The following is a 71,908-nucleotide window of genomic DNA, read 5'->3' on the forward strand; positions in this document are numbered from 1 at the left end:
CTGACTATCTACAAGATCCTGCCGAGGGCACAAGATCGTAGCTGAGGTATCAAGCTAAACGTCGAGGTCCATGTTGAACTACTAGTGAGACTGACACCTCTCTACAAAACATAAATTAAGAAAACGTGAGTACAAATGTACCCAGCAAGACTTACATCAGAACTAACTACATATGCATCAGTTTCAATAAGGGGTGGTGGAGTTTGACTGCAGCAAGCCAGCTTTGACTCAGTGGCTAACCTGAACTATGACTGCAAGTAACGCTTTTGAGGTGGTGTAACACCCTCGATGCGACTATATCTTCCACGTGTCGAGGCACGACTTAGAGGCATAATCGCATTGAAGGGATATGTCGCAAGTCAGGCAATCTTCACAACATCCCATGTAATATAGATAATAAAAGGGGAGAGATAACATAGTTGGCTTACACTCGCCACATCAATCAAGTACATAAATAACATTGCATCAATCAAACACTCATGGCCCGACTATGGCGCCAAAATAAAAGATAACCCAACATGCGTCACGGTCCCGATCACCCCCCAACTGGGCACCACTACTGATCATCAGGAAAGGAAACATAGTATCATTGAGAGTCCTCGTCGAACTCCCACTTGAGCTCAAGCGCGTCACCTGGAGCGGAATCATCAGGCCCTGCATCTGGTGTAATAGTAATCTGTGAGCCACAGGGACTCAGCAATCTCGCACCCTTGCGATCATGACTATTTAAGCTTAATAGGTATGGCAAGGTAAATATATGTGGAGCTGCAGCAAGCGAGTAGCATATATGGTGGCTATCCTGTTCGCAAAAGAGAGCGAGAAGAGGAGGCAAAGCGCGAGCGAGAAACTAGAGGGCAACCTGTGCAAACATTCCTCCAACACCGTGTCCACTTCCCGGACTCCGCCGAGAAGAGGCCATCACGGTAGCTCACACGGTTGATTCATTTTAATTAAGTTAAGGTTCAAGTTATCTACAACTGGACATTAACAAATTCCCATCTGCCCATAACCGCCGGCACGGCTTTCGAAAGTTCAAATCCCTGCAGGGGCGTCCCAACTTAGCCCATGACAAGCTCTCACGGTCAACGTAGGAATAGACCTCCTCCCGAGACGTTCCGATCAGACTCGGTATCTCGGTTCTTCAAGACACTTCGACAGGTTAAAATAAGACCAGCAACACCGCCCGAATGTGCCGACAAATCCCGATAGGAGCTGCACATATCTCGTTCTCATGGCACAATCGGATAAGCAATCCGTACAACTAAAACCAGCCCTCGAGTTTCCCCGAGGTGGCGCTGCAAGGGGCTCTAGGTTGGACCAACACTCAGAGGAGCACTGGCCCGGGGGGGTTTAAATAAGATGACCCTCGGGCTCCGGAAACCCAAGGGAAAAAGAGGCTAGGTGGCAAATGGTAAAACCAAGGTTGGGCATTGCTGGAAAAGCTTTAATCAAGGCGAACTATCAAGGGGTTCCCATTATAACCCAACCGCGTAAGGAACGCAAAATCCGGGAACATAACACCGATATGACGGAAACTAGGGCGGCAAGAGTGGAACAAAACACTAGGAGAGAGGCCGAGCCTTCCACCCTTTACCAAGTATATAGATGCATTAAGATAACAAGATAATATAATGATACCCAACAAGTAAATAAATGTTCCAACAAGGAACGGTCTCCAATCTTCACCTGCAACTAGCAACACTATAAGAGGGGATGAGCAAAGCGGTAACATAGCCAATCAACGGTTTGCTAGGACATGGTGGGTTAGAGGTTTGACATGGAAATTTGGGAGGCTTGAAAGCAAGTGGTAGGCATCGTAGCATTGGCATAGCAAAAGAGCAAGCATCTAGCAAAGCAAAGATAGTAGTGATTTCGAGGGTATGATCATCTTGCCTGCAAAGTTGTCAGAGTTGACTGGATCCTCAAAAGCAAACTCAACGGGATCCTTGTTAGCGAACTCATCTCCCGGCTCTACCCAAACAAGACAAACAAGCAGACGGAACACAATCAACCACGTGCAAAGCTCAAACACTAAGATGCAATGATGATATGCTATGCGGGATGCGATGCGGGATGCATATGCAAGATTTGACAAGGGATGCATGAACCTGGCCTCAACTTTGGAATCCAAGTGTGCCACTGGAAAGATGAGATGAAATCTCTTGAAAACGATATAAAGATCACCGGAATCGGAGTTACGGTTTGGAAATGGCAAGCAATTCAAATATGGCCACGTTCTGCGATTTACAGCAAGTAGCCATGTAAATGCAATGAGATGAACATGCTACAACACTCAAACATGACAACAAAATACATGGCAGGGATGCATTCAAGATGCTTAACAAAAGTCTAGCACTAAGCTATGGCCAATTTATCCATTAACAGGTTCAAACAAGCATGGCAATAATGCATATGACAAACATATTTCAGACTTAGTGAAATTAACAATTGTCTGGAATTTCAGATCAGATAGCACTCTTCGGAGAATAAAAACTATATGCTACAGGACCTGAACATGGCAAAGTAAAACATGACATGGAGCTACTCAAAGAGCTTAACAAAAGTCCCTTAGTGACCTTTAGCCAAAAGGGATCAGAAAATATAATTGCAAGCATGTGAACATGGCTAAAACATAATCAGTTCTCAGACTTAGTGAAAACTGGAGCATGCTGAAACAGATATCAAGTAGGCATGTTTACGAGCTCGATGCACTCACTACAAAGCAAGTAATGACAAGATAAGCATACACCCATCAATAATACACAAAATGCAAGCTAGACATGGCAAGAACAATAGCATAGCATGCACGGATCAACTACAACATCATCGGCAAAATCGCTAACGAGTAGACAATCTGCCCAGATTCACGAAGTAGCAAAAGTAGAGCTCGATTGACTCAAGCTAGGGTGCTCCATAATTTCAAACAAAGACATGGATGGATAGAGCACTACAATATTAACAAAACATCCTTACTGATCATCCTCAAAAGAGGCACGGATCACTAGGAAACAACATGAACATATGGCAATATGAGAGAAACAGGTCAAGGACTTAGTGGAAATGCTAGGTCCCTGAAATCAGCATTACCAAGTGCCTCACTTTGCAAGTTTGTGCTAGTCACCACACACATGACAAAAATACATGGGTTGCACCTATGGAAAGATGGCAAAACCCTTAACAAAACATATGTAGAACTCATGGGCATATCATGCACACAATAATCATGGCAAAAATGACAAATATCTAAATGGAGTAGCAGATCTGACAATTATCTCAAGTAGCACTCTTCTAACAGCATTTCGGGCATCAAGATGAACTCAAATGAAAATGATGCAATGGAATGAAATGATGTGCTCTCTGAGACTAACAACTTGATATGATATATGCCCAAAACGGAGCTATTGATGCAAAGTTATAGCACGATGAACAGAGCAATATGAACTAGGGTTTCGGGAGAAAGTCAACCGAAACAGATCTAGATCTGAGATCCGGCGGCACGCTTCCCGAGGTTCGCCGGAGATGCACTGTAGCTGGCCGGAGCTTGTCGAGGACGCCGGAGGGAGGAGAGGAGAAGGAGCCGAATCCGGGGCGCGAGGGCGGCGGAGGAGCTCCGGGCGGCGAGGTACGGCGGCGAGGCGCGCGGGCGGGCGGCGCGCCGGAGTTGTGGTAGCGGAGGCCGACGGCGTTGAAGTCGGCCGCAGCGGTGCGGCGGCGCCGGAGCGAGGCGGCGGCGTCGGGCTCCAGGCGCGGGGACTCGGGCGGCCGCGCGGGCCGGCTGCGGGCTTGCTGCGTGGCGCACCCCGGTTGGCCGGAGGTGGCGGCGGACGCTGTCCGGCCGGGCCGGACGTGTCCGGTGCGGCGAGGAGCAGTGGATCTAGGGTTAGGGGTGGCTTGAACCGGAATATGAGGAGGGGGGTTCTATATATAGGCATAGAGGGAGCTAGGAGAGTCCAAATGAGGTGCGGTTTTTGGCCACGCGATCGTGATCGAACGCTCTAGATGATGGAGAGGGTTTAGGTGGGTTTTGGGCCAAATTGGAGGGGTGTTGGGCTGCAACACACACGAGGCCTTTTCGGTCCCTCGGTTAACCGTTTGGGTATCAAACGAAGTCCAAATGATACAAAACTTGACAGGCAGTCTACCGGTAGTAAACCAAGGTCGCTTGGCAAGTCTCGGTCCAATCCGGAAATGTTTAATCCCCACACATGAAAGAAAAGTAGAAATGACCATCGGAGGAGAACGAAGCGCCGGAATGCAAAACGGACAACGGGGAAAAAGCTCGAATGCATGAGATGAACACGTATGCAAATGCAATGCACATGATGACATGATACGAGATGCATGACAACGATAACAACACACGGAGACAAAGACCCGAACCCGAGAAAATAAAATAACTTAACGCTGGAAACGGCAAGAGTTGGAATACATATTGGGTAAGTTACATCCGGGGTGTTACAGGTGGCGCACACGAGTCCACAAATTCACCATACCAATACACCACTATGGATCCGCTCCCGTCTCCCTGCGAGAACGCCATCCATAGCACTCACACTTATCTTGCGCATTTTAGAGTATCCACTTTCACTTGTCTATGAACTATGCAAGGGGTCCAAGTTTCCATATCCGAGGAATCCGGCTATTCGAATAGATAATGATAACCCTGCAGGGGTGTACTTCTTCACACACGCTCTCGCCACTTATCGCCCTGTACACGTCATGTACCTCGGCAACCTTCAAGCGGAAGCCGAGCGAGGGAGTCGGCCACGACCTGACTAACCACACAAGTCTCTCGTCCAGGTTTATCGCCTATTTAGGTTCCATCCGCAAGGAGATCCGGTCGGGGTGTCGCTCACGGCCCCAAACGATTTGTGCAGGGTTCCCAAGCCCACCATCTGGGTGCCACTTGGTACACCGTGCCATTGTGCCTAGTCTGTCCCAAGCCCACCTGTACCGGGTGCCACTTGGTAGACTACTAACACTACCTACAAACACCAGAAACTAGTTGCAACTCCTAGACAGAGATCTTGTTGATTAATAAGCCGAGAGGGGCCGAGTTACCGGAACTCAATGTGTGGTAGTAACTGTTCATGGATCACAAACATAGGACTCGGTTCCTGAGGACGGCTGCAATGAGACAACCCACCATGTACTCCCACATGGCCTCTCACTGCTACCTTTACCAAATCGTGTTCACACACTTAGCTCTCAACGGTAGGACATGTTCACCACGTTCCAATTCATTCCCGATGAATCAGACCGAACTCAACTCTAAGCAGTAGCAGGCATGACAAACAAACATGAATGAGTAGGCACATCAGGGCTCAAACAACTCCTACTCTTGCTAGTGGGTTTCATCTATTTTCTGTGGCAATGACAGGTCATGCAGAGGAAAGGGGTTCAACTACCGCAACATGTAACAATTGAAATGTTGTTGTCCAAATGCAGTAAAAGAGAGCAGGAGCGAGAGAGTGGGATTGTATCGGAATGAACAAGGGGATTTTGCTTGCCTGGCACTTCTGAAGATAGTATAGTTCTTCATCGGTGTCATCGAACTCATCGTCGGATCATACGTCTACTGAGGGGGTACAACCACCAGCAATCAAGAGGGAACACAATCAATGCAATGCCACATTATGATGCATGATCATGACATGGCAATATGCTGTGATTTGAGCTAATGCATCTAGCTATGATTTAAATGAAGTTGGTTTGAATACATGATTCAAATTCCAACTCCATTTATGATTATTTAAATGCCCTTTATTTGTTTTGTCCAAAACAGAGGACAAACATTGTTCAAACATGCATGAAAATGGTATAGATGGATTCCTTGAATTGTTCTGATAATTTTTCATATATAATTTGTTTGATTTGGAGTTATGGTTGAATTACTATGAATTTTTGAAGTTTGGGGTATTTTCTAAAATTTATAAATCATTTCTGATTTATTTTAATTCCAGAAAAAGATTTATGACGTCAGAGTGACATCAGCACCACGTCAGCAAGTCAACTGGTCGGTCCAGGTCAAACCTGACCAGCGGGGCCCGCTGGTCAGTGACCCGGTGCCAGTTTGTCTCACAAACGGGTGGGGCCAGGTCAACGGTGACGTCAGCCGGTCAACTGATGTGTGGGGTCCACTATGTTTAGGTTAGAACTAATCAGAAACTAAACTATTGTTAATTAAGGGCGTGGGGCCCATATGTAAGTGGCACTGGGCGTCATTAGCACTAGCATAATCGGGGTTAGGCTGGCGCTTAGCCGCCGGTGACCTCTGGCCATAGCGGAGGCACGCCGGAATCGCTGCTCCGACGACGGCTGGGCCTGCAGCTTGGTTCTACAGCAAGCTGGATGTCTGTCGCGTCCAATGGTGCAGGTGGTTGGGCACGGGGAGGCCGGGAATGACAGCGACAACGACAACCGCGGCGGCCGAAGTACGGGTTCGTGGGGACAGCAGCTAGCGGACGGGAACGGAGGGGGCGAGCATATAGGGAGGAGCTGGAGCTCACAGCGCTTCGGACGGAGCCAGCGGCAAGGGCGGGGACGCACTGGAGCCCGCGAATCCATGATGGCGAGCAGCGGGCAGAGGCAATGAAGGCAAGCCCGATGGCGTCGCTTGAGCGCGTCCGAGGTCTTGATCTTTGACCTGGTAAGTAGTGCTCATTGACGGAGCTTTGGAACACGCTGGGGCGGTGGTATATTGACGGTGGCTACGCGTACAGCTGCGGCGTGCTCTCGGTGGTGCTCGGGCTGCGCATGGAGCAGGGCTAGAGAGGGAGAGAGGCACCAGAGAGATGGGGGAGTGAGGGAGTGAGCCAGGGTGCTGTGTGGCGTCTCTGAGGCGCCGGGGAGGCCAGCAGGGAGGCAGGAGGTGGCCATGGGTGGCTGTGCGCGCCGCACGCAGCTGCTTCTCCTCCTGGCAGGAGGAAGAAGACATCGCTACCCTTGGTGGGCTGGGCCTCCAGGTGGAGTGCTGCTACAGGTAGGTGCCAGGTAGTCCTTCTCTCTCTCTCTCTCTCTCTCTCTCTTTTATTTATGTTTTCTATTTATTTTGATTTGTTTTGAGTTAGTAAAAATACTAACTCATTTTGTAAAATCCTGACAAAAATTGTGGGTACTATTTTAATTATTTCCAACAGCCCCCAATTGTTTTCAAAAGTATTGAAGCATTTAAAATATTTATAGGCATTAAATGCTCCAATTCAAATACAATATGATTTAACTCAAAAATCCATAAATGTCCAAGAAATATGCTCATCATTTTTGGTAGAGGTTTTCACCTTTATCATAAATCATGAACATTTTCGAAGGGCATTTTGGCTTTATTGAAAATGATTTTATGTTGAACATATTTGATTTGATCTGGTGCTAGGGTTTGATCAATCCCTATTTCAATTTCAAAAGAATTTAAACATGATGCAACACGTGACTAGCTAGCTCAGAGCATACCAGAACTAGGGATGTGACACAAGATCCCAATCTTCAGAGTTGTGTTTAATTCTTTCCAATAAATCCCATTTGAATTCAATAGTATTCATCATAAAAGATCTGGTACAAGAAGTATCGAGCATGGAGCGATTATCAAGAGAAAGCCGAGCATAAAAATTTTGAATAATAATTTCTCTTGAGAGCTCATGATTGGGGCATGAATATAACATTGACTTAAGCCTCCCCCAAGCTTGAGCGATGCTTTCTCCTTCGCAAGGCCGAAAATTATATATGTAATTACGATCACGATGAACAAGATGCATAGGATAAAACTTCTGATGAAATTCCAATTTCAATCGGTTGTAGTTCCATGATCCCATATCATCACATAGCCTAAACCATGTCAATGCCTTTCCCTTCAAAGATAAAGGGAAGACCTTCTTCTTGATAACATCCTCGGGCATACCTGCAAGCTTAAATAATCCACAAACTTCATCCACATAGATTAGGTGTACATCAGGATGTAAAGTTCCATCACCTGTAAAAGGATTAGGTAGAAGTTTCTCTATCATACCCGAAGGAATTTCAAAGTAAACATTTTCAGTAGATTCAGTAGGTTGAGGACCAACTCTTTGCCCTACTGGTCGGGGTGAAGATACCCCGAACAAGCCCCTCAAAGGATTATGTTCCATAGTAAGAAGTGACAGCAAATTTTAGCACACTATATAAATTTTTCCTTACCAAATTCCACCTACCAAAGGCTCTTCACTCCCCGGCAACGGCACCAGAAGAGAGTCTTGATGACCCACAAGTATAGGGGATCTATCGTAGTCCTTTCGATAAGTAGGAGTGTCAAACCCAATGATAACTCACAAGTGTAGGGGATCGCAACAGTTTTGATAAGTAAGAGTGTCGAACCCAACGAGGAGCTAAAGGTAGAACAAATATTCCCTCAAGTTCTATCGACCACCGATACAACTCTACGCATGCTTGACGTTTGCTTTACCTAGAACAAGTATGAAACTAGAAGTACTTTGTAGGTATTTTTGGATAGGTTTGCAAGATAATAAAGAGCGCGTAAATAAAAGCTAGGGGCTTTTTAGATAAAGAAACAATAATGTAAATATAGTGAGTGTGGAAAAGTGGTGGTAGGAGCTGCAAAATTTTCCCTAAGCAATTGACTACTTTACTAGACCGATAGGACAACGAAAATCTACTCAGACATCATAGGATGTCAACACATCGTTGGATAACAATATGAAGCATAAAGCACCATGTTCAAGTAGAGGGTACAGCGGGTTGCAGGAGAGTGGACCTCTGTAGATAGAGGGGGGAAGGTGATGGAGATGTCGGTGAAGATGGCGGAGGTGTTCGTGAAGATCGCGGTGATGATGATGGTGGCCACGGCAGCGTTCCGGCGGCACCGGAAGAGAAGGGGAGAGGGGCCCCCTTCTTCTTCTTCTTCTTCCTTGACCTCCTCCCTAGATGGGAGAAGGGTTTCTCCTCTAGTCCTTGGCCTCCATGGCATGGGAGGGGTGAGAGCCCCTCCGAGATTGGATATGTCTCTTTGTTTCTCTCTGTTTCGGCATTCCCCGATTCTGCCCTTTCACTATTTCTTTTATATCCGGAGATCCGTAACTCCGATTGGGCTGAAATTTTAACATGATCTCTATCCGGAAATTAGCTTTGTTGCAGCGAAAGAAGGGCAGCAACCGCCTTAAGAGGGGCACACGAGGGTCAGAGGCACGCCCAGGGGGTGGGGCGCGCCCCCCTGCCACGTGCCCCCCTTGGGCACCGTCTCGCATGGATTCTTCTTCCCATATTTTCCAAATATCCAAAAATATTCTCCGTCCGTTTTTATCCCGTTTGGATTCCATTTGATATGGGGTTTCTGCGAAACATAAAACATGCAACAAACAGGAACTGGCACTGGGCACTGGATCAATATGTTAGTCTCAAAAAATAGTATAAAAAGCTGCCAAAAGTATATGAAAGTTGTATAATATTGGCATGGACAATCAAAAATTATAGATATGACAGAGACGTATCACCCAACGAGGAGCAGAAGGAAATGATAAGCGGTTTTCACTAAGGTATTCTCTGCAAGCACTGAAATTATCGGTAACAAATAGTTTTGTGATAAGGTAATTTGTAATGGGTAACAAGTAATAAAAGTAAATAAGGTGCAGCAAGATGGCCCAATCCTTTTTGTTGCAAAGGACAAGCCTGGACAAACTCTTATATAAAGGAAAATGCTCCCGAGGACACATGGGAATTATCATCAAGCTAGTTTTCATCATGTTCATATGATTCGCATTTGGTACTTTGATAATCTGATATGTGGGTGGACCGGTGCTTGGGTACTACCCTTCCTTGGACAAGCATCCCACTTATGATTAACCCCTATTGCAAGCATCCGCAACTACAAAAGGAGTATTAGGATAAACCTAACCATAGCATGAAACATATGGATCCAAATCAGCCCCTTACGAAGCAACTCATAAACTAGGGTTTAAGCTTCTGTCACTCTAGCAACCCATCATCTACTTATTACTTTGCAATGCCTTCCCCTAGGCCCAAACAATGGTGAAGTGTCATGTAGTCGACGTTCACATGACACCACTAGAGGAGAGACAACATACATCTCATCAAAATATCGAACGAATACCAAATTCAAATGACTACTTATAGCAAGACTTCTCCCATGTCCTCAGGAACAAACGTAACTACTCACAACTCATATTCATGTTCATAATCCGAGGGGCATTAATATGCATAAAGGATCTAAACATATGATCTTCCACCAAATAAACCAACTAGCATCAACTACAGAGAGTAATCAACACTACTAGCAACCCACAGGTACCAATCTGAGGTTTTGGGACAAAGATTGGATACAAGAGATGAACTAGGGTTTGAGAGGAGATGGTGCCGGTGAAGATGTTGATGTTGGGGAACGTAGTAATTTCAAAAAATTCCTATGCACACGCAAGATCATGGTGATGCATAGCAATGAGAGGGGAGAGTGTTGTCCATGTACCCTCGTAGACCAAAAGCGGAAGCGTTAGCACAACGCGGTTGATGTAGTCGTACGTCTTCACGATCTGACCGATCAAGTACCGAACGTACAACACCTCCGAGTTCAGCACACGTTCAGCCCGATGACGTCCCTCGAACTCCGATCCAGCCGAGTGTTGAGGGAGAGTTTCATCAGCACGACGGTGTGGTGACGATGTTGATGTTCTACCGACGCAGGGCTTCGCCTAAGCACCACTACAATATTATCAAGGTGGACTATGGTGGAAGGGGGCACCACACACGGCTAAGAGATCATTGATCAATTGTTGTGTCTCTAGGGTACCCCCTGCCCCCATATATAAAGGAGCAAGGGGGTGTGGCCGGCCAAGGGAGGGGGCGCGGCAGGAGGAGTCCTACTCCCACTGGGAGTAGGACTCCCCCCCCCCTTTCCTAGTTGGATTAGGACTTGAGGGGGAAGGATTGGAGGAGAAGGAAGGAAGGGGGCGCCACCCCCCTCTCTTTGTCCTATTCGTACTAGGGGGGGCGCGGCCAGCCCTTGCCTCATCTCCTCTCTTCCACCTAGGGCCACTAAGGCCATTTCATTCCCGGGGGGTTCCGGTAACCTCCCGGTGCTCCGGTAAAATCCCGAATTTACCCAGAACACTTCCGATATCCAAACATAAGATTCCAATATATCAATCTTCATGTCTCGACCATTTCGAGACTCCTCGTCATGTTCGTGATCACATCCGGGACTCCGAACAACCTTCGGTACATCAAAACATATAAACTCATAATATAACTGTCATCGAAACGTTAAGCATGCGGACCATACGGGTTCGAGAACTATGTAGACATGACCGAGACACGTCTCCGGTCAACAACCAATAGCGGAACATGGATCGATTGTATGCCTTTGTTTGATTGAATGGAGTGAATTGTTTGTTTTTGCCTCATGTGCATATGGGTAGTGTTTTCTCTTTAGACCCCCTCTATTCTTATATCTCATCTTTTCTAAACCCTCAGATGCCTCCGAGACGTGATCCCAGATTTGCCTTCCCACCGGAGCTCACCCAGTTGATCCAGCAGCAGAGCACATTGATGCAGTTGTTAGTCCAGAATCAGAATCAGGGGAACAACAACAACAACCCACCACCACCTCCACCACCTGTTGACCACTTAGCCCGTTTTCTTAGGATGAATCTGCCAATGTTTTCCAATAGCACTGAGCCGATAGTAGTAGATGATTGGCTCCGCAAGACAGCTAGGGAGTTGACCACAGCAGGATGCACAGATGCGGAGAAGGTGAAGTTTGCCGCACATCAGCTAGAAGGACCCGCAGCATCATGGTGGGAGAATTTCACAGCCAATTTCCCAGTCGACACTGTCACATGGGACCAGTTTCAGCAGGCTTTTCATACTGCACACGTTTCAGCAGGAGCTATGGCCATGAAGAAGCGTGAGTTTCGCAACTTGCGCCAAGGAGGAAGGACAGTTGGCCAGTATGTGGCTAGTCTATGGTGTGATCGGTTACCATTAAGGATTGGTCACTATGTTTTTCCCTCAGACCTAATAGTATTGGAATCTCAAGGATTGGATGTGATATTAGGCATGGATTGGTTATCAAAGTATGAAGGGAATATTGAATGTGCTAGTAAGTCAATTTTGCTTACCACCCCAGAAGGGAGAAGGATCAAGTATGTATCCCGGCATGTGCCAAAGAGGACTCAAGTAAATTGCCTAACAGGAGTTGTGCAGGAGGAAGTACCAGTGGTAAGGGATTTCCCTGATGTATTTCCAGAAGAGTTGCTAGGCATGCCACCGGATAGAGATATTGAGTTTTTGATTGAGCTATTGCCAGGCACAGGTCCAATATAAAAGAGACCATATAGGATGCCAGCAAAGGATTTGGTGGAAATTAAGAAGCAGATTAAGGAGTTACTGGATAAAGGATATATTTGCCCAAGTTCTTCGCCTTGGGGATCGCCAGTACTTCTAGTGGAGAAGAAGGATGGATCGTTAAGGATGGTTGTTGGTTATCGAGGATTGAATGAAGTAACGATCAAGAACAAGTACCCCACTACCAATGATCAATGATCTATTTGATCGATTGCAAGGAGCTAAGGTATTTTCCAAGATCGATCTGCGATCAGGATACCACCAGTTGAAGATTCGAGAACAAGATATTCCAAAGACAGCTTTTACCACCAGGTATGGGCTGTACGAGTATACCGTTATGTCATTTGGTCTGACTAACGCACCTGCCTATTTTATTAACATGATGAACAAAGTGTTTATGGAGTTTTTGGATAAGTTCGTCGTAGTGTTCATTGATGATATCCTGGTTTATTCGAAGAATGAAGAGGAACATAAGGAGCATTTGCGTTTGGTACTTGGAAAGCTCAGAGAACATCAATTATATGCCAAGTTCAGCAAATGTGAGTTTTGGTTGAAGGAAGTAGGATTCCTCGGACATGTTATATCTAGAGAAGGTATAGCAGTAGATCCCGCTAAAGTTGAAACTGTGACCAAGTGGGAAGCCCCAACAACAGTTGGAGAAATCCGGAGTTTTCTTGGACTCGCAGGATACTACCGGAGATTTATTGAGAATTTCTCAAAGATTGCGAAGCCTATGACTGAGTTGTTGAAAAAGGATACCAAGTTCATATGGACATAGGAGTGTGAGGCTAGTTTCCAGGAGTTGAAGAAACGTTTGGTTACCTCACCAGTGTTGATTTTGCCAGACCAGACCAAGGATTATGAGGTGTATTGTGACGCTTCACGTCGAGGACTTGGAGTAGTGCTTATGCAGGAAGGGAGAGTTGTTTCATATGCCTCAAGACAACTGAAGCCTCATGAGTTGAATTATGCCACGCATGATTTGGAGTTAACAGCCGTAGTGCATGCATTGAAGACATGGAGACATTTTCTCATTGGAAACCATTGTGAGGTGTACACGGATCATAAGAGTTTGAAATACATCTTCACACAGAAGGAGTTGAATCTCAGACAAAGGAGATGGTTGGAGCTTATCAAGGATTATGATATGAAATTGCATTATCACCCCGGAAAGGCTAATGTAGTAGCTGACGCATTAAGCCGTAAGAGCCATGTCAATACGTTAATGATGGGAGGAATACCAAGGGAGTTAGCCGAAAATCTTCGTGAACTATGTTTGGAAATAGTTCCGAGAGGCTATGTAGCAGCATTGGAGATTCAGTCAACTTTGATGGATAGAATCAGAGAAGCTCAGAAAGCTAACAAAGAAATTGCCGCTATAAAGGAGAAACTGAGCAAAGGAAAAGCTAAAGGATTTTGTGAGGATGAGCACGACACCCTATGGTTTGAAGACCGTGTTTACGTGCCCAATGACCCTGAGATCGGGAAGTTGATACTGCAAGAGGCACACGACTCACCATATTCGATTCACCCAGGAAACACCAAGATGTATTTGGATTTGAAGGATATTTTCTGGTGGACCGGAATGAAGAAGGATATTGCAGAGTATGTAGCAGTTTGTGATGTATGTCAAAGAGTAAAGGCAGAGCATCAGAAGCCAGCAGGATTGTTACAACCATTGCCGATACCCGAATGGAAGTGGGATAAGCTAGGCATGGATTTTATCACGGGATTGCCCAGGACTCGTTCAGGCTATGACTCGATTTGGGTTGTAGTTGATCGATTAACGAAAGTAGCTCATTTCATCCCAGTAAAGACCACTTACACCAGTGCTAAGTTAGCAAAGATATACATGACCAGGATCGTATGTCTGCATGGAGTTCCAAGGAGTATCATATTAGATAGAGGAACCCAGTTTACCTCAAAGTTCTGGAAGCAGTTGCACGAAACTTTGGGAACCAGGCTAGAATTCAGTACAGCTTTTCATCCACAGACAGATGGACAGACCGAGAGAGTCAATCAGATTTTGGAGGATATGCTGAGAGCTTGTGTGCTAGATTACGGATCTAGTTGGGACGATAATTTGCCATATGCAGAGTTCTCTTACAACAATAGTTACCAAACCAGTTTGAAGATGGCCCCTTTCGAAGCCTTGTACGGAAGGAGGTGCAGGACACCATTGTCATGGGATGAAGTTGGAGACCGCCAGTTTTTTGGTCCTGACTTGATTAAAGAGTCTGAACAGAAGGTGAAATTGATTCGTGATAGGCTCAAGGTAGCCCAGTCCAGACAGAAAAGTTCTGCAGATTCTAAACGCAAGGAGACAGTTTATGAAGTTGGAGATAGAGCTTATCTTCGAGTATCTCCACTTCGGGGAACAAAGCGTTTTGGAGTTAAAGGGAAGTTAGCACCACGATTTGTAGGACCATATCGAGTTTTTGGAGCGTATGGGAGAAGTGGCCTACAAGTTGGAATTGCCCGAAGGATTGTCAGGAGTACATGATGTGTTCCATGTTTCTCGGTTAAAAAAATGTCACCCAGAGATGGCTGGCATACCGTTGAGAGACACAGTGCCATTGGAAACTATTCAGTTGGATAATGATTTGACCTACGAGGAGAAACCAGTTAAGATTCTCGAGTTTGCCAGCCGAGTTACTCGCAGCAAGGTTATCAAGTTTTGCAAGGTTCAGTGGAGCCACCACACGGAGGATGAAGCCACCTGGGAACGAGAGGAAGATTTGCTCAAAGACCACCCTCACCTATTTTCTAGCCAACCCGAATCTCGAGGGCGAGATTCATCTTAAGGGGGGTAGGTTTGTAACATCCCAAATTTTCAATTTAGAATGTTATAAATTAGAGCATCATGCATATCATATTTTATTTTGCATATGATCCTAGAAATTCTACGCAACTCAATGACCCACGGAGAGAGTTGGGGATTTCGTTATTTTCATATTTGAGTTTTCTCAAATTTTGAGAATAGGATCATTTGATTTTATTTATTTTACATCAATTATTTCCTTTACAAAAATATGAGAGAGGGAATAAAATGACTTTCCCAAAATAAATAAATATTGAGGATTTAATAATAAAATCGAATAAGATTTTATTTCGGAGTTTTTCGGTGTTTTATTTGAATTTAGGAAAAAAGTGTGTTTTTCAAAATTGCATTTAGGGCCCAAATAAATGTTCACCTTGTGCAGCTTGATTTTAGAAGCCCGCGAAAATTTATTTCGGAATTTTTGGAGTCAGTTTAGTATTTCTTTTTATTTTTCTTCCGAGCGGAATAATTAAAAAAACGAACCGACTTCGGGCCGTACCCGAGCGGGACACCGCCCGGGGGCAGCCTTTAACCGCCCCGAGCCGCCCCAGCCCATCAGCCCCGCCTCGATCCGTGCGCGCCGCCAGAGCCGCCGCCGGAGCCGCCGATGATCCCACCGCCCGAGGTTCGTCGCGCCTCGTTTTCCGTGCCGAAAAAAAATTCGGCGTTCGTCGTTTTTCTTTTTCTCGGATTAAATCCGCGATTTTTCTGATCGCGATTCCTGATCCGATTTTTTGTTTTAGTTTAATTTTTCGCTCGTTTATCGGAATCAGGCGATTCAAGCGCCTAGGGATTCGTCTTGAAACCCTCTATCCATTTAATCAACTTAAACAAGGTTTTTGTTATTGTAAAATTTGCCCTAGATCCAGATTACTAGAACGAAGTTGTTTTCTTTCGCCGTTTGACTTTCGTTGCTTCGTTCGATTTGATTCTTTTTGCCAACCGGAGTTCTTAAGTTGAACCTTCTGGTTAGATCTCTTATTTGAGTTTTACCTGTGCATTAGATGAGTACTTATTGTATGCTTGTTTGTTTGTCTGTGATAGAATACCCGAAGTGCGCCGCCTGTTACTTCGAATCGTTAGGTTTCGCAGATCATCAGCAAGGCAAGTAACACTTTGATCATACCTTTTCTACTACCCAATTTTATTGCATTAGATCAATCCTCACATGTTGCATGATTAGGATCTAATTAAATTGTGGGATGGGAAGTAGATGAGGTAGTACCTATTACCTGTTTATTATCAAACCTTTGGGAGTTACTTCTACGTTTGCTTATTATGCCATGCTATGCTAGAAGATGTGGATTGGGTGAGTGATATCCATGACAGATGTGAGATTGTTAATTAATGGTTTATCTAAGGTGGCAACTTAAACACACATCTGGGTGGATTGAGGCACCTGGGTATTCCAGGACTTGGCTGTTTTCTTTTGGACTGCTACCCAGGCTCAAAGGGATCATGTGACTATTCATACTAGAAACTTCCGTGTGCAGCCACAAGCTATTATGGGCTCTAGAATAGTTGACTAAGTTGTGCGAACTCTTATAGTGGTAGACTAGCATATGTAGGGGATGTAGGTGGTACGGTCTACCCGAACGTAAGGTGCTAGCGCTTCTGAAAGACTATGTCTCGATCATCCGTCTTCTCAAACACCATGTAGTGCGAGAAACCAAACGGAGGTGATCGAGTCTTGTGGGGAAAAGTGTGCGAACCTCTGCAGAGTGTAATAAACTAATCATGGTTAGCCGTGTCCCCGGTTATGGACATCTTGAGTATCTAGTACTTGGATTATCATGTGAATCTCAACATGTTACCCTAAATTAATTTTGTTGGGTTTTGTTTAATGATGATGCTTAATTGGGATTGAGAATGTTGTCAACCATTCTCAATGTTTAACAACCACCATGATAGTAATTAAATTTTATTCCTTTGAAGTAGGGGAAAATTGGCTTTACGCCAAACTGTAGCCATAGAGCTTTCCACCAGCCAAATATGCATATAGTATAGTTGTTTCATTCCATTACTCTCTATGTGTTACCTTGCCAGCATATTCCATATGCTGACCCGTTTCGGGCTGCAATGTTAATGTTGCAGACTTTTCAAACGACGATTAAGGAGTTTTAGGTCGTGGTCCTATACTCAGTGATGCCGTTGGAGTTGATGTACTCACTTATCTTCCAACCCTTCCGCTATTATCGTTATTAGATGGCCTTAAGCCATATTTATTGTAATAAGTTCTCTTTTGAGACACTCGATGTAATAAGTGTGTGATTGCTACTCTGCTATAAATCCTCCGAGTACTGTGTGGTGTCAGCATTACTGATCCAGGGATGACACCGGAGCACAGAGATCAGACTGTTTGAGGTCTGGTCGCTACACAGAATTTCCTGGTTGACTCTCCGGGCTGTTGGACTATGTGACTGAGGTCATCGGCATCCAGAGGCTGGACATAAGTGCCTTGGAAGTTGTCTCTAAAGGCATCTTCCATGTCTTCCCAGCTTCCAATAGAGTTTTCTGGGAGGCTGTTTAACCAGTGCCTAGATGGCCCCTTAAGTTTTAGGGGAAGATATTTGATGGCGTGTAGATCATCACCGCGGGCCATGTGAATGTGGAGAAGAAAATCTTCGTATGTTTCGATGTTCATGGGTTTAAACCCTTCAGGGAACTCATGCTCCATTACCTCATCGGTGAAGCATAGGGGGTGTGCGGCGCCTCTATATTGGACCATGTCACGACGCAGTTCGGATGGAGTCCGTATGCGGTTTTCAGCACGGGGTTGGTTGTGTTTATCGCACCAGGCTTGATAGCCCGCCTCTCGCGCTGGAGCACGCCCCCCGCGATCCGTAGATTGACCTGGTCTGACCTGTTCTATTTTTCACGTCCTGTCGTAGGTCGTATGTGTATCCCTGAGTTGTTGTTTCTCTGCTTTTACGACGAGGTGGTGCGGGCTGGTGTTCGGCTTGAGTTGTCGCTTTGTCCCGGCCACGTGGTGGTCTATCGGGTCCGTCAGCCACATTGCGCATGGGTGGTATGGGCTCCAACGCCTCATCGTCGAATTGGGGTAGCAGCCTATGCTTTAGGTAACTCTTTGCTGGGCGTTCAAGGTCGTATTCTTCGGCTGCCAGGACGTTAGTCCATCTGTCGTTGAGCAGATCTTGGTCGGCTTGAAGCTTCTGTTGTTTCCTTTTTAGGCTTCTAGCCGTGGCAATTAGCTGGTGCTTGAAGTGATCTTGTTCGAGGGGTTCCTCTGGCACGCTAAAATCTTCATCGCTGAGGCTTACATCGTCCTCGGAGAGAGGCAGATAGTTGCTGTCCTCCGAGTCGTTGTTCCCTGTTTGTTCGCCAGGGTCAACTTGCCTGTCCTCCCGATCATCCTGTTCGATGGGGTTTTCTTGGTCTTCGGCGTTCTCCGGAGTATTATTGTCTTTGGTGCCGGTATTGCTATTCTTACCGCGACACGCTTTAGGGTGGCGCCGCTGACGTCGACGTTTCGGCGGTATCTTAGGAGGTTCGTCCTCGATTGGGTTTTCTCATCATCGACGTCGCTGTTTTTATGTGTATCCACCATATATACGTCATATGAGAAGGTGGCCGTCCAACGTCCGGTGACCGGCGGGTTTTGAGCTTGCTCCTCTCCGGCATCGTCGTCCATATCGTCGATGTCTTTGGAGGCGTAATCAAGCATGTCGGTTAGGTCCTCGACAGTGGCTATGAAGTGGGTGGTGGGTGGGAAGTAAAATTCCCTATTTCCAGCCCCTAGTCCGGGATGGGCGTGATTCAGAAGCGGTTCCTCTATGATGACAAGGGATCGCATTAGGTCCAAAGCCTCGTTTAAGAGCAGGGTATGGACATGGTCGGAAGTTTCTAGGCCGAGCTCGCATGACGTGGGCCTCCAGGGTTCGGAAGTAGTATCCGGAGAAGAGTCCGGCCTTGCAATGATTGTTGGGGTCGCTATTCTCTCGGTGTTGAGCTCTAAGGCTGCAGAAAGTCCGGCGGGCTCTAGACTCCCGTCTTCGGACCTGATGACATGCTCTGGATCTAAGGCCGGAGCGGTGGCTGAGGTCGCGAACCCTTGGAAGATCAAGTCTCCTGGGATATCAGCGAGACAGTTCAGATTTCCAAAACGGATTTGGTGACCAGGGGCCTAGCTGTCGATCTGCTCCAGGTGGCCAACTAAGTTGGCACGCAGTGCGAAGCCGCCGAATACAAAGATCTGGCCGGGGAGAAAAATCTCCCTTGCGGCAGCATTGTTGTAGATGATTGATGGAGCCATCGAGCCTTTCGATGACGGCACAGTAGAACTCTCAATGAAAGCACCAATGTCGGTGTCAAAACCGGCAGATCTCGGGTAGGGGGTCCCGACCTATGCATCTAAGGATCGATGGTAACAGGAGACAAGGGACACAATGTTTTACCCAGGTTCGGGCCCTCTTGATGGAGGTAATACCCTATGTCCTGCTTGATTGATTTTGATGAGTATAGGGGTTACAAGAGTTGATCTACCACGAGATCGTAATGGCTAAACCCTAATTGTCTAGCCTGTATGATTATGATTGTGTGTCTATGGACTAAACCCTCTAGTTTATATAGACACTGGAGGGGGCTAGGGTTGTACAGAGTCGGTTTACAGAGAGAGGAATATTCATATCCGCATGCTAAGCTTGCCTTCCACGCCAAGGAGAGTCCCATCCGGACACGAGGGAAGGCCTTCTATCTTGTATCTTCACGGTCCATCTATCCGGCCCACATCACGTAGCCCGGACACCCGAGGACCCCATAATCCAGGACTCCCTCAATAGCAATGGTAGGTATTTCCCTTAGTGATGAGACAAAGTTTATCGAACCAGTAGGAGAACAACGCAACACTACCTGAACAGCACCTGCACACAAATAACAAATACTCGCAACCCGACGTATTAAAGGGGTTGTCAATCCCTTTTGGGTAACGGCGCCAGAAATTGGCAAACAAACGTGATAAAAATATGATAGATGGAATAAATAGATCTCGAATAAAATAAAGTGCAGCAAGATATTTTTTGATTTAATAGATCTGAAAATAAAAGCAAATAAAAATATATTGCAAAGGCAAATATGATAAAGAAGAGACCCGGGGGCCATAGGTTTCACTAGTGGCCTCTCTCGAGGAAAATAGCAAATGGTGGGTAAAGGAATTACTGTTGGGCAATTGATAGAACTTCAAATAATAATGACGATATCCAGGCAATGATCATTTTATAGGCATCACGTCCAAGATTAGTAGACCGACTCCTGCCTGTATTACTCCACACATCGGCCGCTATCCAGCATGCATCTAGTGTATTAAGTTCATGGAGAAACGGAGTAATGCAATAAGAACGATGACATGATGTAGACAAGATCTATTTATGTAGAAATAGACCCCATCTTGTTATCCTTAATGCCAACGATACATACGTGTCGATTCCCCTTCTGTCACTGGGATCTAGCACCGTAAGATCGAACCCATCACAAAGCACATCTTCCCATTGCAAGATAAATAGATCAAGTTGGCCAAACAAAACCCAAATATCGGAGAAGAAATATGAGGCTATAAGCAATCATGCATAAAAGAGATCAAAGAAGACTCAAATAACTTTCATGGATAAAAAGATAGATCTGATCATAAACTCAAAGTTCATCGGACCCCAACAAACACACCACAAAAAAGAATTACATCATATGCATCTCCAACAGACCATTGTATTGAGAATCAAAAGAGAGAGAGGAAGCCATCTAGCTACTAACTACGGACATGTAGGTCTACAAAGAACTACTCACGCATCATCGGAGAGGCACAATGGACATGATGAACCCCTTCGTGATGGAGTCTAGATTGGATCTGGTGGTTCTGGAACTTGCGGGGGCTGGAATTGATTTTTGTCGACTCCCCTAGAGTTTCTAGAATATTGGGGTATTTATAGAGGAAAGAGGCGGTTTGGGAGGCCACCGAGGTGGGCACAACCCACCAGGGCGCGCCTGGGCCTCCAGGCGTGCCCTGGTGTCTTGTGCTCACCTTGGGCTCCCTCTTCGGTACTTCTTTGGCCCACTGGATGTCTTCTGGTCCAAAAAAATCCACGAAAAGGTTCGCTGCGTTTGGACTATGTTTGATATTGATTTCTTGTGATGTAAAAAACATGCAGAAAACAGCAACTGGCACTTGGCACTATGTGAATAGGTTAGTACCAAAAAATGATATAAAATGACTATAAAACATCCAAGAATGATAATATAACAGCATGGAACAATCAAAAATTATAGATATGTTGGAGACATATCATTAATGCTAGTTGGTTTATCCGGTGGAAGATTATATTTTCAGATCCTTAATGATAATTAATAATCCTTTGATCTTGATCATGAATATGCTTTGTGAGTAGTTACGTTTGTTCCTGAGGTCATGGGAGAAGTCTTGTTATAAGTAATCATGTGAATTTGGTATTCGTTCGATATTTTGATGAGATGTATGTTATCTCTCTTCTAGTGGTGTTATGTGAATGTTGACTACATGACACTTCACCATTATTTGGGCCTAGGGGGCATTGAGAAGTAATAAGTAGATGATGGGTTGCTAGAGTGACAGAAGCATAAACCCTAGTTTATGCGTTGCTTCGTAAGGGGCTGATTTGGATCAATATGTTTCATGCTATGGTTAGGTGTACCTTAATTCTTCTTTTGTAATTGCGGATGCTTGCGAGAGGGGTTAATCATCAGTGGGAGGCTTGTCCAAGGAAGGGCAGCACCCAAGCACTGGTCCACCCACATATCAAATTATCAAAGTAACGAACGTGGATCATATGAGCATCATGAAAACTAACTTAACAACAATTCCCATGTGTCCTCGGGAGCACTTTGCTTTATATAAGAGTTTGTCCAGGCTTTTCCTTTGCTACAAAAAGGATTGGGCCACCTTGATGCACCTTGTTTACTTTTGTTACTTGTTACCCGTTACGAATTATCTTATCACGCGAGTATCTGTTACCCGATAATTTCAGTGCTTGCAGAGAATACCTTACTGAAAACCGCTTGTCATTTCCTTCTGCTCCTCGTTTGGTTCGACACTCTTAGTTATCGAAAGGACTACGATAGATCCCCTATACTTGTGGGTCATCAAGACTCTTTTCTAGCGTCGTTGCCGGGGAGTGAAGCACCTTTGGTAAGGAAACATATATATAGTGTGCTAAAATTTACTGTCACTTGTTACTATCGAAAACAATCCTTTGAGGGGCTTGTTCGGGGTACCTTCACCTCGACCGGAAGAGCAAAGAGTTGCTCCTCAACCTACTGCACCTACTAATAATACTTATTATGAAATTCCTTCGGGTATGATAGAGAAACTGCTAGCTAATCCTTATGCAGGAGATGGAACATTACATCCCCATATGCACCTAATCTATGTGGATGAAGTTTGTGGATTATTTAAGCTTGCAGGTGTGCCCGAGGATGTTGTCAAGAAGAAGGTCTTCCCTTTATCTTTGAAGGGAAAGGTATTGACATGGTATAGACTATGTGATGATATTGGATCATGGAACTACAACCGGTTGAAATTGGAATTTCATCAGAAGTTTTATCCTATGCATCTGGTTCATCGTGATCGGAATTATATATATAATTTTTGGCCTCGTGAAGGTGAAAGTATCTCTCAAGCTTGGGGGAGGCTTAAGTCAATGTTATATTCATGCCCCAATCATTAGCTCTCAAGAGAAATTATTATTCAGAACTTTTATGCTCGGCTTTCTCATAATGATCGATCCATGCTCGATACTTCTTGTACTGGTTCTTTTATGAAGAAGGATATTCAATTCAAATGGGATTTATTGGAAAGAATTAAATGCAACCTTGAAGATTGGGAATTCGATGAAGGTAGGAGTCATGTATAAATCTTAAGTTTGATTGTGTTAAATCTTTTATGGATATTGCTACTTCTTGAGCTTGCATTGGTTTTTCTCTTGAAGAGGAAAGGGTGATGCAGCAAAGTAGAGTAAGTATTTCCCTCAGTTTTGAGAACCAAGGTATCAATCCAGTAGGAGACAACGAACAAAGTCACCGAATAACTGCACAAACAAACACCAGCTTGCACCCAACGCGATAAAGGGGTTGACAATCTCTTCACGGTTATTTGCAAAGTGAGATCTGATAGACATGGATAAACGGTATAGTAATATTTTTGGTTTATAGACCAGGAAGTAAAAAATTGCAAAAGAAATAGGAAACTAAAATTGTAGATTGAAAACTTATATGATGGAAAATAGACCCGGGGGCCATAGGTTTCACTAGAGGCTTCTCTCAAGATAGAAAATATTATGGTGGGTGAACAAATTACTGCTGAGCAATTGATAGAAAAGTGCAAAGTTATGACGATATCTAAGGCAATGATCATGAATATAGGCATCACGTCCATGTCAAGTAGACCGACTCCTGCCTGCATCTACTACTATTACTCCACACATCGACCGACTCCTACTTGCATCTAGAGTATGAAGTTCATAAGAACAGAGTAACGCTTTAAGTAAGATGACATGATGTAGCGGGATAAACTCAAGCAATATGATGAAAACCCCATCTTGTTATCTTCGATGGCAACAATACAATACGTGTCGGTTCCCCTTCTATCACTAGGATCGAGCATCGCAAGATTGAACCCAAAGCTAAGCACTTCTCCCATTGCAAGAAAAACCAATCTAGTTGGCCAAACCAAATCGATAGTTCGAAGAGACTTGCAAAGATATCAAATCATGCATATAAGAATTCAAAGGAGAATCAAATAATATTCATATATAAGCTGGTCATAAATCCACAATTCTATCGGATCTTGGCAAACACACCGCAAAAACGTATTACATCGAATAGATCTCCAAGAACATCGAGAAGAACATGGTATTGAGAATCAAAGAGAGAGAAGAAGCCATCTAGCTACTAGCTATGGACCCGTAGGTCTGAGGTAAACTACTCACGCTTCATCGGAGAGGCAATGGTGTTGATGTAGAAGCCCTCCGTGACCGAATCCCCCTCCGGTAGGACGCTGGAAAAGGCCCTAGATGGGATCTCACTGTTACAGAAGGTTGCGTCGGTGGAAAAGTGTTTTCGTGGCTCTCCTGGTAGGTTTTGAAACATTTGAGAATATATATGTGGAAGAAATAGGTCGGTGGAGTCATGAGGGTCCCACAAGGGTGGGGGCGCGTCCTCCGTCCTTGTGGGTGCCTCGTGGCTTCCCTGACGTGTACTCCAAGTCCTCTGGATGTCTTCTGTTCCAAGAAAAATTATCGCGAAAGTTCTTATTCTGTTTGGACTCCGATCGGTATTCCTTTTCTGCGAAACTCTAAAACAAGGAAAAAACAGGAACTGGCACTGGGCTCTAGCTAGGTTAATAGGTTAGTCCCAAAAAATCATACAAAATTGCATAATATGCATATAAAACATCCAAAACAGATAATATAATAGCATGGAACAATTAAAAATTATAAATACGTTGGAGACGTATGAGATACCGATGTTTTTCGTGAATTTAGTACTAAATATGGACTTGACTCTGAGATAGTAGCTTCTTTCTGTGAATCATTTGCTACTCGTGTTGATCTCTCTAAGGAGAAGTGGTTTAAATACCATCCTCCCATTGAAGTTAAAGTAGTAGAACATATTAAAGTTGAAGAAGAAACTATTACTTGTAATATTGATCGTATTGTTCCTATTGCTTATATTGAGAACCCACCTTTTCCTATTAGAATAAAGGATCATGCTAAAGTTTTAACTGTGGTTCGTAAGAGTTATACTAGAACACCTACACCCCCTGAACAAATTAAAGTTGAATCTAGTATTGCTATGGTTAAAGATCTTTTGGTCGATCATATTGAAGGGCATGTTATTTATTTCTGTGATGAAGCTGCTAGGATTGCTAAACCTGATACTAAAGATAAACATAGAGTTGTGGTTGGCATGCCTATTGTTTCTGTTAAAATTGGAGATCATTGTTATCATGGCTTATGTGATGTGGGTGCTAGTGTGAGTGCAATTCCTTATTCCTTATATAAAGAAATTATGAACGATATTACACCTCCACCAAGAGGGTCTGAACCTGGGTAAACATCGTCTCCCTTGTTCCTGCTACCTCCTACCCCGAGGTCTGACGATTTTGACACCGACACATGGATGGATCTCAGCCTTGCCTGCGGAGCTCATGCTTAGTTTTTAGGTATTTTTAGTCTGTTTAGGGTTTGTGTCCTGTTTAGGAAGGTGAGGCGGCGGCGACTCCCTGAAAATGAAATAAGGTTCTCCCTGTCTAGCCCCCGTCTTGTAGGCGTGTCTCGCGTAGTCGGAGGCATGTGTGGCGGTGTATCTCACACAGAACTCATGAAATTCGATCGGTGTTTGTCTTCAGTGGATCTGGCCTTTGTTCGTGTGCGTTCGCTTGTCTACAATTTAGATCATTTCTATCTATGCTTCTCTTCATCAGCGGCGGCTGTTGTTTTGGTGCGCTAGTCGTTTGGGGTCTTAGCACAAGGACTTCCCAACTGTCTACTACAACATTATTTTTCCTACACCGGTGAGGGAGTGTGATGACGACGATGCGCCTTCGGCTCGCTGCAATGCTTTTAGTCGTTGCTAGGTGACGGTGTACTATGATGGATGTAATTTTCGTTACTCCTTGATGAATATTACTAGATCAGAACTTTTAGCAAATTAAATAGAGGCATAGAGTTTTCTCGTATGAAATAAATTGACATTTTTTAGTCCTTTTGGGCACAATATCCTTAGGCGTAAAGCACACTCATGGTAACCGCTACTTAGGCGTAAAACGGACGTTTTCTTTCCATTTTCGTCGTCATCAGAAAAAAAAAGGAAAAAAAACGAGCCGCCCACACCCGACCCGGTCGTCGCGTCCGTTCCCGGCGACTTGGAGGCCGCCGGCGCCGGCCCCCCTCCTACCTACCCGGACGAGGTACTCTCCCCGCCGAGCTCCCTCCGCCCCTCCCCGTCTCCCACTCTCTCCGCCCCAGCCGCCGCGCTCCGTCCTTGTAACACGCTCGATTTGAGCCGGCTCCCGTCCGGCGACGCGCTGCCGGCCCCAGCGAGCAGTCCGGCCTGAATGCGTGACTTGTTCAGCCGAGGATCCGTCGCCCGGACGTGTGACCTAGGTTGCCTAGATTTATAAATCTGATCCGGTGGTCTGGTTATCTTTCTGTTAGCTGTTGACTGTTTGGCAATCTAACTGAAAATCGTTGGGTTAGTTTGTCAGCCATTGTATTCCTTTGGTAGTAGTACGTACAACTTTAGGTCTATTTCTGTGTTGAGCAAGGGGGCTGTCTACACTCTGACAGCATGAATCCCAGAGAGTAGAGTGCTGGTTGGTACTGTCTGGAATTTGCTGTCTTTTGGATTATCAAATCAGAGAAATATGGTCCTTGAGCTTATTTTTACTTCTGATGATGGAGGATCCCAGACTGCACGAATCCCATTTTACTTCTGATGCCGCCTTAATGGAAAAAGAGACTTCTCTGCCAATGCAGTATGATAGCAAACATGAAACCGATTAATCCATGTATCATGTCTGTTTGTTTATTTTTCAGATGGAGGACGGTGTGTCAACTTATACTGTCGATGAGGCGCTGGTGTCCATGGGGTTCGGAAAGTTCCAAGTGTTCGTGCTTGCCTATTCCGGGATGGCCAAGATCTCAGAGGCGATGGAAATGATGCTTCTGTCGTTTGTTGGGCAGTCGGTTCACGCTGAATGGGGCCTTTCTGCACAGGAAGAGAGTTTCATCACAAGTGTTGTATTTTTAGGGATGCTCGTAGGAGCATACTGTTGGGGCTTAGTTTCGGACAACTACGGGAGAAGGTAGGTCCTTTCCTGCTTTTCCATTGTTTATTTATTGGAAATTTGTCTTTCAAATACATCTACCCTAACAGCGGAATTTATGCTGTGGAATTTAGCTAGGCATACACAATTGAGCCAAGTAATGTTTTGGAATGATTCTTAATTAATACTATGGGCATAAAAATATATTCTTTCACTTGATAACTTTAGTCTAGTTTAGTTGAGTTTGACTAATTAAGATGTCTTCCAGGAAAGGCAGGCTGATATAATCCCTGTCTATGGTAGAGCTTGCCGGCACGATAGGATAACTCTCAAGTTGAGAGCCAAGAGGTTGCTATATATGGGATGTAGGTTGGGAATCTCCATACCAGACTAGTTACGTTGAATCTGCATACCAGACTAGCTAAGTGTAACTAATTAGGATGTCTTCCAGGAGAGGCAGGCTAATTAGGATGTCTTCCAGGAGAGGCAGGCTAATATAATCCCTGTCTATGGTAGAGCTTGCCGGCACGATAGGATAACTCTCAAGTTGAGAGCCAAGAGGTTGCTACATATGGGATGTAGGTTGGGAATCTTCATACCAGACTGGTTACGTTGAATCTGCATACCAGACTAGCTAAGTTTAACTAATTAGGATGTCTTCTGGGAGAGGCAAATAAATACATTTTTAGGATATCTATTTTTGTCTGTAGTTCATATTTTGCATGCTGTAAGTATATTCTTCCTCATTGTTGCTACTTCGTACTTCTCCAGGGTTGGGTTCAACTTCACAGCCCTTGTAACCGGTGGGGCAGGTCTTCTCAGTGCCTTCGCGCCAAACTATTCATCTTTGATTGTACTAAGATTTTTTGTTGGTGTTGGACTGGGTGGTGGACCAGTTCTATCTTCTTGGTTTCTAGAGTTTGTCCCTGCTCCTAACCGAGGAACTTGGATGGTCATCTTCTCAGCATTTTGGACCATTGGCACAATACTGGAAGCTTCGCTTGCTTGGGTAAGTTCCTGCATTTTTGCAAAAGTAATACCATTGTCTGAGTGATCTGGTGAATTCTTGTTGGCACAATAGATCAAACCACACGAACATTCACTCTAATTTGTAACTGTACTATTTAAAAAACAGACACGGCAATTTGCAGGCACTAATCCACTTAATTTGCAGGCTGTGATGCCAGCTTTTGGCTGGAGGTGGCTGCTAGCGCTCTCGTCATTGCCATCATTTGCCCTACTACTCTTCTACCCATTGACACTCGAGTCACCAAGATACCTATGCATGAAGGGCAGAATAGCTGATGCAGTGCATGTTATGGAAACAATGGCACGAGTAAACCGTGTAGCTCTCCCTTCTGGACGGCTTAGTGCTGGCAATCGAGTGGAGCTCCACGAGATGGCAGATTCTGCAGAATCTGCACAGTTGGTTTCAGCTAGGAAAACCAACTCTGTCGATCACGCCAGCAAACCTGGGATTGGGGGCCTGAATGCCATCTTAAGGCTTTTGTCCCCAAATCTAATTAGATCGACTCTTCTTCTTTGGACTGTATTTCTCGGTCTCGCCTTCTTGTACTACGGTCTTGTTCTGCTAACCTCAGAGCTGAGTCATGGAAATATGATCTGTGGCTCAGAAGGAGCAGTAACAGTTGAAACAACCCACTCAACTGATGTTAATCTCTACAGGAATGTATTCATCACTAGCTTTGGAGGTATATATGCTTTCTCCTATGGCCAATCATTTTTCCTTTGACCTATCCTTCCTAGAGTATACTTCTCATTCACGGCATGTTGATCGACGCAGAGGTTCCTGGCCTTATTCTGTCAGCCGCCATCGTGGACAAGTTCGGACGCAAGCTCTCGATGTCCTCGATGCTTTACGTCAGTTGCCTGTGCATAGCTCCTCTCATGTTTGCTCAGACGGAATCCCTGACAACCGTCTTCCTGTTCGGAGCGCGCATCTGCATCTCCGCCAGCTTCACCGTCCTGCACATCTACGCCCCTGAGGTTTGTCCATGCCATAGCAGCACCCTGTATTCTGCTAAATCTCTTTTGTGAAACGTCTCACACCGTCGCCTCTTGCAGATATACCCAACTGCCGTGAGGGCGACAGGTGTGGGGTTCGCGAGCTCCATCGCCCGCTTCGGCGGGATCCTGTGCCCGCTTGTGGCCGTCGGCCTGGTGCACGCATGCCACCAGACCGCGGCCATCGCGGTGTTCATCACGGTGATGCTCGTGTCGGCCGTGGCCGTGTCCTACTTCCCCCTGGAGACGAGCGGGCGGAAGCTGAGCGACCACATCGCGGCATAGGGCGGGATACCTGACAATGACATTGCTGCTGCTGCAGCAGGTGCTGCTGTGAGCATTTGACTCTCCAGATACACAGGGTACTACAGAGCTGGCGCCAGGGACGGAAGCCGTTCAGTTTCTTTCCTTTTTTTAGGCCATTGTTTCCCTCTGCAAGAGCATATACATATATAGAGAACAGAAAGGGAAGGAGTAAAGGTGATTTCGGGTTTCTGGATGTTATTGTTGAATTACCCTGGTTTTCAGTAGATGATAACTATGTACAATGATATTATGACTTCTTCGAGGGGGAGATACAATGCTGATGATATGTAATTTCCGTTTTGCCTGCGCCTGCATTTGATTTTATCCAAACCCACCTGCTTCATCTAGCAGAGAAATTAGTTTCTGCATTTTGGTCCATCAATCATTGTATTCCTCCATTATAATTTTTTTCCTTAGTTTAATTTGTGCACACAATATGCTCTCTGACTCCTACCATTTGACGTATCTCCCTGCTTTGCAAAAAAAAAAAAAAAAAAAAAACTTGTTAGCATGATTAAAAATGTAGGAAAAAAAGATTACTAACATGGCTAAAAATGTTGCATTTCTACAGTAGCTAAAATGAGAAGGAAAAAATATTAAAAATTCCGTCGCCGGGACTTGAACCCGGGTCTCTCGGGTGAGAGCCGAGTATCCTAACCACCTAGACTACGACGGAGCTTGTTGACACTGATCTGGGTTACCTTTTGTATCAATTGGACCATACAGGTCAGGTGAGACGCCCCATGGGAGAGAGATGGGACCTTCAAAACGAGGGGCTTCCCGCCATTCTCGCCGCCCGGCCGGCGCCATCTTCCCCACCCTCCTCCCGCCTCCCTCCCAATTTTAGAAACCCACATCCACATGCCCATGAGCGAGAGGAGGAGAGGTGACCTCCTCCTGCATGCTCCCCCCTGACAGGCCCGGTCCTCCGCCCACCCGCCATGGCCCGTCCACGGCGGCCGTTCGCCGCCCTCCTCCTCCTCCTCCTCCTCCTCTCCGCGGTGGTCGCCGTCGCGGTGGCCAAGACCGACCGGGCCGACGGTGAGCGAGAGAGACCGGGAATTTCTCTCCCGTTTCCTGCCTTCTGAACATTACAATGCTGAAGAACATTTTGTGCGTTTTACCGCCATGTTTCACCAGTGGAGGCGCTGAACGTGCTCTTCACCAGCATGCACAAGCCGTCCAAGCTGGACAACTGGAAGGCCGACGGCGGCGACCCCTGCGACGACGACGACGGCTGGAGAGGGGTCGACTGCAGCGACAATTCCGTCACCAAAATGTAATAACCGCCAAACAAAGGGGATCAGGAAATTTCCTGCTCAAGACCATCGTGAAATCTCAAGCTTCCTTTGTCATCCATCCCCTTCTTCCTCACACAGAATGTTTAACAGCTTTGTTTTGTGGCTTGATCGCTCTGCATGGAGCAGTGACCTGTCGGGGCTCGACCTCACCGGCAACCTCGGCTTCCAGCTGTCCAGCCTCAAATCAGTAACCAAATTGTGAGTCATGCCCAACTGTGAACCCAAATCTTCTCTCCGGTTCATCGACCGCCGCCGCCGTTGGTTGCGCAACTTAGTTCAGCTTTCCCTTCTTTTGCGTAGCACAGCGATGTGAGCGACAACAAGCTCAGCGGCGAGATCCCCTACTCGCTCCCACCCAACCTGGTTCAGCTGTAAGTTCATTTTCCTGGGCTTTTTTCCTTCCATAGTTGCTGTTGGCACGGGTAATCCCATTAGTTAAACCAGTGTGTTTTATGATATGTTGTGATACAGAAACCTGCAAGGGAATGCGTTTACCGGCGGGATTCCCTATTCGGTATCTCAGATGTCTGATCTAGAGACACTGTAAGAACCTATTTCATGCTGCCGTCTTTTTTTCCGATGATGATTGTTTTTCCTGAATGGATCGGTCACCAAACTGCCTTTTCAATGGACCGCAGAAACGTCGGAAGCAATCACTTAAGCGGGCAGTTGACGGACATGTTCACGCAACTTCCAAAGCTCTCGACAATGTAAGTTATGCATACCAAATTCAGTGTTCATTGTAGTATTAACCCCTTGATAAATTTACCACAACTCTACTAGTTTGTTGGTAATGTCGCGGTAACAGAGATTTAGCCTGTGATGCTTGATTTGACCAGAGCTCATTAATTTTCTTCTTACAGTAAGCAATTCTATTTGTGTCATCAGGGATCTCTCTGACAACCGCCTCTCCGGTAACCTGCCCCAGAGTTTCCAGCACCTCACAGGCCTCAAGACACTGTAAGGCAACTGGATTTTTAGGAACTTCATTGGCTATTTCTCCTTTGGATCAACAAATGACTGTCAATCTTTTCAAAATATATATCCAGGAACTTGGAGAGCAACCAGTTCACTGGCCATGTCGACGTTCTGGCCAAACTTTCTTCTCTGGAGGATCTGTAAGTATACCCCGAGTAAATACTGCCACCTCAAACCAATTTTATCGCCATGGTTAAAAGTGTATGCTTCTGGTTAATTACTTCAACATGGAAATGCAAAAGAAGCAGTGTTGTTAATATAAATGCATGTAAAAATAATTCTTAATTTTGCTTACTTTACTTGAAAAGGTACTGATTCAAATCCATATATTTGCATGAGTGTGATGATTCAGAACTAAGCTAGAACGGTTTTCCTCCCTTTGTGCTCAAGGAATCTGCAGAACAACAAGTTCACCGGGTGGATTCCAAGTAAACTGAAAAAAATCGACAGCCTCAAGTAAGTGGTACCTGCACCCAACATTGCTCCTTTTGCACTACAATTTCATCAGTTCTGACAGTGCTAACTACATTCTCAAGGACTGGTGGGAACCAGTGGTCATCCGGGTCGGCTCCTCCTGGGATGGAGAAGGGGTCTTCGGCGGGAGCCTCATCGAGCGAAGAGAGTGACGTCGGGATCAACGGTTTCTTTATCGGAGCAATGATCATAGCTGTGCTCCTTGCAGCTGTTATTCTCTTGTCAGTGTTGCAGATGAAGCGATCCTCTCCCATCTCGTCTCATTACTACATGGACGAGTCAGGTCAGAACCGACAATTTACGTTCCTTTCGACAAGAGCACGTTTACTGATGCAAACACTAGTGTTTGCAGGTACTTCTACATTTTGGCTTGGGATAATAAGGGTTCTTGTCTTCCCTTTTGCAGGCCATTCTTCAATAGTCAGCATGAAGCCGCTGGAAAAATCGACGTCGATTGACAGTGTAACACTGCCTTCTGTGCCTTACAAGACGATGAACGACAATAAGTTTCAGATCATGCTAAACAATTCTAGGCGGATCTTGGAACCGATCAGCCTGCTGACCTACTCATCGTCAGAGCTACAAGCGGCCACTGGCAACTGGCACAGTAGCAGGATAATAGGCCAGGGAACGGTCGGCCGGGTTTACAAGGCAAAATATGCCAACGGACAGGTAGGTCCTCATGATTTCCCTCCAAATTCAGAGAAAAATAAACTATCCCACAATATCATCTCGAGAAGTCAACGTTGCCTAGAACTTATAGTTTCATCTACAAAATGGTGTCAGATATGCATATAAAACATGTTGCAGCAAAATGCTGTTGAACTGAATGTTTTTGGCAGTTTATTTCTGTCAAGTGGCCTGAAGAAAAATGCTTGGAGAGTCAAGAGGCCTGAACATGATGACCATGTCCCGTAATCGAAGCTTATTGTTTACCGTGATGATTTTTCAGGTGCTGGCTATCAAGAAGTTTGATCCGCTGAGCTTCTCAGAGAGAAGCGACTTTGTGGAGCTTGTCACCTGCATTTCCAGGCTGCGCCAACCGAGCATCTGTGAGATTGTGGGCTACTGCGCGGAGCCCGGGCACTACATCATGGTGTATGAGCACCATATGAACGGGTCCCTCCATGAGTTCCTGCATTTGTCAGACGATTACAGCAAGCCTCTCACCTGGGATACCCGCGTTCGGATCGCTCTCGGTACAGCTCAGGCTCTGGAGTAAGTTGACAAGCAACACTGAAGCATAGTGAGTTCATAAGATAATTAGGATGCTAAAGGTTTTGTTTCTGTTTAGGTACCTGCATGAGATCTGCTCGCCTCCGATCATCCACAAGAACATAAAGTCATCCAATGTCTTGCTCGACGCCGACCTCAACCCTCACCTCTCCGACTGCGGCCTCGCATTCTTCTACGAGGTTTGCTTGTTTGCGCCATGAGATAACGATTTTCACTTGCTCGTAGAATGAGGGCAATCTTCTGACATGGAAATTCTCTGCAGGATCCAAACGAGAGCTTGGGGCCAGGGTACAGTCCCCCGGAGTGCACAAGGCCATCGGCTTACACGATGAAGAGCGACGTGTACAGTTTTGGTGTGGTCATGCTCGAGCTATTAACCGGCCGGAAGTCCTACGATAGGTAAAGCAAGCAGTTGTTTCCTGCAAAATTCCTGTGAACTGAAATGGTAATATGTGAGCTGTTGTCTGATCCCCAGCTCAAAGCCGATAAATGAGCAGTCCTTGGTCAAGTTTGTGACGCCGCAGCTCCACGACAGCGATGCCCTGGGATCGGTGGCAGACCCGGCCCTGCGCGGCCTGTACCCGCCCAAGGCGCTGTCCCGCTTCGCCGACGTGATCACCCGCTGCGTCCAGGTTCAGCGCTCTCACTGAAATCCTCAGAAAAACTGATCAATTCTCGCATGTAAAATTAAATCTGAAAACTGCTCTTTGTTGGTGGCTGCAAAATGCCTGCAGTCTGACCCACGGTTGCGGCCGCCCATGTCAGAGGTGTCACAGGAGCTCACCGGCTGCGTCCAGCGCAGCGCCAGCAGCAGGAGGGGCGGCGGCCTCTACAGCGCGTCAATGCGCAGCGACATCTCGGATTGGTGATGCCCGTCCATCTGAATATACTTACTAGAACAGCATATGAGGGTAAGCAACACTGGTTAAGCTAGACAATGTAAAAAGTGAGTGTATGTGAGTGTGGGTGCTACATTTTTCTACTGTAGTGAAATGTGTCATGTTTGAAAATGTAGTGAACATGTAACTGCACTGAGTTCTTCTTTCCCCGTGTGTTTACCCATGTAAAGAGAGCACATGTAAGCAAGTCTGATACTTCACTGAAAAGAAAGCTTTTGGGCAAGCATAAGTAGGTAGTAACATCAAAGATCATCAGCACTGACATTTTGATCACAACATAAACTCACAAGCTCGTTGATCACCTCTCGCAAGAGAGCAAACACCACACAAGGCTAACACAGCAAGCGCCATCTCGGCATTCTTCTTCTAATACACAATGACACGCACTACGACGAGTGTTCGAGAAAAGAAAACGAAAAAGGCTACAACAACCACCACCTCTTCTGAGACCTAGTACACATATGATTAGCTAGCAAACCACTACTACTGACTTGCATACGGTAATCGAGACCTAGTATACATCGTCGCGACAAGAAAAGAAAACAATCTCACTAGAACACCACTGCAAGGACATTGTTTGATGCCTCGACACACATTAGGGTCACATCACAAGGAAGAAGTACTTCACATCACGGTGGCCATGACGACGGATTCGCTTCCCCTGGATACTCTGGTTGAGATTTTCCTGCAACAGCAGAATGGATGCATCCATCAGTAAAACAGGAAACCAAAATTGGGTGGCAGAAACTGGTGGAGCACTTGCTAGTCACTGTCCATGGACGATGTGGATTACCTGCATGGGGCGGCCTCACAAGCCTTGGTCAGTTTAAATGCAAGCTGCACGATGGCGATTCTGACGGCTGGTTCTGTGGATCCGCTGGTTGCTGCTTCCTCCAGTGCAGCAAGGAACTCCCTCTGTGCTCTCGCGGACACAAAGACTTGGCTCGGCTTGTAAACCGTGCTTAGATCCACCACCTGGGCGGACACACACAAATCAGCAAATGCACAACTGTAGTTCTTCAGACATGGAGATGATTGCAGGTATAAACAGATTGCTACTAGTACTTAGCTTACCTGCTGAATCCAAGGTAGGGCCAAGTCAAATAACTTTGTGCCAAGGAACTGGTCAGCAATAACCCTTAAAAGTTCATTTGCCGTTTCACGCGACAGCTTGTCAAGAACAGGCCCAGTTCTGTCCATCAGGTCAATCAGATCATCAGAATCACCATAGCTAAGGGCTTCAGCATATGCAGGCTCCATGCCGTCAGCACCGCGAAACTCGCCAGCCTGATTAGAAGCACACAATGCATTTTGCAGATCAGACTGATCACATGGACTCGTAAATGGAACCGGGAAGGTCCCCTTGACCCCAGATGCTCGATCCCTCACTAAACTTGGAATGTAACTTTCCTCTGAGCTCCCAGCCCCAGGCTTCATAACTCTGTTACGAGCATGGGCCTTCAGAAATTCATGACCCTCTTTTACACAAGTGCTCATGCCCTTAGATGGTAGATCGTGAGCCCACTTCTTCTCTTGTTTCAAATGAGGAATTGTTGGTGGCCTAAAGTTGGCATCAACGGATGATCTAGGTGTTGAATTAGAAAGCCTGGGTGAAGAAGAGACACTCTGGTTCTTAAAACCCTTGGAGCCAGGAAGTTGATAGCGGCTTTCACTCTGAGTAATTGTATACACAGTTTTGTCTACAGCATACTCCAAATTGTGTACTTTTGAGTTCAGCACTGACATGTTCTCCACAGAATTCGACATGAACTCCTACAAGAAACAGGTGAAAAAAAGTGAGTGCGCTTTTGCTCCACAGTAGTTAGTACAAAAAAGGTGCTTGGGAAGGCAATTCTTTGCAGTACATCTTTACATACGTGGTTTGTTCATAAGTATTTGTATACAGCACAGCATTTTTCCATGTGAAGAATATGCATTATTTTTCTATAAATCATAGATAATGCTATCAGATCACATAGATAAACATTGTGTAAATTGGGCAAGTATAGAAAGGAGTTAATTCAACAAGATGACTCACCTGCAAAAGATCAAAAAGATTTGCTTGCTTCCTTTCCATCTCTTGTAGTTGCTTCCTAATAAGGGCTAGTTCTTTTGTCGCACTCAGACAACAAGTATGTGTGCCATGTGAAGTGACATCTGTAACAGTGGAGTCTATGCTCTTGGTCTCTCGGGCCCTAGGGTAAAGCTCAGTGACATCTTCAGTGACTTCCAGAGCAGAGGTGACATGCTTCGTCTCATAGCTCCTGCTGGCTACTTCTGATAAAGAGGAGCATTCTTGTTTATCATCCATAGGGTCATAGTCAGACTTGATGTCTTCATCTACAATTCCATAAGGACTTCCTTTTGCATATTTCAACATGCGGTTGCTGCCATATCCCTTTTTCACTAGATCTGGCACTGTATTCTGCTTAGGGACTGATATTTCCACATGCCAGTCACTTGACTTCAAATGCTGCTGATTTGAGGCATTGTTTTGAGGTATCTTGTTGACAGACAATGGGGATCTCTTCTTTACCGAAGTGATAGAACTGCCACTGACAACAGATGCTGAAGGTGTAGGCTCAACTCTCCTAAAAGAAGTCGCTCTTGATCCACCATCATGTACACTTCTGGCATCATTATGGTCGCCAAAAAAGTTTTCTGCCAGGGAAGAGAAGATTTCAGTACACATAATAGAAACAAATCTAATTATGTTAGTTGAGTTAATGCTTCAAAACAAAGTATTGCATCTGCTTTCCTGCACATTAGACAAACAGTGAGTTATTATTAAAGGAATATATACCTTTTGTGGATGATCCAGCTTCTGATGGTTCAGGAGTCTCAGACCCTGGAATAGCTTTCCACAACTGTATGGCATGGGTAATAGCATCACGCACCGGTTTTACCTATCATAGGAAGCACAAACATTACTATAGCATATGCAAAAAAAATGTCACTGCATCAATTTCACGATGTGTGTACCTACCTTGTCAAATTTACAGCGTTCAAGGGATCGAAGGCAGGAAGTTCTGAAAGACGCAACCAAATATCCAGAGCTGACAGCAATACTTGAAAGAGCTAGAGAAGCTGCTTTCCTTGTAGTCCAGTCACTACTCTTCAGGGAATCCATAATACTTGTTAGTGCTGATGATAAAGCCTGCTCTGTAGAAGCACCTTCAGCCTACAAAAATTAGAACATCAACAGAATGCTAAGGTCAATCTCAAGTTACAACTTACAACATAAAATTGAAGATGAAGATAAATAGATAATCACTCTGCTTCTAGAAAATATATATTGTCTGAATTTCCAGCAGAAATAGATGCCAAGCATACTAGCAGTGTGAAGCATACTCGGAGTGAACAAGCAGCAGCGACACCCGACTTTAAAAGGCAAGCTAGATGTATTTTGTGTGACAAGCTGCTGAGCAGCCATTATATCACAGGTGCTCTGTTATTACAAACTGCTGAGCAGCCATTAAACAACAGCTACCCTGTTATTACAATGCAGCATGCTTCCTTCCCATGATACTACTACTAATCACCAGTACTAATTTATGGCAATTAATGATGCATGCCATGACTACAAAATCGTTCAACTACCTAGACCATGTTCTGATAAAAATGATGGACCAGAATGGCTAAATACATACTAAGAAACTAAAGATGATAAAAGCAAAGCCCTCATCTCAGCTAAACAAGCAAGGTAATCATGCCAAAATAGAGAGAACATATATGCAGTAGTGCTGCTAGAGTGCTAGTGCATGAAGGGGTTCAATTACAATGCAAGTATTGATATAGGAGAGCAGGAGAGGGACCTGAACAATGCTTCTGAGCAGCTCGATCACGGCGGGCTTGGCCATGAAATGCGGGTTCTTGAGGATCTTAACAACACGGACAAGCATCTGCGGCAGAACAGGGCCAGGGAAGTAGCTGCTCTCATCGATGACCTTGGCCAGGCAGAGCGCGGCCCCGGCCTGGACATACCTGTTCTGCTCGCCCAGCGACTCGAACAGCGGCCGCACCAGCGCGACCAGCGCGGCGCCGCCGTCCCCGAACTCCCTGGCGCACGCCGAGAGGGTGCCGCAGGTGTCGACGCACGCGTCCCGGACGACGGAGTCGGCGTCCTTGAGGCGGCGGACGACGCTGGCGACCAGCTTGGGCATGTGCGGCGCCAGCAGGGCCCCGTGCGACCGCGCCAGCGCGCCGATGGCCTTGACGCACTCCTTGCGCACCGCGCTCTTCTGGTCCGCGTCGGTGTCGATGACGCAGGAGAGGAAGGGGCCAACCATGTCCGGGGCGAGGGCGTCGACGGTGGCGTGGAGCTCGCTGAGGCCGATCTGGTAGGTGTCCCTGTCGGCGATCTTGTTGAGGGCCTGGAGCAGCCTGTGCTTGAGCTCGAACGCCGCCTTGCCCTTGGACGGGGCGGCCGTGCTGGACTTCATTTCGGCGGCGGGGCGACGAACTGGCGGGGGTCGGTCTCAGTGGCGGGTGCAGAAGGGGGCGGATGTCTTCATCTTCCCCTGAGGCTGAGGGCTGGGGGTGGTAGCTCCAACGCCACCCATGGCTTGATCCCTGCAAAGCAATTTGAAATCGAGCACAGTGAGATTCAAAATTTTAACAAGTGACAACAAATCGTGCACCGGGATTCAGAAATCAACTGAAACTGAAACTGAAACTGAAACTGAAACAGGGAGCAACTGAATGGAAACCAGCCGGACAGAGTACTAGACTAAATCGATACGGACTGAGCTGACAGAAATCGCAAATGCATCATCCAACCATCCATCGCCGGCACATGTATGTGGAGCTTGAGCTTGCTGCGGCGTACCAGCAGCAGAGCACCCGCCCACCCCACCCCCAAACGTACGGCTAAACCCCTAGAAAAGGCCACCATAGGGGTCGAACGAATCTCAGCAACGCCGCGTCAGAATATGAACTGAACGCGCGGCAGCCCGCGAATCGGGGCACAAATCGGAGCCCCCCAGTACTAGACTACCCCGAAGATGACAAGATGACGCCGCGCACGAACAGTGTTATTTTCCCTCCCTCGCCTCGGAGCAGAAGCGCAGGGAGCAGCTAGAGCACGGCGCACGCGAGTCGCTCCGGATTCGAACTTCCTCTTAGCTTGGCTGGCACGGCAGCAGAGGGCGGCGAGAGGATGGAGGCAGGAAGGGAGCGGCACTTACAGCGCGCTCCGCCCGTGGGTCTCCGCCGCGGGAGCTGCCTGCCTGTGCCTGGGGAGAGAAGCCTCCGATCCGGCCCCTTCTCCTTCCGCTTCCACCAGCAGCAGCGGGGATTTGAATTCGAACTGCGGTAGGTAACCAGGCCAGGCCAAGCCAAGCCAGCGAGCGTGCGTGCCGTGCCCTCTTTCTTTAACCTTTTTCCCTCTTTTACTTTCCCGTGCGCCCCTCTTTTTCGGCGAGGAGGGCGGCCGCCCCGAGGCAGGTGCTGCGGTGGACTGGTCAGGGACGCGGGGGGAGGGGCGGCAGGCCGGGATTTCGAATTTCGCGGACGACGTGGCGGCTCCGTGCGGAACGGAACGTGCCCGCCGCTGCGACCGCGTCTGTCCGGAGAGACGACGCTCCCTCCCTCGGGGAGGCGGGGGCGGGGCCCGCGTGCAAGAGGCACAGCACAGTAGGTGGAACGGAAGGAAGACGCCAAAACTAGCGAGCAGTGGAACGGAGTGACGCCACTGGGTCACACGGCTTGCACAGCCTGCTTTGCCGGCCTAGGTAGGACCCGACCGCGCATTCAATTCAAATCTACATAAACGTCTGCTCCGGTCCAACTACAAATGGTTAAATGGAGTGCTGACTACTGCTGATGAGTCACTCGTTTTTTTAAATCTCAATAGGGATTTGCTTGTATTCTGAAATATATAAAAGAAAATTGGAATTTTTCAAGTGCCACGCCCAACTCCATAAAATTCCAAGGTCAGCCCCTGACCATAGGTTCAGGTTGAAAATGCATGGGATGTGCACGCTAAGAGCATCTACAGCCAGGCTTGATAAATCCGGTCCTTCATACGCCCTCAGGCGTGTCCACGGACATCGCCCACCGGCACCTCATATGCTTGGCCGCACATCCAAATATCTCAAATGCCGATCCTCCAATACATGCGATCCATGCACGTCGATTATACCATACAAATTGTCTGAATTCAACTGTTCGAAACAAAGCAAAGCAAATCATAGTTCAACAAACTGGACATGTCAAAATAAAATCAATGTCCAGGCATGAGGGATGGCTTCGGATCACTGCCCGGGCGCCATCCATGGCGCCTGCTCCGAGCCCAGGCGGAATGTGTCTTGCTCCGCCTGCATCCTAGCCGCATGATCCGATGCCGCCCTCGCCGCCTCGTACTCCCTACGGTCGTTGATCTCCTTCTTGTCCGCAAGCCACTTCTTTTCATGTTCATCCAAGAGGGTTTCGTCCGTCAACATGATTTTCGCATCCTTCGCGTCCCGTGCGAGTTGCAACCTCTCCTTCTCAAGCTCAATCTCCCCAAATGTATTGGCCTTCTCGAGTTCCCATTTGATCGCCGCCTCTTGCTTCTCCAACTCGATCTTCTCCCTCTCAATTTCCAGCTTCTTCTCCGCCCTCTTCCGGTCCCACTCCATCCTCTCCTTTTGCACATCCAACATGAGCTTGTACCTCTCCTCTTTCTTGTTCTCCATTACCGGAAAAAATGTCTGTCCATGTGGACGACTTTTTTGTAGTCATGGGGCTCATGCCTTCTCCCACTTATTTTCCATGACTTGTCGGTTCTCCTTTGGCACGGTGGCTCTTCCATTCGTGACGACGACATCGTCCTCTTCATCGTCCAACCCAGTTGATTGATGGGAGCTTGAGCCATCATTCCTCTTCTTGCCAGACTTGAGATCGGCCACAAGTTTCGTCCACTTCCACTTGCCATTCAATATGATCCAACAATGGCTAAAAGGCAAACGGCTTCTTCTCCACATCGTGATACAAAGTGGCCACCACCACTATCTAGCAAACAACACATGTATGAGCATGAGAATGCAAACACAAGAAGCATATGCAAATGGCGACAAGATGAGCTTACGTGAGTTGCCACCCCCATCCCACTTTGAGGGTGTTTGGTCACTTGTGAGTAGTACCCGACTTGTCCACTTGTCGTTGAATGATCCCCCATCGATGTTGGAGAGATGCCACATTGGAGTGCTCACGATAGGGTGCGGCTCCACATGCTCCTTTTGTTCGTGATACTCCTTCCAAATCTTCTCCAAATATGCGTTCCCCTTTTGCTCGGTGCCGCATATTGGATCCATTGTCGTGGCCGACCAAGCTTTGACCAACAAGATGTCCTCAAATCTTGAGATTGTCGGACCTCTTGCCTCTTCTACTTCTTCTTCTTCTTCTTCCTACTCGGATTGGGATCGCATGTTGTCCCAATTTCAAATCCGGTGGTGTCCTCCAATTCATACTCCATTTCGGTCGGATCTTTATTGTCATTGATCATGTTCGACAAGAACGGCTCCTAGATGATCATGGTTTGCAAGAATTCATCATGTGTGAAATGAACTAGTGGTCTATGGAAAACATTGAACATGTCGTATGCAACTTTGATCGGATATGAGCAAATAAAACGTACCGACTCTTGTTCCGTCATTCCGTCAAACATGTTGAGGGGAGCCCGGGCGCCGCCGGTGCCCGTGCTCATCCGCACCCGAAAGCTTAGGCGAGTCACATACGTCCACCACCAGCATGTGCATGGGCGAAAAGCTCTCCGAAATGGCCCAGCAAGCCGTCAAATCCTCCTCTATCCCAACGGGATCGGACGGCATAATCCGTGTCGGCACTCGGATGGAAGGGGTGCAGGGTTCCGGGCGCGGAGGGGAGGGGAAGATAGCTCCTCGACCATGTCTGCACCTCCTTGCGATGCCGCCGCCCGCTGTCAGCGTCGCCGCATCTTCCAGGCGACGTTCTCCGCCTTGCAAGACGGAGCCGAGGAAGTGACGCCGACTGACAAGGCGGACTGCGTCTCCGTCGCCGCGGCCAGGGATGGGCTGGACGACATCTATGGCGGTGGATCGAGACCGGCGGTGAGGATGGGGAGCAAGGGTGGCGGACAGCGACGGCTTGGGCACGGGAAAGGTTGGAGGGCGGCGGGAGGAGGAGGAAGGGTTTGGTGGATTTGGTCCAACTTTTGGTAGGGTCGGGCTGTCGTGTCCGACGTGGCGGGCGCTGATAACCCACAAGTATAGGGGATCGCAACAGCTTTCGAGGGTAGAGTATTCAACCCAAATTTATTGATTCAACACAAGGGGGGCCAAAGAATATTCTCAAGTATTAGCAGCTGAGTTGTCAATTCAACCACACCTGGAAACTTAGTATCTGCAGCAAAGTGTTTAGTAGCAAAGTAATATGATAGTGGTGGTAACGGTAACAAAACAGTAATGAAAGCAAAGTAATATTTTTGGTATTATGTAGTGATTGTAACAATAGCAACGGGAAAGTAAATAAGCGTAAACTAGCATATGGAAAGCTCGTAGGCATCGGATCAGTGATGGATAATTATGCCGGATGTGGTTCATCATGTAACAGTCATAACATAGGGTGACACAGAACTAGCTCCAATTCATCAATGTAATGTAGGCATGTATTCCGAATATAGTCATACGTGCTTATGGAAAAGAACTTGCATGACATCTTTTGTCCTACCCTCCCGTGGCAGCGGGGTCCTAATGGAAACTAAGGGATATTAAGGCCTCCTTCTAATAGAGAACCGGAACAAAGCATTAGCACATAGTGAATACATGAACTCCTCAAACTACGGTCATCACCGGTAAGTATCCCGATTATTGTCACTTCGGGGTTAACGGATCATAATACATAATAGGTGACTATAGACTTGCAAGATAGGATCAAGACCTCTCATATATTGATGAAAACATAATAGGTCCAGATCTGAAATCATGGCACTCGGGCCCTAGTGACAAGCATTAAGCATAGCAAAGTCATAGCAACATCAATCTCAGAACATAGTGGATACTAGGGATCAAACCCTAACAAAACTAACTCGATTACATGGTAAATCTCATCCAACCCATCACCGTCCAGCAAGCCTACGATGGAATTACTCACGCACGGCGGTGAGCATCATGAAATTGGTGATGGAGGATGGTTGATGATGACGACGGCGACGAATTCCCCTCTCCGGAGCCCCGAACGGACTCCAGATCAGCCCTCCCAAGAGGTTTTAGGGCTTGGCAGCGGCTCCGTATCGTAAAACGCGATGAAATCTTCTCTTCCATTTTTTCTCCCCGAAAGAAAATATATAGAGTTGGAGTTGGAGTCGGGAGGTCTCTAGGGGGCCCATGAGGTAGGGGCGCGCCCTAGGGGGGCGCCCCCCACCCTCATGGACAGGGTGTGGGCCCCCTGGTCTTCATCTTTGGCGATGATTTTTTTATTATTTTTTGTAAGATATTCCATGGAGTTTCAGGTCATTCCGAGAACTTTTGTTTTCTGCACATAAAACAACATCATGGCAGTTCTGCTGAAAACAGCGTCAGTCCGGGTTAGTTCCATTCAAATCATACAAGTTAGAGTCCAAAACAAGGGCAAAAGTGTTTGGAAAAGTAGATACGACGGAGACGTATCAACTCCCCCAAGCTTAAACCCTTGCTTGTCCTCAAGCAATTCAGTTGACAAACTGAAAGAAATAAAGAAAAACTTTTACAAACTTTGTTTGCTCTTGTTGTTATAAATATGTCAAGCTAGCATTCAAGTTTTCAACAAAGATTATAACTAACCACATTTGCAATAATTCTCAGGTCTCATGATTACCCATATCAATAGCATAATCAACTAGCAAGACATAATAATAAATCTCGGATGACAACACTTTCTCAAACAATCATAATATGATATAACAAGATGGTATCTCGCTAGCCCTTTCTGAGACCGCAAAACATAAATGCAGAGCACCTTTAAAGATCAAGGACTAACTAGACATTGTAATTCATGGTAAAAGAGATCCAATCATAGTCACACCCAATGTAAATTAACAGTGATGAATGCAAATGACAGCTGCGCTCTCCACCTAGTGCTTTTAATAAGAGGGTGATGACTCAACATAAAAGTAAATAGATAGGCCCTTCGCAGAGGGAAGCAGGGATTTGTAGAGGTGCCAGAGCTCGGTTTTGAAATAGAGGTGAATAATATCTTGAGCGGTATACTTTCATTGTCAACATAACAACCAAGAGATGGCGATATCTTCCATGCTACACACATTATAGGCGGTTCCCAAACAGGATGGTAAAGTTTATACTCCCCCTCCATCAACAAACATCAATCCATGGCTTGCTCAAAACAACGAGTGCCTCCAACTAACAACAGTCCCGGAGGAGTTTTGTTTTGCAATTATTTTGATTTAGTTTGCATAAAGCATGGGACTGGTGTAAGTGCATCTAGTGCCACCCCTAGTTGGTTTTGGAGTATTGACGACAAACCTAGTTGAGGGACTAATGTGTTTGTGAGAATTGCAGGATAACACAGGTAGAAGTCCCTCATTGATTCGGTTTTCCTACCAGAGATGACCCATAAAAATGTATGAAGACATTGAAGTCAAAGGTGGTATATGAAGATATTCACATTGAAGACTATGACAAGAGAAGACACCACATGAAGCCTATGGAGCTCGAAGACTTAGATCTTTCGTAGTTCTTTTTCTTTTGTGTTGAGTCATAGGAACCACCGTACTGTTAAGTGGGGTCCAAGAGAACCAGTCAGACTGACTGAAGTGATGCCTAACCAAAAACCTATGTCTTCGAGTGAAGACTATGAGAGCGAATCTTGTCCAGAGTCGGACAGGTCAGCTTTGCTTGTAGCCCAAGTAAAGTTGCCGTGTGAGTTTGAAATCTGACTGTTGGAACACGTGTCAGTTCCTTAGTGACCCAGGGTCATTTCGGACAAATCAGGTCGGGTTGCCAAGTGGCTATAAATAGCCCACCCCCCACAACCATAAATGGTTGGCTGCTCAGATTGAGAGTATGGCTTTTATCGTTTGAGAGCAACCCACCTCAAAACCTTTGAGAGAGAATTCCTTGCGAGGATAAAGCCCTAACCACCCAGAGCCAGAGAGAATTGGGCATCACTTAAGTCTTCTTGTCTGTGTGATCTGAAGACTTATTACACTTGAGGACTGTGCATCCTCCAGCCGGTTAGGCGTCGCGTTCTGAGCATCCAAGAGACATTGTGGATTGCCGGTGAACGAAGTCTGTGAAGGTTTGGGAGTCTACCTTGAAGACTTACCAGAGTGATTGGGCGAGGTCTGTGTGACCTTAGCTCAAGGGGAATACGGTGAGGACTGGGTGTCCTGAGCTGCGTGTTCAGGACTGGGTGTCCGGGACTGTGTGTCCTAAGGTTTAAATACCTAGCCGCCCCAACCAGACGTACAGTTGTCACAGCAACTAGAACTGGTCCAACAAATCATTGTCTTCAATGAGTCACTGGTTTCATCTTCCCTTCCCTTTACTTACTGTTGCTCCTTGTGAAGTCATTGTATGTTTGCACTATCTTTTGTCTTCACTGAGTGACTGCATGTTCTGTATGGCTTCATAATATCTTCCTACCTGATCCTTACTACATTGCTGTTATTAAGTCATTGTGCTTTCACTTCATTGAATACTTGACTATGGCTTGTCTAGTGTAGTCTACCTTCCGCTGCATGGTAATAGGTTTATTTCTATCGTTTGTCTTCATAACTTCCACATTTTGAAGACTTTCATAAAAATCGCCTATTCACCCCCCTCTAGTCGATATAACGCACTTTCAATTGGTATCAGAGCAAGGTGCTCCCTTGTTCTGTGTGATTCAGTTTAACCACCTGGAGTTTTAGCTATGTCGACTGCAGGGATAATTAAAGTCTCCGCTGCGTGCCCCGTCTTCGATGGAACTGAATATCCCTACTAGAAGAATAAGATGCGCATGCATCTTGAAGCCATTGATGTCGACCTATGGTATGTCGTCGAAAACGGTGTTCCCAAGGCTGGAGAAGGTGTCACTGCTGCTGACGTCAAGAAATTTGTTCAACTGGACTCTACTGCCAAGAATATCATCTGTGGTCACCTGACCAAAGGACAGTATGGCCGTGTGAGTGCTTTGAAGACATCTAAGCTGGTCTAGGACTGGCTCTCCAAGGTCAATGAAGGCATCTCAACCCAGAGAGATCAGAGAATCAGTGTCCTACGCAACCTCTTCAACCGCTTCAAGCGAAATGACAATGAGAATGTCCAGCACACATTTGACTGACTCACTGACATCACAAATGAGCTTCAAGCCCTCGGCGCTACTGAGATCACCAAACATGAAGTCATCAAGACGCTACTGAGATCACTTGATAGTTCGTTTGACATCCTAGCCCTGATGATTCAAGAACGTCCTGATTTCAAGACACTCGATCCATCTAACATACTTGAGAGGCTCAACACACATGAGTTTCAGCTTTCTGAGAAAAGAGATATCTACGGTCCAAACTATGGGCGAACTCGTGCCTTGAAGGCAAAAGCTGTCTCCTCATCTGAAGAAGAATCTGACAGCAGTTCTGATGATCCTGAAGACATTGGAAGAGAACTTGCTATGCTTGTGAAGAAGTTCCAAAAATTCACCAAGAAGAAAGGCTTCAGAAAGTCTTCCCGATCAAGCTCAAGGAATGATGAAGCTTCTGCTCACGACTACAAGAAGAAAACATGTCATAAGTGCAAGAAACCTGGCCACTTCATCTCTGAGTGTCCATAGTGGGACAATGAGAACAAAAAGAAGAAGAAGAGCAAGGAATATGACTCTGACGACAAGAAGAAGAAGAAATACTCAAAGTCTTCGTCCAAGTCTTCCTCAAAGTCTTCATCACACAAGAAGAGCTCATCTGGCAAGGCACGTGCGTTTGTTGGCAAGGAAATGGATTCAGAGGAGGAGTCTGCTTCTGAGGAGGCGAATGTGGAGTCTGAGGAGGAGTTCGATTCAGGCGTCTCAAGTCTGGCTACAGCATACGTTGCCAAGTCCATCTTCAATACTGAAGACAATGACCTCGTCACCGACACCAATGCAAATGACAAGGACTACTCCGCTTCTACCTACTGCTTCATGGCATGCGGTGCCAAGGGTACGACACCAGCGTCTTCAGAATGGATTATTGATAGTGGGTGTACAAATCACATGACTGGCAAGAGAAGTCTTCTTATGGACTCAACCTTACGTCCATCCGACAAGAGCCACATCACATTTGCTGACACTGGTAAAAGTAAGGTATTGGGTCTAGGTAGAGTTGCAATCTCAAGGGATCAACACATGGACAAAGTCATGTTTGTTGAATCCCTTGGCTTCAACTTAATGTCTGTCTCAATGCTTTGCGATTTGAACATGATCGTAATATTTGGAAAATATCGTTGCCTTGTACTAATGGAATCTGACAAGTCTCTAGTGTTTGAAGGGTATCGAAAAGATGATCTGTACGTAGTAGATTTCTCAGCAGGACCACAGCTTTCCGTATGTCTTCTAGCAAAAGCTTCAGAATGCTGGCTCTGGCATCGGAGGCTTGGGCATGCTGGCATGAGGAACCTCCACACCCTTGCGAAGAAGAAGCATGTCATAGGCATCGAGGGCGTCAAGGTCAAGAAAGACCACTTATGCGGTGCCTATGAAGCAGGCAAGATGACGAGGGCCAAACATCCTTCGAAGACAATCATGACCACTACTCGACCCTTCGAACTGCTTCACATGGATCTTTTCGGTCCCACTCATTACTCAACTCTTACTACTACTGCATGCCTCTATGGCTTCGTTATTGTTGATGATTACTCTAGATACACTTGGGTGCACATAATCATTTACAAGACTGAAGTGCAGGATGTCTTCAGACGCTTCGCCAATCGAGCTATGAACAATTATGGCGCCAAGATAAAGCATATCAGAAGTGACAATAGCACTGAATTCAAGAACACTGGCCTTGATACATATCTTGATACCTTGGGCATCACACATGAATTCTCAGCCCCGTACACGCCACAGCAGAATGGCGTCGTCGAACGCAAGAACAGAACACTCATTGAGATGGCCAGAACGATGCTAGATGAATACAATACCCCAAGAAAATTCTGGCCTGAAGCCATTGATACTGCATGCCATACAATCAATCGTGTTTATCTTCACAAGCTTCTGAATAAGACATCTTATGAGCTCCTTACTAGCAAGAAGCCAAATGTTAGTTACTTCAGAGTATTTGGCGCAAGGTGCTGGATCAAGGACCCACATCACACCTCAAAGTTTGCACCAAAAGCACATGAGGGTTTTATGCTTGGATATGGAAAGGATTCACACTCCTACAGAGTCTTCAATCTCTTTCATTACAAAGTGGTTGAAACAGTGGATGTGCGGTTCGATGAGACCAATGGTTCACAAAGAGAGCAACTGCCAAATGTGCTAGATGAAGTTCCATCCAGTGAATCAATCAAGCTAATGGGAACTGGAGAAATTATACCTTCTGAAGCTCATCCTGAAGAAGAACTTATCATCTCAGCACCTGATCAACATGAAGACAATGCTCAGCCTGAAGACATTCCTTCTAACAACGACAATGATCAGCAAGAGCAAAGTCTTCGCCCTGTACATCCTCGCATTGCCAATGAAGTGCAGATTGAAAGAATAATTGATAGCATCAATGCACCCGGTCCACTCACTCGTTCAAGGGCAACTCAGCTAGCAAATTTCTGTGGGCACTTCGCATTCGTCTCAATAACAGAACCCAAGAAAGTTGAAGAAGCCTTCATGGAACCTGAATGGATTCAAGCTATGCAAGAAGAGCTTCAACAGTTTGAGCTGAATAATGTATGGGAACTAGTTAAGTGTCCTGATCCACGGAAGCACAATATAATAGGCACCAAATGGATATACCGCAACAAGCAAGATGAGCATGGTCAAGTTGTCAGAAACAAAGCTCGTCTCGTTGCTCAAGGATATACTCAAGTGGAAGGCATTGACTTTGATGAAACAGTTGCTCTTGTGGCTAGACTTGAAGCCATATGCATACTGCTGGCCTATGAAAATCATCACAACATACTTCTATATCAAATGGATGTGAAGAGTGCTTTTCTCAATGGCAAGGTTGAAGAAGAAGTGTATGTTGCACAACCGCCTGGCTTTGAAGATCCAAAACATCCTGACATGGTATACAAGCTCAACAAGGCACTGTATGGCCTCAAACAAGCCCCTCGGGCCTGAAGTACAGTGAAGAGTTTGGATATATGATGCAAGAGCAATATCAGATGTCCATGATGGGAGAGCTGAAGTTCTTCCTTGGTCTTCAAATACGACAACAACGCAACGACATCTTCATATCTCAAGAGAAGTATCTCAAAGATTGCCTGAAGAAGTTCGGTATGCAAGACTGCAAAGGCTTCACAACACCAATGCCAGCCAAACATCATCTGGGTCCCGACGACAATGGTAAAGAGTTCGATCAAAAGGTATACCGCTCCATGATTGGTTCTTTACTTTATCTATGTGCATCTAGGCCAGATATTATGCTTAGTGTTTGCATGTGTGCTCGATTTCAAGCGGCACCAAAGGAGTCGCATCACTTAACTGTGAAGCAAATTCTTCGATATTTGGCTCACACCCCAACTCTAGGATTATGGTATCCAAAGGGCTCAGAGTTTGATCTGGTTGGATTCTCGAATGCTGATTATGCTGGTGACAAAGTTGATCGCAAGTCTACATCAGGCACATGTCACTTTCTGGGACGATCACTTGTATGTTGGTCTTCAAAGAAGCAGAACTGTGTATCTCTCTCCACTGCTGAATCTGAATACATTGCTGCTGGATCTTGCTGCGCTCAACTTCTGTGGATGAAGCAAACACTCAAGGACTATGGCATTCATCTGAAGCAAGTGCCACTTTACTGCGACAATGAAAGTGCCATCAAGATCGCCAACAACCCTGTTCAGCACTCGAAGACAAAGCACATTGAAATTCGTCATCACTTTCTCAGAGATCATGTTGTGAAGGAAGATATTGATATCATACACATCAACACTGAAGAGCAATTGGCAGATATCTTCACCAAGCCCTTGGATGAGAAGAGATTTTGCAAGTTACGGTGTGAGCTAAATATCCTGGAATCCTCAAATGTCCTGTGATCAGGCACACATCCTAACCCTTATGCATATTGATGACTTAGATGTGCAACACACGAAGTAAATTATATCTTCAATCAATGAAGACATACATTCTAAGTGTGAATACATTAATGTGGAATTTGACTTCGGAGCGCCACGATAATTGTGCGCCGTGTCTGGGTCTAATACTTCCTATACGGTGGGTAACGCCACCACCAAATGTTCTATTTTGAAGTGTTTCACTCATGACGTTACCTTGCAATGTCTTCACATTTGGTTTGGCTTCGATCTCAACATATCTTTATGATTATCTTCACTATGTTGATTATATATATATATATATATATATATATATATATATATTAGTGTTCTGTCCTCTACAACATTCACTTATAGCTATGTCTTCATTGTTGAATCTTTTGAACTAAGTGAATGTGATCGGACCCTAACCTCTCTATGCTTTCTATCTCAAATTCTATCTCTCCAAATCATATTCATTCTATTGAAACTGTCGAATGTCTTCTCTACGTCCTTGTCAGCAGAAGATACAGAGACAACCATTAAGTCCGTTTTCAATGCTCATTCCTCCACATGAAGTAGGAACGACCACCCGACAATCAAGGCGTGTGTGGGACATGGAACAAACCCCAAAATTCCGCATAATGGCCACCGTGTTCCTCAGATGCGAATCGCCAGGGGCACCTGTGTAATAGCGCAGTGCCGCCCATATACCTATAAATACACACTTCACAGTGGTCATTATCTCTTCTTCCACTCTCGCACGAACCCTAGCGCCACCGCTAGCCCTCGACGACGCCGGCGACGAAGTGCTTCGCTGCCGCAACCTCTCCGACACCGTCTTCACGCCGACCGCAGACATCGTCCTCTCCGCCGTCGCCGTAGGTGTCCTCCGTCGCCAAGTTAGGGCACGGAAGATCGAACTTCTCGGCCTCATCTTCCACTTCGTCTAGCAGTTCTTAGTGTGGTAAATAAAACTTCCTTTTTACAGCACCGTTGATCCTATGGATTTGTCACTTTCTACCACAAGCAGTTTCTATTCACACAAGTTAGATCTCTCTCATACTGCATCTCATAACATGCCTAGTATATTCACTTATGCTTCACAAAGTAGTTAGATTCCTCACTTGTACTGATCTGTGGATTCGTACAAATCTGGAACCAACTCATTATCTATGAGTGAATGTCTTCGCAAAATGAGGTCAATGTCTTCTAAACTGATTTATCTTCAAAATCTTCTGAGAATGCATATGACCTCTTCCCCTTCCCTCGCACCTTAATGCTGTCATAGGGACATGTCCGTGGGAGAACCCTTTGGTTCTCATAGTCTGCATTCATTTGCAGAATTCTTACAGCATCACATTAATTCTCCCGAAGCCAGTTCCTGTTGGTCCAACAAGCGAAAACCTTTGAAGCCTTTGAACGTGTTGAAGCCTTTCAAGTTAAAGTTTATGGCTTCAGAGAAAGCAGCAAGGAAGGGTGGCAGAAAGCATCGTGGAGAAACATCCAGAGATCTACCAGATGAACTCTCAGAACTATACAAGACAGATCCTAAAGAGGATTACAATCAGCGCAAGACCCGAATCCAATGGATTCGAAGATATTGGGCAGAACAATGGTTCAAATACCGATTTGTAACCCAAGAATATGCTGAGAAAAATGCCATCAAGAGACCGTGGGGAGACATCCAATACAAGAATCTTCTACCCAGGTCCAAAGATGAAGCCATTGCTCAAGGCTTCTATCCCTGCATGGTCCGTGGGCCACAACCAGCTGATGCACACCCATCGTCACTACTATGGTGTCGTGACGACAGTCTGTTCAAGCGCAACTTCCAGTTTGCCCAGAACTCAGCGAAGCAGAACAAGAAGACTTTGGGGTTAGACTTCAACCCTGGTCCCTCAGCACCAAGGGCAGATGGCACACGAGATGCAGAACCCAATGTCATCGGTCCTTTCTACAACCTTGAAGGCCTCATCACCCGCATCTTAGTTCAAGGGACTGCAGTGAATGAGCCTGCAGCTGACGCTGAATCAGAAGAAGCTCCTGCAACGCCGAAGACAAAGAAGATGAAGAAGCCTAAAGCTTCAAAGCCTACCCCCTCACCAAAAATCTCAAGGACGAAGCCACTGGAAACTGTACCTCCTGAAGACAGTGTGCAGTCCGAAGACTTATCTCGCATCTCCAAGCCCCAGAAAGTCAAGATGCCTCTGCCTCACACCGGACAAGAGCTAACTGCTGCTGCCATTCTGCGCAATGACGACATTGATCTGTCAAGTGATGAAGATCTAGCAGATGACGCTCTTGAGCAACTCATCAAGAGCAAAGAAGAAGCAGAAATCTTCAATGATCTGCCTCTCTTTGATGTGACCATCATCCACAACTTCATTGACGAGTGGTTTGACACGCCAAACATCAGCTTTGAAGATCTGCAGCTACCAATTGGCCTCAGTGTCGCCTTCCAAGGCGCCATTGCTTCAGAACTCGCTATTGCCCAGCGCATTGTTGAACTGAAGCAAAAGATTGACTATGAAAAGGCTCAGTTCAAGAAGCATATGGCCAAGCTCAGCGTGCAGGAAGTGAAGAACTTCAAGAGTATGATGCACGAGCTCAAGGAAGCCTTTGTAAAGAAACATGCAGAAGCTCAGGGTTCGCATGAGCGCATGAAGACTCTGGCTGACAGATGTGTGCAGGCCTACAATGAGGCTGAGAAGCGCAAGGCCCTTGGGCATCCTGGCATCGACCCCAGGATGGCCGCAAAGAAGAAGAAGAAGCCTACTACGGCTGAACCTGACGCACCAAGGCAGGAAGCAACTCCTATTGTCTTCCCAACTAAAATGACTGGCTCGAAGCCAAAAAGCCGGTCAACAGCTTCAGAGCTCAAGAAGACAAGGACTACTGAGGCTGAATCCAGGAAGAGGAAACATTCTGAAGCCTCTCCAACTGCCCCCTCCAAGAAGAAGAGGAAGACCAAGAAAGATCGGGCTGCTTCCACAGAGCCCTTGATAGTTGAACCCATTTCTATGGTCTATCCTGAAGCTGAACGCCGACTGACCATCCATGAGCCTGCTTCCACAGAGGCTCATGAAGCTGAAGACTTTCCAACAGCTGATCCCATCGCTGCTGAAGACATTGGTCAACATGACAATATAGAAGATGGTGCAGTCCTTCCTCAAAACAGCGAACTCATCAGCATTGGTCGTCCACTGACGCCAATTGCATAGGGTGCTTCATGGGCGGATCGCCCACAAGAGGAAGAAGACTTTGAGGCCCAGCCCACTCCAACTCCATAGGCGTCGCCCGCGTTGCGCCGGCTTCGCAAAGGTCCAAGGCCTCAAGTCTCTGCTGAAGACAATCCGGCTGCATCAGCCACGGAAGAAGAAGTCCCACAAGTTCCCACTCCCCTGTCCCAACAAGAAGTAGTTCTCAAGGAGAACGTGCCTGTGACCGACCCTCCAGCTCGTCAAGTGGAGGATGAAAATCTTGCGGCTGCCACAACCACCAATGAAGCTAATGTGGAGCCCTCCCCAACGGAAGAAGAAGACAACGAAGCCACTGATCCCGTCACTTCTGTTCCTGAGTCTGCTGCCGGTCCCCAGTTCGACTATCATGTTGAGCACAGGCCTCAGGTACAGAAGCCAATCCCAAGACTGCCAAGGTTCCCAGGTCCTGCATCAGCACCTGGCTCCTTCAATATCAATGGCTTCAGGGCAGACAACACATTCTTTGATAGCTCCAGGAACCCCTACTCAAGGGAAAGGATATCATCTGATCGGTTCTGGAGCTATCCTCAGCGAAGCTATTACTCATGCATTCTTTACAACCAAGGTCGCATCTTCCCACACAAGCGCCTTGACATTGAAGCCATAGCTGGTCTGCCTTGTCCGGAAGAAGCTTTGGATTGCTTCAAGGAAGTTGGACTGCTGCCGTTCGTTACTGACCAAGAGCATTGGAATGAAGAGTTGCTGCTCCAATTCTATGCCACACTTCACATCCGCGGGTACAATAGAGATCCGAAGACTTGGGTCCTGGAGTGGATGACCGGAAATGTTCATCACGAAGCCAATGCATTTGACATCATTGAGCTCACTGGTTTGCCCACTCCTGGCGATCTCTACGAGCATGGCTGTCAGCTGCGTAGTGAAGCTATTGAGAGCATCTTTAAGAGGCTGGAACCTGATATGAGTCAGATGCTCAGCATGATGAAGCCATTGCCCCAAGATGCTGCTTATCCAACAGAGTTCTTTGTTGAAGACCTTGAGTATCTGCTACGAACCATCTATCACATCATCAGGCGAACTCTCTGGCCCATCAAAGGGCACTCTCCAAATGCCAAGCTTGAGGGTGCATTGAAGACTTTGGTCTTCTATATTCTTCATGGGAAATGCTTCAATGCACAGGACTTATTCATCCGCCAACTTGCTGCATCGGGCTCTGATCTGTTTGGCTTGAAGTTCTACGCCCCATGGGTAATGCGGCTAATTAAACTTCACTTCGATATCTCATATCAGCCATCTGCTCGCAATCATAGGATTTTTCTGCCTGATGTGGATATCTCTACTGAAGCCATCTATCCTGAGCCTGCAAAGGAACCTCTAAGTCTTCAGAATGCAGAGCATCAGAGTTTCTCACAGAACATTGAAGGAGTTGAAGCAGTCACTCGGGTGTATCCTTTGGCTGGCACTACACATGCACCACACCCTGCGTCTACTGAAGCCACTGATAGTACAACTGCACCAAGACCCAAGAAGTGCACTCGTGTTCTCAACGACCGAGAGCTTCTTGTGGCTCTTCATCAGAAATAGGATAGGCATCATGACTGGCTGAAGCGTCAGATGAAAAGCCTCTTGGTGGAAGTTAATCGCATTCGCAATCTTGCCACCAAGAATGCTTTCGTTGCCCATGAAACCTGTCGCCGTACATGGAAGGGCTAACGATGATGTGTTCTGAAGATGATCTCCAAGAGGATGGCTTCACTGAGCGATTCAAGTTTGACTCCACACCTCCTCGAAGAGCTGTGCTGCTAGGAACTCCACCCCTTGAAGACTCTGAGTTCTCTTCATCTGCTGCAACAGTGACTGCCAGAGTTATCGAGGATGAAGATGATGCTACTTCACCACCACCTCCTTCAGCACGCGTCAACTCTGCTCCAAGATCTTCAACACCGCCAAACACCACCAACGACCCTGCTACTTCACCTACTCCGCATGGGAACGAGTAGATGCTCTATGTCTTCAAACCTTTTTGGTCCTTACTGACAAAAGGGGGAGAAGCATATGAGGTTGATAGTCTTCAAGCGGGTCCATATGGGCGGGTCCATATGGGCGGGTGCTTTATATTTTGCTTCGTGCTTACAACTCTCGTTTTGCTACATTTGGTTCTTTGAGTTGTAACACTTAAACTCGATGGTCGTCTGCTACTTATCTGCCACTTTGTTTTGCGATGGTAAATTCCGCATGTGCGACGATAAATTCCGCACTTAGATCATTCTGCAGACGTCCATTTTCCATTATGTATGTCATTATCTTCATATACTTTCACATGCATAGTGGATTGTCATCATAAGTTGAAGTGGATCTCCACAAGTACAACCTGCCATGTGCATTTGCATTCCAAAAGCAAATTACCTATATGCACATCTTCAGGGGGAACCCTTGCAACTTATGAAGACAATTCCTTATCCTTTACAATTTCACAGATTATATTCCCCGTTGAAAACTTCAACTAGTTTGTCATCAATCACCAAAAAGGGGGAGATTGTAAGTGCATCTAGTGCCACCCCTAGTTGGTTTTGGAGTATTGACGACAAACCTAGTTGAGGGACTAATGTGTTTGTGAGAATTGCAGGATAACACAGGTAGAAGTCCCTCATTGATTCGGTTTTCCTACCAGAGATGACCCATAAAAATGTATGAAGACATTGAAGTCAAAGGTGGTATATGAAGATATTCACATTGAAGACTATGACAAGAGAAGACACCACATGAAGCCTATGGAGCTCGAAGACTTAGATCTTTCGTAGTTCTTTTTCTTTTGTGTTGAGTCATAGGAACCACCGTACTGTTAAGTGGGGTCCAAGAGAACCAGTCAGACTAACTGAAGTGATGCCTAACCAAAAACCTATGTCTTCGAGTGAAGACTACGAGAGCGAATCTTGTCCAGAGTCGGACAAGTCAGCTTTGCTTGTAGCCCAAGTAAAGTTGCCGTGTGAGTTTGAAATCTGACCGTTGGAACACATGTCAGTTCCTTAGTGACCCAGGGTCATTTCGGACAAATCAGGTCGGGTTGCCAAGTGGCTATAAATAGCCCACCCCCCACAACCATAAATGGTTGGCTGCTCAGATTGAGAGTACGGCTTTTGTCGTTTGAGAGCAACCCACCTCGAAGCCTTTGAGAGAGAATTCCTTGCGAGGATAAAGCCCTAACCACCCAGAGCCAGAGAGAATTGGGCATCACTTAAGTCTTCTTGTCTGTGTGATCTGAAGACTTATTACACTTGAGGACTGTGCATCCTCCAGCCGGTTAGGCGTCGCGTTCTGAGCATCTAAGAGACATTGTGGATTGCCGGTGAACGAAGTCTGTGAAGGTTTGGGAGTCTACCTTGAAGACTTACCAGAGTGATTGGGCGAGGTCTGTGTGACCTTAGCTCAAGGGGAATACGGTGGGGACTGGGTGTCCTGAGCTGCGTGTTCAGGACTGGGTGTCCGGGACTGTGTGTCCTAGGGTTTAAATACCTAGCCGCCCCAACCAGACGTACAGTTGTCACAGCAACTGGAACTGGTCCAACAAATCATTGTCTTCAACGAGTCACTGGTTTTATCTTCCCTTCCCTTTACTTACTATTGCTCCTTGTGAAGTCATTGTATGTTTGCACTATCTTTTGTCTTCACTGAGTGACTGCATGTTCTGTATGGCTTCATAATATCTTCCTACCTGATCCTTACTACATTGCTGCTATTAAGTCATTGTGCTTTCACTTCATTGAATACTTGACTATGGCTTGTCTAGTGTAGTCTACCTTCCGCTGCATGGTAATAGGTTTATTTCTATCGTTTGTCTTCATAACTTCCACGTTTTCAAGACTTTCATAAAAATCGCCTATTCACCACCCCCCTCTAGTCGATATAACGCACTTTCAACTAGGCATCCCGGTGACCAGCCATTTTCTCGTGAGTGAGGAGCGGAGTCCACTCCTCTTGAGAATAACCCGCCTAGCGTGGAAGATACAGACAGCCTTAGTTGATACATGAGCTATTCGAGCATACAAGACAGGATGATTATTTGAAGGTTTAGAGTTTGGCACATACAAATTTACTTGGAACGGCAGGTAGATACCGCATATAGGAATGTATAGTGGACTCGTCTGGAATAACTTTGGGGTTTAAGGGATTGGATGCACAAGCAGTATTCCCGCTTAGTACAGGTGAAGGCTAGCAAAATACTAGGAAGCGACCAACTAGAGAGCGACAACAGCCATGTACATGCATTAAAATTAATAAACATTAGATGCAAGCATGAGTAGGATATAATCCACCATGAACATAAATATCGTGAAGGCTATGTTGATTTGTTTCAACTACATGCGTGAACATGTGCCAAGTCAAGTCACTTAAATCATTCAAAGGAGGATACCACCCCATCATACCACATCATAACCATCTCAATAGCATGTTGGCACGCAAGGTAAACCATTATAACTCATAGCTAATCAAGCATGGCACAAGCAACTATGATTTCTAATTGTCATTGCAAACATGTTTATTCATAACAAGCTGAATCAAGAACGATGAACTCATCATATTTACAAAAACAAAAGAGGTCGAGTTCGTACCAGCTTTTCTCATCTCAGTCAGTCCATCATATATTATCATAATTGCCTTTCACTTGCACGACCGAACGATGTGAATAATAATAAGAGTGCACGTGCATTGGACTAAGCTGGAATCTGCGAGCATTCAATAAACAGGAGAAGACAAAGCAATATGGGCTCTTGGTTAAATCAACAATAAAGCATATAAGAGCCACTTCAAGAATTTAATCATGGTCTTCCCCTACTGACCCCCAAAGAAAAGAAAAGAAATAAAACTATTTACACGGGAAAGCTCCCAACAAGCAAAAGAAGAACGGGAAATATTTTTGGGTTTTCTTTTTAATTATTACTACAGCAAGAAAAGTAAACTACTACTATTTTTTTTGTTTTTTTCTTAAGGTTTATCAAACACACAAGAAGAAATCATAAAAGGAAATAAACTAGCATGGATCATACAATGAAAAAGTATGAACACCGACATCTAGCAATGAGTGTGTGTGAACATAAATGTAATGTCGGTGGGAAATACGTACTCCCCCAAGCTTAGGCTTTTGGCCTAAGTTGGTCTATGGCCACGGCTAGCCTGGCGGATATCCATAATAATAGTTGTTGGGGTCATACTGTGATGAGGAAGAAGAGGGCTCAGATTGCCACTGGCTGACAATCATCTCCGGATCCCACTGGTAATTAGACTGTCTTGAAGGATCAAATTGTGGTTCCGGCTTTGGCTCCTCGGCTGGTGCAGGGTTCCGGTAGGCGTGGATAGCCATCAACGGAACAAGGTACGTGCCTACAGTCAAATCAAACAAAGAAGGAGCAGGCAAGGTAATAGTCTCAGGATGATGTTTATTAAAGAACAATTGATATTTAAGCTCTCCTTCCCTATTCTTAACAATAAAATCATGTGCTACCATACTTTTATAATCTAAATAAACACGAGGCAGCACCTTTTCTTCCTTATCATAATGCCTAATAGGTATGTTAAAATGTGCAGCGAGGCGTGAAGCATAAATGCCTCCAAAGATGGGACCCTTAGTACGGTTCATACTTAACCGTCTGGCAATAATGCTGCCCATACTAAAAGAGTTATCACCGTATAAATTGTGGTGCAAAATAATAATATCAGGGATACTCAGGTTTTCACAGTTTCCGCGACCAATTAAGCAACGACTAGCAAATAATGCAAAGTAGCGTAAAACAGGAAAATGTATGCTAGTGATTCGTGCATCGGAAACCTTCCTTGTTTCCCCTACAGTGATAGTGTCAATAAATCCCTCCACATCATCACGATGTGGTTCTTCTGTCTTGCCCCCAAAAGGGACTAAACAAATCCAACAGAAATCATAAAGTGACATCTCCTTATGCTCATCATATAAATGAAATTCCACCGTAGGTGGTGAGTTCCTAGAATGAAAATGAAAGTTTTGCACAAAGGTATTTGTGAGCAAGAGATACTGATCGCATTGGTCATGGAGGAAAGCGGTAAGGCCTGCAGTCTGAGCCAACTCATGAAAATCTTCATAAATCCCGGCTGCTCTTAAGAAATCCTGGGAAGGCCATTCACACGCCCGAACCTCTGCCGTGCGAGGCAAATTATACTTAGGCTTCGGTGCCTTCTCCTTCGAGCTTTGGCTCGATGAGCCCCTCAAAAGTCTCCTCATCATTTTCTGAAAAATTCTGAAATTTTTAGTAACTTCAAAATAAAAGTAAACCAAATTCAATAATATTGATAGCAACTACTCCTACAAGTGCCTAGGGCCTATATCATGCATCAAAACTACTTTTGACCATATAAATTTCACATGCAAGCTCAAGAACAGGGTCACCTAAGCAGCAAAAATTTGCAATGAATAAAGCACTAGAACAAAAACTAATTGGACCAATGGAGGAGTCACATACCAAGGAACAATCTCCCCAAGCAATTTTGTGAGAGGTGCTCTGAGCAAGGAGATCGAAAATGGCAGCAAAGAGGGCTGGAACTCGTGCTTGAGTTGGTTTTTCGTGTTTGTAGGAGGAAGAAGAAGAGGATGGGTGCAGGAATAAGTGGAGGAGGGCCACCGTGGGCCCACGAGGCAGGGGGCGCGCCCAGGGGGTAGGGCGCGCCCTCCACCCTCGTGACCAGGTGGCAGCTCCCCCCGTGGTAATTTTTGCACCATAAATCCTCAAATATTCCCAAAAAATCATATTAAATTAGCATGTCATTCTGAGGACTTTTATTTTCGGGACAATTTTATATTGCACGGATAAATCAGGAAACAGATAGAAAAATACCATTTTTACTTTATTTCAACTAAATAACAGAAAGTATAGAGAGGGTACAGAAGGTTGTGCTTCTAGTTTCATCCATCTCATGCTCATCAAAAGGAATCCACTAACAAGGTTGATCAAGTCTTGTTAACAAACTCATTTCGATTAACATGAAACCGGAGAAATTTCGAATAACACTAGGTTACCTCAACGGGGATATGCACATCCCCAATAATAAGTATATCATATTTCTTCTTGAAAGTAGGAAGAGGAAATTCAAAACCTCCAAATATAATCGATGGAATTTTTCCGATAGAATTGATACTATGAACTTGAGGTTGTTTTCTCGGAAAGTGTACCGTATGCTCATTACCATTAACATGAAAAGTGACATTGCCTTTGTTGCAATCAATAACATCCCCTGCAGTATTAAGAAAAGGTCTTCCAAGAATAATAGACATACTATCGTCCTCAGGAATATCAAGAATAACAAAGTCCGTTAAAATAGTAACGTTTGCAACCACAACAGGCACATCCTCACAAATACCGACATGTATAGCAGTTGATTTATCAGCCATTTGCAAAGATATTTCAGTAGGTATCAACTTATTCAAGTCAAGTCTACGATATAAAGAGAGAGGCATAACACTAACACCGGCTCCAAGATCACATAAAGCAGTTTTAACATAGTTTCTTTTAATGGGGCATGGTATAGTAGGTACTCCTGGATCTCCAAGTTTCTTTGGTATTCCACCCTTAAAAGTATAATTAGCAAGCATGGTGGAAATTTCAGCTTCTGGTATCTTTCTTTTATTTGTAACAATATCTTTCATCTACTTAGCATAAGGATTCATTTTGAGCATATCAGTCAATCGCATACGCAAAAAGATAGGTCTAATCATTTCAGCAAAGCGCTCAAAATCCTCATCATCCTTTTTCTTGGATGGTTTGGGAGGAAAAGGCATGGGTTTCGGAACCCAAGGCTCTCTTTCTTTACCATGTTTCCTAGCAACAAAGTCTTTCTTATCATAACGTTGATTCTTTGATTATGGGTTATCAAGATCAACAGCAGGTTCAATTTCAATTTCTACATCATTATCATTACTAGGTTGAGCATCATCATGAACATCATCATTAACATTTTCATTAGGTTCATGTTCATTGTCAGATTGTATTTCGGCATCAGACATAGATATACCATTTGGATTATCAGGTGGTTCAACAATAGGTTCGCTAGAAGTTTGCACAGTTCTATCATTTTTCTTTTTCTTGTTTTTATAAGAACTAGGTGCATCAATATTATTTCTCTGAGAATCTTGCTCAATTCTCTTAGGGTGGCCTTCAGGATACAAAGGTTCCTGAGTCATTCTACCAGTTCTAGTAGCCACTTTAACAACATAATCATTTTTCTTACTATTCATCTCATTGAGCAATTCCTTTTGAGCTTTAAGTACTTGTTCTACTTGAGTGGTAACCATAGAAGCATGTTTGCTAACAAGTTTAAGTTCACCTCTAATATTAGCCATATAATCACCCAAGTATTTAATAATATCAGCATCTTGTTTTAATTGTCTACCAAAATAAGCATTGAAGTCTTCTTGCTTAAACATAAAATTATCAAACTCATCCAAGCACTGACTAGCAATTTTAGTAGGAGGGATTTCAGCTCTATCATATCTATAGAGAGAATTTACCTTTACTACCTGTGTCGGGTTATCGAGGTCTGGAGTTTCTTCAATAAGTAAAGGATCAAGATCATATGTTTCTTCGCCGGGTGTAAATTAAGACCATGTATTTCTTCAATAGGAGGTAAATTCTTAACATCTTCAGCTTTAATACATTTTTCTTTCATAGATTTCTTTGCCTCTTGCATATCTTCGGGACTGAGAAATAGAACACCTCTCTTCTTCGGAGTTGGTTTGGGAATAGGATCATTAATTGGAGCAGGAGCTGGCTCAGGAGGTGCCCAATTATTTTCATTTGTCAACATATTATTCAATAAGATTTCAGCTTCATCCAGTGTTCTTTCCCTGAAAAGAGAACCAACACAACTATCCAGGTAATCTCTGGAAGCATCGGTTAGTCCATTATAAAAGATATCAAGTATTTCATTTTTCTTAAGAGGATGATTAGGCAAAGCATTAAGTAACTTGAGAAGCCTCCCCCAAGCTTGTGGGAGACTCTCTTCTTTAATTTGCACAAAGTTGTATATTTCCTTTAAAGCAACTTGTTTCTTATGAGCAGGGAAATATTTAGCAAAGAAGTAGTAAATCATATCCTGGGGGCTACGCACACAACCAAGATCAAGAGAATTAAACCATATCTTAGCATGACCCTTTAATGAGAATGGAAATATTTTAAGGATATAAAAGTAGCGAGATCTCTCATCATTAGTGAACAGGGTGGCTATATCATTTAATTTAGTAAGATGTGCCACAATAGTTTCAGATTCATAGCCATGAAAAGTATCAGATTCAACTAAAGTAATTATATCAGGATCAATAGAGAATTCATAATCCTTATCAGTAACACAGATAGGTGAAGTAGCAAAAACAGGGTCAAGTTTCATCCTAGCATTTAGAGATTGCTTATTCCATTTAGCTAATAACCTTTTGAGTTTATATCTATCTTTGCAAGCTAAAATAGCTAAAGAAGCTTCTTGATCAAATAAATAACCCTCAGGAATAACAAGTGATTCTTCATCATCACTTTCATCATCATAATCAGATTCAATATTTTCAATCTCTCTAGCCCTAGCAAGTCGTTCCTCGCGAAAATCACCAAGTGGCACAGTAGTATCAAGCATAGAAGTAGTTTCATCATAAGTATCATGTATAGCAAAAGTAGCATCATCAATAACATGTGACATATCAGAGCGAATAGCAGAAGCAGGTTTAGATGTCACAAGCTTACTCATAACAGAAGGTGAATCAAGTGCAGAGCTAGATGGCAGTTCCTTACCTCCCCTCGTAGTTGAGGGATAAATTGTTGTCTTAGCGTCTTTCAAATTCTTCATAGTGTCCAGCAGATATAAATCCCAAGTGACTCAAAGAATAGAGCTATGCTCCCCGGCAACGGTGCCAGAAATTAGTCTTGATAACCCACAAGTATGGGGGATCGCAATAGCTTTCAAGGGTAGAGTATTCAACCCAAATTTGTTGATTCGACACAAGGGGAGCCAAAGAATATTCTCAAGTATTAGCAGCTGAGTTGTCAATTCAACCACACCTGGAAACTTAGTATCTGCAGCAAAGTGTTTAGTAGCAAAGTAATATGATAGTGGTGGTAACGGTAACAAAAGAGTAATGAAAGCAAAGTAATATTTTTGGTATTATGTAGTGATTGTAACAATAGCAACGGGAAAGTAAATAAGCGTAAACTAGCATATGGAAAGCTCGTAGGCATCGGATCAGTGATGGATAATTATGCCGGATGTGGTTCATCATGTAACAGTCATAACATAGGGTGACACAGAACTAGCTCCAATTCATCAATGTAATGTAGGCATGTATTCCGAATATAGTCATACGTGCTTATGGAAAAAAACTTGCATGACATCTTTTGTCCTACCCTCCCGTGGCAGCGGGGTCCTAATGAAAACTAAGGGATATTAAGGCCTCCTTTTAATAGAGAACCGGAACAAAGCATTAGCACATAGTGAATACATGAACTCCTTAAACTACGGTCATCACCGGTAAGTATCCCGATTATTGTCACTTCGGGGTTAATGGATCATAACACATAATAGGTGACTATTGACTTGCAAGATAGGATCAAGAACTCTCATATATTGATGAAAACATAATAGGTTCAGATCTGAAATCATGGCACTCGGGCCCTAGTGACAAGCATTAAGCATAGCAAAGTCATAGCAACATCAATCTCAGAACATAGTGGATACCAGGGATCAAACCCTAACAAAACTAACTCGATTACATGGTAAACCATATCCAACCCATCACCGTCCAGCAAGCCTACGATGGAATTACTCATGCACGGCAGTGAGCATCATGAAATTGGTGATGGAGGATGGTTGATGATGACGACGGCGACGAATTCCCCTCTCCGGAGCCCCGAACGGACTCCAGATCAGCCCTCCCGAGAGGTTTTAGGGCTTGGCGGCGGCTCCGTATCGTAACACGCGATGAAATCTTCTCTTCCATTTTTCTCCCCGAAAGCAAATATATAGAGTTGGAGTTGGAGTCAGGAGGTCTCTAGGGGGCCCACAAGGTAGAGGGGGCGTGGGGCGCGCCCCCACCCTCGTGGACAGGGTGTGGGCCCCCTGGTCTTCATCTTTGGCGAGGATTTTTTATTATTTGTTGTAAGATATTCCGTGGAGTTTCAGGTCATTCCGAGAACTTTTGTTTTCTGCACATAAAACAACATCATGGCAGTTCTGCTGAAAACAGCGTCAGTCCGGGTTAGTTCCATTCAAATCATACAAGTTAGAGTCCAAAACAAGGGCAAAAGTGTTTGGAAAGTAGATACGATGGAGACGTATCAGGCGCGCCCGGGTGCCCCCATATCTGCCCCATATTTGGGCTTGATATGAGGGTTGTCAGTCAGCCCAGGCATTTGAGGCCCGTTTAAGTGTTGGGAAACGTAGTATTTCAAAAAAAATCCTACTATCACGGAAGATCTATCTAGGAGAAGCATAGCAACGAGCAGGGAGAGTGTGTCCATGTACCCTCGTAGACCGAAAGCGGAAGCGTTTAGCAACGTGGTTGATGTAGTCGAACGTCTTTGTGATCCAACCGATCCAAGCACCGAACGTACGGAATCTCTGCGTTCAGCACATGTTCAGCTCGATGACCTCCCTCAATCTCTTGATCCAATTGAGGACGAGGGAGAGTTCCGTCATCATGACGGCGTGGCGACGATGATGATGAAGTTACCGGCGCAAGGCTTCGCCTAAGCACTATGACGATATGACCGAAGTGTGTAACTGTGGAGGGGGGCACCGCACACGGCTAAGAGAAGACTTGTTGTGCCCCCTCCCACGTATATAAAGGGGGGAGGAGAGGTGGCCGGCCCAAGGGAGGCGCGCCAGGTGTGGCGAGTCCTACTAGGACTCCCTAGTCCAGGTAGGATTCCCCTCTCCTTTTTCCTTTTTCGGAATAGCAAAGAGGGAAAGAGAGGAGGACTAAGAGAGCGAAAGGGGGGCGCTGCCCCCGCCCCTTGTCCAATTCGGATTGGCAAGGGGGCATGCTCCACCTCCCTGGCCGGACCTCTCTCCTCCACTAAGGCCCATGTGTGGCCCATTAACTTCCCGGGGGGGGGGGGGGGTCTGGTAACCCCCGGTACTTCGAAACTTATCCGATACTTCCTGAAACCATTCCGGTGTCCGAATATAACCTTCCAATATATGAATCTTCACCTCTCGGCCATTTCGAGACTCCTCATCATGTCCGTGATCTCATCCGGGACTCCCAAAAAACTTTTGTCATCAAATCACATAACTCATAATACAAATCATCATCGAACGTTAAGCGTGCGGACCCTACGGGTTCGAGAACTATGTAGACATGACTGAGACACATCTCCGGTCAATAACCAATAGAGGAACCTGGATGCTCGTATTGGCTCCTACATATTCTACGAAGATCTTTATTGCTCAAACCGCATAACAACATACATTGTTCCCTTTGTCATCAGTATGTTACTTGCCCAATATTCGATCGTCGGTATCATCATACCTAGTTCAATCTCGTTACCGGCAAGTCTCTTTACTCGTTCCGTAATGCATCATCCCGCAACTAACTCATTAGTCACATTGCTTGCAAGGCTCATAGTGATGTGCATCATCGAGAGGGCCCAGATATACCTCTCTGATACATGGAGTGACAAATCCTAATCTTGATCTATGCCAACTGAACAAATGCCATCGGAGACACCTGTAGAGCATCTCTATAATCACCTAGTTACGTTGTGACGTTTGATAGCACACAAGGTGTTCCTCCGGTATTTGGGAGTTGCATAATCTCATAGTCAGAGGAACATGTATAAGTCATGATGAAAGCAATAGCAATTAAACTAAATGATCATTTATGCTAAGCTAATGGATGGGTCTTGTCCATCACATCATTCTCTAATGATGTGATCCCGTTCATCAAATGACAACACATGTCTATGGTTAGGAAACTTAACCATCTTTGATTAACGAGCTAGTCTAGTAGAGGCATACTAGGGACACTCTGTTTATCTATTATTCACACATGTACTAAGTTTCCGGTTAATACAATTCTAGCATGAATAATAAACATCTATCATGATATAAGGAGATAAATAACAACTTTATTATTGCCTCTAGGGCATATTTCCTTTAGTCTCCCACTTGCACTAGAGTCAATAATCTAGATTACATGGTAATGATTCTAACACCCATGGAGTCTTGGTGCTGATCATGTTTTGCTCGTGAGAGAGGCTTAGTCAATGGGTCTACAACATTCAGATCCATATGTATCTTGCAAATCTCTATGTCTCCCTCCTTGAGTTGTCCGCGGATGGAATTGAAGCGTCTCTTGATGTGTTTGGTTCTCTTGTGAAATCTGGATTCCTTCGACAAGGCAATTGCTCCAGTATTGTCACAAAAGATTTTCATTGGTCCCGATGCACTAGGTATGACACATAGATCGGATATGAACTCCTTCATCCGGACTCCTTCATTTGCTGCTTCCGAAGCAGCTATGTACTCCACTTCACACGTAGATCCCGCCACGAGGCTCTGCTTGGAACTGCACCAACTGACAACTCCACCATTCAATATAAATATGTATTCGGTTTGTGACTTAGAGTCATCCAGATCAGTGTCAAAGCTTGCATCGACGTAACAATTTACGACGAGCTCTTTGTCACCTCCATAAACGAGAAACATATCCTTAGTCCTTTTCGGGTATTTCAGGATGTTCTCGACCATTGTCCAGTGATCCACTCCTGGATTACTTTGGTACATCCCTGCTAAACTAATAGCAAGGCACACATCAGGTCTGGTACACAACATTGCATACATGATAGAACATATGGCTGAGGCATAGGGAATGACTTTCATTTTCTCTCTATCTTCTACAGTGATCGGGCATTGAGTCTGACTCAACTTCACACCTTGTAACATAGGAAAGAACCCTTTCTTTGACTGATCCATTTTGAACTTCTTCAAAACTTTATCAAGATATGTGCTTTGTGTAAGTCCAATTAAGCGTTTTGGTCTATCTCTATAGATCTTGATGCCCAATATATAAGCAGCTTCACTGAGGTCTTTCATTGAAAAATTCTTATTCAAATATCCTTTTATGCTATTCAGAAATTCAGTATCATTTCCAACCAAAAATATGTCATCCACATATAATATCATAAATGCTACAGTGCTCCCACTCACTTTCTTGTAAATACAGGCTTCTCCAAAAGTCTGTATATAACCATATGCTTTGATCACACTATCAAAGCGTATATTCCAACTCTGAGAGGCTTGCACTAGTCCATAAATGGATCACTGGAGCTTGCACACTTTGTTAGCACCTTTTGGATTGACAAAACCTTCTGGTTGCAACATATACAACTCTTCTTTAAGATATCCATTAAGGAATGCAGTTTTGACATACATTTGCCAAATTTCATAATCATAAAATGTGGCAATTGCTAACATGATTCAGACAGACTTAAGCATCACTACAGGTGAGAAGGTCTCATCGTAGTCAGCTCCTTGAACTTGTCGAAAACCTTTCGCAACAAGTCGACCTTTGTAGACAGTAACATTACCGTCAACGTCAGTCTTCTTCTTGAAGATCCATTTATTCTCTATTGCTTGCCGATCATCGGGCAAGTCAATCAAAGTCCACACTTTGTTCTCATACATGGATCCCATCTCAGATTTCATGGCCTCAAGCCATTTCGCGGAATCTGGGCTCATCATCACTTCCTCATAGTTCGTAGGTTCATCATGGTCAAGTAACATGACCTCCAGAATAGGATTACCGTACCACTCTGGTGCGGACCTTACTCTTGTTGACCTACGAGGTTCGGTAGTAACTTGATCAGAAGTTTCATGATCATAATCATTAGCTTCCTCACTAATTGGTGTAGGAATCACTAGAACTGATTTCTGTGATGAAATACTGTCCAATTCGGGAGAAGGTACAATTACCTCATCAAGTTCTACTTTCCTCCCACTCACTTCTTTTGAGAGAAACTCCTTCTCTAGAAAGGATCCATTCTTAGCAACAAATATCTTGCCTTCGGATCTGTGATAGAAGGTGTACCCAACACTCTCCTTTGGATATCCTATGAAGACACATTTCTCCGATTTGGGTTCGAGCTTATCAGGTTGAAGCTTTTTCACATAAGCATCGCAGCCCCAAACTTTAAGAAATGACAACTTGGGTTTCTTGCCAAACCACAGTTCATATGGTGTCGTCTCAACGGATTTAGATGGTGCCCTATTTAATGTGAATGCAGCCGTCTCTAAAGCATAACCCCAAAGCAATAGCGGTAAATTAGTAAGAGACATCATAGATCGCACCATATCTAATAAAGTGCAGTTATGACATTCGGACACACCATTACGATGTGGTGTTCCAGGTGGCGTGAGTTGTGAAACTATTCCGCATTGTTTCAAATGAAGACCAAATGCATAACTCAAATATTCACCTCCACGATCAGATCATAGAAACTTTATTTTCTTGTTACAATGATTTTCCACTTCACTCTGAAATTCTTTGAACTTTTCAAATGTTTCAGACTTATGTTTCATCAAGTAGATATACCCATATCTGCTCAAATCATCTGTGAAGGTCAGAAAATGATGATACCCGCCGCGAGCCTTAACACTCATTGGACTACATACATCAGTATGTATTATTTCCAACAAGTCTGTTGCTCGCCCCATTGTTCCGGAGAACAGAGTCTTAGTCATCTTGACCATGAGGCATGGTTCGCAAGCATCAGGTAATTCATAATCAAGTGATTCCAAAAATCCATTAGCATGGAGTTTCTTCATGCGCTTTACACCAATATGACCTAAATGGCAGTGCCACAAATAAGTTGCACTATCATTATTAAACTTGTATCTTTTGGATTCAATACTATGAATATGTGTATCACTACTATCGAGATTCAACAAAAATAGACCACTCATCAAGGGTGCATGACCATAAAAGATATTACTCATATAAATAGAACAACCATTATTCTCCGATTTAAATGAATAACTGTCTCGCATCAAACAAGATCCAGATATAATGTTCACACCAAATAACAATTATTTAGGACTAAAACTAATCCCGAAGGTAGATGTAGAGGTAGTGTGCCGACGGCGATCACATCGACTTTGGAACCATTTCCCACGCGCATCGTCACCTCGTCCTTAGCCAATCTTCGTTTAATCCGTAGCCCCTGTTTCGAGTTGCAAATATGAGCAACAGAACCAGTATCAAATACCCAGGTGCTACTATGAGCATTAGTAAGGTACACATCAATAACATGTATACCAATATGCGTTTCACTTTGCCATCCTTCTTATCCGCCAAATACTTGGGGCAGTTCCGCTTCCAATGACTAGACCCTTTGCAGTAGAAGCACTCAGTATCAGGCTTCCAGACTTGGGCTTCTTCACTTGTGCAGCAACGTGCTTACCGTTCTTTTTGAAGTTCCCCTTCTTCCCTTTGCCCTTCTTCTTGAAACTAGTGGTCTTGTTAACCATCAACACTTGATGCTCCTTCTTGATTTCTACCTCCGCAGCCTTTAGAATCGAGAAGAGCTCGGGAATTGTTTTATTCATCCCTTGCATATTATAGTTCATCAGAAAGCTTTTGTAGCTTGGTGGCAGTGATTGAAGAACTCTGTCAATGACACTATCATCAGGAAGATTAACTCCCAGTTGAGTCAAGTGGTTGTGGTACCCAGACGTTCTGAGTATATGTTCACTTCATAGAACTATTCTCCTCCATCTTGCAGCTGTAGAACTTATTGGAGACTTCATATCTCTCAATCCAGGCATTTGCTTGAAATATTAACTTCAACTCCTGGAACATCTCATATGCTCCATGACGTTCAAAACGTCATTGAAGTCCCGGTTCTAAGCCGTAAAGCATGGCACACTGAATTATCGAGTAGTCATCAGCTTTGCTCTGCCAGACGTTCATAACGTCCGGAGTTGCTCCTGCAGCGGGTCTTGTACTTAGCAGTGGTTCCAGGACGTAATTCTTCCATGCAGCAATGAGGATAATCCTCAAGTTATGGACCCAGTCCGTGTAGTTGCTACCATCATCTTTCAATTTAGCTTTCCCTAGGAACGCATTAAAATTCAAAGGAACGGTAGCACGGGCCATTGATCTACAACAACATAGACATGCAAAATACTATCAGGTACTAAGTTCATGATAAATTAAAGTTCAATTTAATCATATTACTTAAGAACTCCCACTTAGATAGACATCTCGCTAGTCATCTAAATGATCACGTGATCCATTTCAACTAAACCATGTCCGGTCATCGCGTGAGATGGAGTAGTTTTCAATGGTGAACATCACTATGTTGATCATATCTACTACATGATTCACATTCGACCTTTCGGTCTCAGTGTTCCGAGGCCATATCTACATATGCTAGGCTCATCAAGTTTAACCCGAGTATTCTGCGTGTGCAAAACTGGCTTGCACCCGTTGTATGTGAACGTAGAGCTTATCACACCCAATCATCACGTGGTGTCTCGGCACGACGAACTGTAGCAACGGTGCATACTCATGGAGAACACTTATACCTTGAAATTTAGTGAGAGATCATCTTATAATGCTACCGCCATACTAAGAAAATAAGATGCATAAAAGATAAACATCACATGCAATCAAAATAAGTGATATGATATGGCCATCATCATCTTGTGCCTTTGATCTCCATCTCCAAAGCACCGTCATGATCACCATCGTCACCGGCTTGACACCTTGATCTCCGTCGTAGCATCGTTGTCGTCTCGCCAACTATTGCTTCTACAACTATCGCTACCGCTTAGTGATAAAGTAAAGCAATTACATGGTGATTGCATTTCATACAATAAAGCAACAACCATAAGGCTCCTGCCAGTTGCCGATAATGGTTACAAAACATGATCATCTCATACAATAATTTATATCTCACCACGTCTTGACCATATCACATCACAACATGCCCTAAAAAATAAGTTAGACGTCCTCTACTTTGTTGTTGCAAGTTTTACGTGGCTGCTACGGGCTTCTAGCAAGAACCGTTCTTACCTACGCATCAAAACCACAACGATTTTTCGTCAAGTGTACTGTTTTAACCTTCAACAAGGACCGGGCATAGTCAAACTCGATTCAACTAAAGTTGGAGAAACAGACACCCGCTAGCCACCTGTATGTGAAGCACGTCAGTAGAACCAGTCTCATGAATGCGGTCATGTAATGTCGGTCCGGGCCGCTTCATCCAACAATACCGCTGAATCAAAGTAAGACGTTGCTGGTAAGCAGTATGACTATTATCGCCCACAACT

At 45.1% G+C, this 71,908-nt stretch overlaps 3 protein-coding genes and 1 non-coding gene across 4 annotated transcripts; 2 read left to right on the forward strand and 2 right to left on the reverse strand.

Moving 5' to 3' along the window:
- Positions 1-25,960: 25,960 nt before the first annotated feature.
- Positions 25,961-29,610, forward strand: LOC123104816 (organic cation/carnitine transporter 7). The gene is made up of 6 exons (XM_044526727.1): positions 25,961-26,117; positions 26,746-27,014; positions 27,747-27,984; positions 28,150-28,687; positions 28,780-28,982; positions 29,061-29,610. Exons 2-6 carry the CDS (start codon positions 26,746-26,748, stop codon positions 29,283-29,285), a joined length of 1,473 nt encoding a protein of 490 aa, XP_044382662.1. The 5' UTR covers positions 25,961-26,117; the 3' UTR covers positions 29,286-29,610.
- Positions 29,611-29,909: 299 nt separating this feature from the next.
- TRNAE-CUC (transfer RNA glutamic acid (anticodon CUC)) lies at positions 29,910-29,982 on the reverse strand. Its single transcript has one exon. It is a non-coding gene; the product is annotated as a tRNA-Glu (tRNA).
- A 180-nt stretch (positions 29,983-30,162) lies between these two features.
- On the forward strand, positions 30,163-34,385 carry LOC123104818 (protein STRUBBELIG-RECEPTOR FAMILY 5). The gene is made up of 16 exons (XM_044526729.1): positions 30,163-30,347; positions 30,447-30,585; positions 30,734-30,805; positions 30,913-30,978; positions 31,079-31,150; positions 31,246-31,317; positions 31,496-31,567; positions 31,657-31,725; positions 31,976-32,041; positions 32,122-32,342; positions 32,466-32,731; positions 33,012-33,277; positions 33,354-33,474; positions 33,558-33,694; positions 33,771-33,927; positions 34,030-34,385. The coding sequence occupies exons 1-16, from the start codon at positions 30,248-30,250 to the stop codon at positions 34,162-34,164; spliced, it is 2,031 nt and encodes a 676-aa protein (XP_044382664.1). The 5' UTR covers positions 30,163-30,247; the 3' UTR covers positions 34,165-34,385.
- Positions 34,386-34,527: 142 nt separating this feature from the next.
- Positions 34,528-39,606, reverse strand: LOC123104817 (TORTIFOLIA1-like protein 2). Its single transcript, XM_044526728.1, has 8 exons — positions 39,381-39,606; positions 38,010-38,766; positions 37,181-37,375; positions 36,998-37,100; positions 36,233-36,855; positions 35,269-35,967; positions 34,988-35,169; positions 34,528-34,879 (listed from the first exon to the last, which is right to left on the reverse strand). Exons 2-8 carry the CDS (start codon positions 38,634-38,636, stop codon positions 34,819-34,821), a joined length of 2,490 nt encoding a protein of 829 aa, XP_044382663.1. The 5' UTR covers positions 38,637-38,766; positions 39,381-39,606; the 3' UTR covers positions 34,528-34,818.
- Positions 39,607-71,908: the final 32,302 nt, after the last annotated feature.

The sequence above is a fragment of the Triticum aestivum genome, chromosome 5A (assembly GCF_018294505.1).
Source record: "Triticum aestivum cultivar Chinese Spring chromosome 5A, IWGSC CS RefSeq v2.1, whole genome shotgun sequence".
NCBI classification, from domain to species: domain Eukaryota; kingdom Viridiplantae; phylum Streptophyta; class Magnoliopsida; order Poales; family Poaceae; genus Triticum; species Triticum aestivum.

Bases quoted from the DNA above. Each gene is read 5' to 3' on its own strand.
- LOC123104816 (XM_044526727.1), top strand. From the start codon at position 26,746: ATGGAGGACGGTGTGTCAACTTATACTGTCGATGAGGCGCTGGTGTCC. The intron at 27,015-27,746 runs GTAGGTCCTTTC...GTACTTCTCCAG, and splicing joins TCGGACAACTACGGGAGAAG to GGTTGGGTTCAACTTCACAG. The intron at 27,985-28,149 runs GTAAGTTCCTGC...CTTAATTTGCAG, and splicing joins TGGAAGCTTCGCTTGCTTGG to GCTGTGATGCCAGCTTTTGG.
- LOC123104818 (XM_044526729.1), top strand. From the start codon at position 30,248: ATGGCCCGTCCACGGCGGCCGTTCGCCGCCCTCCTCCTCCTCCTCCTC. The intron at 32,343-32,465 runs GTCAGAACCGAC...TCCCTTTTGCAG, and splicing joins TTACTACATGGACGAGTCAG to GCCATTCTTCAATAGTCAGC. The intron at 33,278-33,353 runs GTAAGTTGACAA...GTTTCTGTTTAG, and splicing joins GGTACAGCTCAGGCTCTGGA to GTACCTGCATGAGATCTGCT.
- LOC123104817 (XM_044526728.1), bottom strand. From the start codon at position 38,636: ATGAAGTCCAGCACGGCCGCCCCGTCCAAGGGCAAGGCGGCGTTCGAG. The intron at 37,101-37,180 runs GTAGGTACACAC...TTCCTATGATAG, and splicing joins AACGCTGTAAATTTGACAAG to GTAAAACCGGTGCGTGATGC. The intron at 34,880-34,987 runs GTAATCCACATC...CTGCTGTTGCAG, and splicing joins TGTGAGGCCGCCCCATGCAG to GAAAATCTCAACCAGAGTAT.